A 72,089-nucleotide genomic window follows, 5' to 3' on the forward strand; every position below is an offset into this window, starting at 1 on the left:
GGAGCACGTCCCTGTGAGGCGCCGTTGGGATCGGCCGGGGACACTCCGATGCCAAAGTCAGTAAGGAAGATCAAGAGAGCAAACTGAATTGACAAAGAGTAAGTGAATGTGTACCTTGATAGCCTAGGGATGTAGGCTATATATAGCTAAGAAGTCGTAACCTTCATCAACTAGAAGGTCTCCATTAATGCTCCATTAATGGCGGTTACTGGTTACCTTTAAGCTGGCGGTTACTGGTTACCTTTAACCTGGCGGTTAGCTAATTGATAGCTCATTAATGGTCTTTATGGCCGAGTCGGCGGTTAGCCGTTACTGTGATGAATCGGGTGAAAGAGGAGATTCGCCTCATAGGTTCGCCAGCGGATCTCACTGAGCTGAACCGTGGAGATCCGCCATCCGGTTCTTCTTGCGGCGTTCTCAAGGTGAATATCCCTTTTGGTCCTTGGGATAATATTCTGTCAGTAAGATGAATATCCCTTTTCGTATTCTTTGATCCATCAAGGCGTATGTACGCTCTCCTTGAGAGCTATGGCGGGTCTCCGCTACTCGCTCTCATCGGGCGTATCTCGTTATGGCGTATCTCGCCATGGTCCACGTGGCGTGGCATAATGCTAGAGACTCCTACCTTTTCCTTATTATTTGCATATTCTTCCCTGCATTAATTATCATTAATTTTACATTAATCATGTATAAATGTCTCTTTTAGAAGAAATAATGGTTTGCCATTATTTCTATTAATTTTCCCTTATTCCTTATTCAAGAATAATTTGGGTTGTTATCAGAAGCCCCCCCTAAAGGTATAAAAAGCTCTTTAGGGCTGTCTAAATGGTGTTTTATTTTTCTATCTTGGAGGAAAGTGGACCCGCCCTAGATGGGGGATCATATATGGAAATGATGCGCCTTTTGGGGCTTCCTTATGCGGGATCTTATGAACAAGGTCCGCCCTATGTGGGATCATATATGGATATGATGCACTTTTAGGGGCTTTTGCTTCCTGGTGGATAGGTGGCCAACCGTATCCATTGTTATCCTCTAGGGGCTTCTTGAGAGTTATATTTCCTTTAGAAAGGGAATAACCCGCCCTTTATGGGATCATTTGTTCCTATGACATAGGATTATGATTCACCTTTAGTGACTTCTTTTCTTCAGTTCGGCCATATTGAGGAGAATGACCCGCCCTTAGGGATCAGTAAGAATGATCAGCCATTTAGGGACTTTTGTGCATTTTGTGGAGGCGAGACTTTGTTATTTCTATGATGAAGATGAGGATTCATTACTTTGATGAAGACGAGGCTTCATTAATTGGATGAAGACGAGGCTTCATTGTTTGGAGATGAAGACGAGGCTTCATTACTTGGAGATGAAGACGAGACTTCATTATTTGGAGATGAAGACGAGGCTTCATTATTTGGAGATGAAGACGAGGCTTCATTACTTGGAGATGAAGACGAGGCTTCATTACTTGGAGATGAAGACGAGGCTTCATTATTTGGATGAACCTTTTGCTTTCCAGAACTATTTTTACTAATGCATTATATCTTTTAGCAAGTAATTTTCTAGAATCTGGTTTAGGATTTCTCCGATTGTTTAGGGTAGGTGGCCAGCCGTACCCCAATGTGTGAACCTTTGTGAAGGTTTAGAAGCTGTTCTATTCCTTCTAGAGGAAGTAAAGCTGCCTAGGGGATCAACTTGCTACCTATCTTTGAGGTGAAGCGATCCGCCCGTAGGACTTGTGAACCCTTCTTTGGGAAGGGAGTGAGAGAGTGTAAAGTCCTTGCGTCCAAGGAATGTTTTAACTCTTTCTCGAATGGTGATCATCTAAAGATGGATCCGCCCATGAGAGTGTTCTCCTATCTTTGAGGAGAAAGTTGAGGGTGTAATGATCTCATGTTTGAGACGATTTTAACCCGCTTTTGATGGTGGTCAATCCTTTTCCTGTCTTTGAGGAGAGAGTTGAGCTCATTTGAAAGCTCCTGAGGGTCTGTGCTTCTTATCTTTGTGGAAAGGGGATCCGCCCGTGATGGGATCAATTGTCCTATCTTTGAGGTAATTGATCCGCCTGTGGAACTTTTCATTCGCCAGCCACTGGGCGTATATCAGCACTAAAAGCTAGGCAAATGAATATAAGAAGTATGGCGAGAAAGAATAAATTATAAAATATAGGATACTATAACAGTTTAATGCACATATAAGAATATGTAAAAATACTGATTTTTAGGCCCATGGTTCTGTCTTTTCTGAGCAACTAGAACCGCATCCTCAATGATGTTTAACTTATGAGTAATCACATCTGGGCTTACTCCTGTGGGGATCTCATTCTCCTATGTAAATACGCTTTCAGACTCAATGAGAACTTTTTTAACATCCTCTTTGATCTCAAGTTTTAATCCTTTGGCGATCCGCACCCGCTTTCCATCAGCAATAAGGAGCGTTTCTGTGTCGCCCAAAGCTGTAGTGACAAGTTAATATTTCTCACCTTCGTCCTCTTTGGATTGTGGGCGGATTGATAGTGACGCCGAGTATAAGTCTGTTTAGCCACCTTTTGGTTCCCGCTAATCATTACTCCTCCTTTGCTGGTGAGAATGTACATTGTCAGACGACGGATGGAAATTAGGGCTGCAACCTCTGGCCCTTGGTCTGGATAGTGTGACCTGTCACTCCAATGATGTCAATAATGGTTGTTTCTATTTGGATCAGATCAACCATTAGTTTGGCGAATGCACCTATGGTGATGACATTGCAAGAACTGCCCGTGTCTACCATTACTCGCTTCATTTCATCTCCCATCCTTCAATTGTCAACGCATCTGTATGTGGAGAGATTACTGGACCTGTTTCTGCAAAAGGAGCAATGGAGGGATGTTTTATCTAGAGCAGATATTTTTGCTTTTTCCACGGGTGGCTGATACACTGGTCCATCTGCTATGACATTAATGACACTTTTGAATTTATTTTTGGGATCTGTCTTCCGCTTGTCATCTTGTTATTTGTTATTCTGGACAAAGCTATCTAGTTTGCCAGCTCCCAGCAAGCTTTAGTGTGGTGGCCAACCAATGTGGTGGCCAACCTGTAGTACGCTTTGGCGTTTCTTCCAACGGTTACATGCTCCCCTCCTTTGGGTTCGGGATATGTAATGTCCCGCTTATATTAAATCTTTTCTTTTATATTGTGGCAAGTTGGAAGCTTTAAACATTCTGTCCGCTTCGTACCCCAGGATCCGTGCTGTGAATGGCGAATTCATGTTAACTTGATGGCGTACCTTTCTGCATTGTTCTCTTGTCTATATAGAGCGGCATGCACTCACCTTTCAATCTCATCATTCGTGTGTTCAATGTTGAATCATGATGGTGAAGCCGGTTCTTGATCTTGATCTCGATCATGTTGAGGTTATGCTTGGAGCTATGGTTTAACGCGGATGGATGTTGTCACAATCGTGGGAGCCATTTTATCTAGCTTCGAATATCTTGTCTCCGCATCCTTCAACATTTTGCTAACATAATAGATGGAGAACTGCTGACCTTCTTTTTCTTGAATAACCACAGTGCATATAGCTTTATCCATGACAGATTGATACAAATGCAGGTCTCCCCTTCAGATTGGTCTGCTCATCAAGGGTGGTTCTGATAGGAATTGTTTTATACCTTGATATGCTTGTTGACAATCTTTCTAGTATGATGATCCGCCCGTTCAACCTCTGGATCTTTCTCACCCATTATGGGGTTTTCATTTAGGTGCTCTTTTCACCTTTTTCCTCGCATGGCTTTTATTTAGGCGCTCTTTTCACCTTTTTTGCTAATGACATAGTCAAGGAATTTTTCTGAAGTGACTCTGCATATACACTTCTTTGGATTGAGCTTTATTTTTCATATCAGTGTTTGCACTGGTTGTAGTATTAGCAACTCCCTTGTACCTGTGGGTTAGCACTGAAAGAACTCCAGAAGTGGGGCATACTCTGTCCATTATTAAAAGATTGTGGTAAGGCATAAAAGCTATATTCACTTACCTTGGGGATCAATGGCTTGATCCATGGAACATACTTCATAGCAAAAGAATATTTGCATTGGCCTTGTTGGCAAATATCATGTATGATGCAATTCTCTTTATGGAATTTTTAGTTCATCTTGGAATCAACTTAATAATTCCTTCACGTTGGTCACTGCCTCTAGAATGCACTTAGTCAAAGGATAAAACCGAGTAAATATTATATGTCAAACAAATTCATAATAGAATTTTAATCGTGCTTGTTTTAGTAATAATATCACGTATAACGGTCATAACCATAAAGATTGCTACTGCGCATGAATATCATAATGAATTCTTAATAAATAACCATAATGAGAATGGTTTAAGAATAATGTCCTTTTGTATTTCAATGCGCATTAATATCCAAGATAGCATATTTATTTTAAACGTCATAAAAGTTATGACATTCTATATTGGGTAAGATATCTTACATAATTGCTATTTACTTGCAATTAATATTGTGCATCCATACATTAATGGCATTCAGAGATCATTAAAGCCTCATTTGAATGAGGTGTAATTAAAGAAAGGTAAGTGATGATTTAATAGTTATATATAAAATTACTCTTATATCATTTCATTTGTACGAATAAAATAAAGGAGAAAGGGTAATTTTGGAAGAAAAATACATGTACCATGATTATCCTCCAATTTGGGGTGTATGGAAAATTACCCAAAATTTATCCTCACATACCTTCATATGCCATCATCCAAACAATCTCTAAGAAACTCTCATGTATATCCTAAGAACTTTGCATAAATTAATGTTCTGATCCGAAACCGACACTTGCACTATTTTGTAGCTAGCTTAGGACATGAAAGTTTTGTTTATCCAATTTGGTAATTCATCAGCCCATAATGGCCTTAATAGTTAGGGACAATTACAGGATAATCACAAATAGACTCAATATTTTCAAGTCTCTTGTGTTGGTAACAGAAATTCTAACAATGTCAAATAAACAGTTTCTATATGAATAGACACATCCTTGTAAAAAATGGAATGAAATAACTGTTTGACAAAACAATATTAAAAAATATGAATTTCTGATATTAAAAGTACTATATAGGAGAAAAGCCATATATAGATGGTGAATTGTACAAGGAAAAACCAAATATGATTTTTTTTGTAATTTCTTCTAATAGTTATATGCATGTTCCTCCAAAAGACCGACCAGATCTAAATCATTTGTAATTACATGAGCACTTTTATGATATTTTAATATCAAATGACAAATCACATTGAATGGATGATTTTTTTTTGTAAATCCCAAGATTACGGGTCTTATATATGCGTTTGTACTAATTCAATGATAATATCATATTACACTTGTCATGCATAAAAATATGAGGGCATAGTAAGCATGGAAGATTTAATGAAAGATTTGTGTCTATGACTTCATCTTTCACAGTTTATTAGATTTATCATAATAACATGTAATGACATTCATAGCACTTTATAAGAGTGAGGGATCTCAATTTTTTTTAATTAAAAATGGAATAAGAAATGGGAGGAAACTTATCTTTTTCATCATAAAATTTCAGATTTAATGTAGAAAACTCTTTCCCACCAATATATGGAGAACTGTATGTTTGGATAGATTTGTTGTACTGATTGAGCCAAAGTTTGAGATTGTGATTTCTATTCTGTTGACTCCATTATTTTGTTCTTTGTGAAACTCTATACAATCAAGATTTTGTGATCTTCTGTTTGTTAGAGATCCACCTTCATCGCACCAATTGATAACTTAGGGAAAAATCCTTGATCGGAGCACGTCCCTATGAGGCGCCGTTGGGATCGGCCGGGGACACTCCGATGCCAAAGTCAGTAAGGAAGATCAAGAGAGCAAACTGAATTGATAAAGAGTAAGTGAATGTGTACCTTGATAGCCTAGGGATGTAGGCTATATATAGCTAAGAAGTCGTAACCTTCAGCAACTAGAAGGTCTCCATTAATGCTCCATTAATGGCGGTTACTGGTTACCTTTAAGCTGGCGGTTACTGGTTACCTTTAACCTGGCGGTTAGCTAATTGATAGCTCATTAATGGTCTTTATGGCCGAGTCGGCGGTTAGCCGTTACTGTGATGAATCGGGTGAAAGAGGAGATTCGCCTCATAGGTTCGCTAGCGGATCTCACTGAGCTGAACCGTGGAGATCCGCCATCCGGTTCTTCTTGCGGCGTTCTCAAGGTGAATATCCCTTTTGGTCCTTGGGATAATATTCTATCAGTAAGATGAATATCCCTTTTCGTATTCTTTGATCCGTCAAGGCTTATGTACGCTCTCCTTGAGAGCTATGGCGGGTCTCCGCTACTCGCTCTCATCGGGCGTATCTCGTTATGGCGTATCTCGCCATGGTCCACGTGGCGTGGCATAATGCTAGAGACTCATTCCTTTTCCTCATTATTTGCATATTCTCCCCTGCATTAATTATCATTAATTCCACATTAATCATGTATAAATATCTCTTTTAGAAGATATAATGGTTTGCCATTATTTCTATTAATTTTCCCTTATTCCTTATTCAAGAATGATTATAGGTGTATGATGTTTATTGATTCGAATTATTTGAAGTTTAAGAAAAATATAATATCACACATATTATTGGTTTAAAAGTGATATTTTTGAAGTTTGTAGAACTTGGAGATAAGTGAAATATATTTGATATATATGCGATTGATGGAATCAATTGTGATTTAAATCTATTAAAGTGAGGTTTAGTTTAATGATAGGAAGATATGATTATAAAGTATATCATATATGATATAAAATTGAATATATGATGTTTGAAGTTTTATTGTGGATTTATTGGTAATGGAATTGACTGGGTTGAAGGTTAGAGTTACTAAGAGTATATTTAAATGAGTGTTACAAAGATGTCGATATGGATAAATGATGAAGTTAATTGAATGAACATTAGAATTTGTGGTTTTATGATGATTATGAAGAATCATAGTTTTGGAAGGAAATTAAGATAGATTAGAGAATATGAATTTCGAGGACGAAATTTTTTAAGGTGGGGAGAATTGTCACGTCCGTGACTGAATTTCTAGAATTTATATTTTAATATTAGTATATATGATAATTATTAGGTGTGTGATTTTTATTTGGTGTTATATGAAAAGTTTGGAGTTAATTCGATGATTTTATGTGTAAATTAAAAGTTAGGATAATTTGTAAAAGATTATAAAAAGATGGAGGATCAAATATGATATTTGTTGAATTTGGATATATATCATCCGAATCTTTCCGGAATCATCCGTTAACTCTATATATATATCTATATATATTTTCTTTTTCTTTTCCTAATTCCTTTTAAAACTCATCAGTTTTTTCTGAACCGTTTCTCCATCGTTTCTTTGATTTATGGAGATTCGACTGTCCGAATCACTTGAAATTGGAACCATAGCATTCTTATGTATAGATCTAAGTCCTAACTAAAGAGTTTTTGAGTTTCGGCAATGTTTGGAGGGAAACGTCTTAGACATAATTTAGCGGCGAATCGATCGTGGTGTATTTTGTTCAATTAGTGACCAAGGTAAGTAACTATCAACTATATTTTGAGTTTTATGTATATAGATATATATATAATCAAAGAATTTTCAGAAATTGATATTTTAGGGTTATGCAGGAATTTTGTAAAATTAGGGTTTTTCATGATTTTGCTTTTTATTGTGAAATTACGGTTCAAATGAAGCTATTGACTATGCTTCTATGTGAATTTCAGATTTTACTTGATTATGTTGATTTAAGGCTTCATTTGGTTGATTTACATATATACATATATGTTTTTGGTTTCAATGTATATATATAGTGAACAAAATGAATTTGATGATTTCTTACGAATTGTTTTTGGATTGAGAAATCTGTTGCGGTTATTCTTGTTATTATTTTGGATTGAAGTCCAAATATGATTTTTATGATACAAAAAGGCTAATTGAAGCCAAATGATTTATGGTGATGAAATAGTTTGGAATTTGATTGTGAAAGGAAATTTGAGTACGTTATGATTTTATGATTTTATATCCATCGAGAGCTATCCGGATCGGTGGTTCTATATTTGAAGACCATGTTCAGTGAGGGACATGGCCTGTGTACACAGTTTGAAAGACCTATTGGGTATGGCAAAGAAGTATCGGGTAAGACCATATGGGATAGACAATGTTAAGAGACATCTCGATTATATATGTGGTTATGGATTGATACTTAAGGGGAGAAACTCGAGGATGGATACAATGTTTGAAGTTCATTTGGATTATGTTTGACGTTATGATTGATTTTGATATAAGGTTTTACGTTTAATTGATTACGATTTGGTTTGATAAAACGCTTATTTGATTATAATATTTTATAAGGTTTTGAACTCAAGAATCGATACAAGATTTTATATTTTTGGTTTTTGGTTTACTACTTTGACTATATTATGAACTTTGGTTTTAAATATATTTTATAAGGTTTTAATTAAATCCCTTTTTAAAGGTATATATGTAGCTATGTTCAGTAAGTTGGTTTTTATAGCTGATAGTTTCTTACTGAGCTTTTTGTCTCACCTCTTTAAATGTTTTAATGTTTTTAGGTGATAAAGTACATGATATAGAGAAGGTTACTGACCAATTAGCCGAGGTTGGAGACTCCTAAGTGATGATTATGATCTTTCTATTTCACGCCCGATGCCGATTGAGGTCGTTTAGGGTCGGGTGTGACAGTTTGGTATCAGAGCTCTAGATTAAATTCTTCGGACCTAAAGTTGATAGTAATTGAGGAATATCGATATTTGGTGATAGCTACGAAATAATCGATGGTAATTGCGGAATATGGATACTTAGTGATAGTTAAGAAATAATTTGGAATGTTTTTGAGGATTGAGTAACTAGCTAATGAGGAGTAGACATGAGATTTGATGGAGTAAAATAATGAGTGTATAAAAATTAGTAAATTATTTGATATTTGGCGACATAGGTTACATACATGATATTAAGTATCACTTGGAGTTGATATTTGAGAGTTTAATAGTTAGCTTACAACCATAGATATATGAGATAGGAGTAAATTATCACTTTGAGCTAGAAATAATAAAGAATTGTCTATATAGGTGCTGTGGGAGAATTGGATTCGTATTTGATCTTATGATGTATTTTTCGACCACATAGATGCTGAATCTGTCATAGAGTCATAAATGAAAGTTCTTTATTATTATCTTACGTTTCCAAGAGTTTTTGAATCGCCTTAATCGGACTCCGTATGAAAAGTTATGCTGAAAACGGCATATGTTGGTCATTTTAGCGTTAAACCAGAATTTGGTTTTTGCTTTGATTTTTCTCCTTATTTGAGAGACATTGCTACTGGTTTACATGATAAGTTAGTCTTCTTAGGAATATAGGAAATTGAGGAAATGATAAAGTGATCAATTGAAGATAATAGATATGGGATTGAGAAAGATAAAATATGGAGGTTTCATTTAATGGGTTTGGAAATTGATAATAATTGGGAGATTATAACATGAATTTAGTGTATTATAGAATCTTAAGTTGAATAAATGAGATCTGAAATTTAAATTACTATTTTATTGGTGAACTTCAGTGGGTTGAGGTTTAGAATTATTGAGAGTTATATAAATGATGTTTAGAGTGATACTGATGTTAGTGATCAATGAGAAGTAAAGTGGGAGAATATATTAGAGTTCATGATTTGATGATTAAATATGAAAGGAATATAAGTAAGATATGAATTTTGAAGACAAATTTTGCTGAGCTTAAGCACAGTTTGAGGTAGAAAATTAAGAGATAAATATGATATAAGAGGATATATATGTCGTTAATTGAAATTTTGTAGTACATATATCGTTAATAGAAGTTATTGTTCGTTGAAGTTTGTGTGATTATGGTTTAAGTTTATATAAGGATCAAATTGAGTGTTTATAGGTCAAATAAGAAAATCGAATATATTATAGATTTATTGACTTTTATGATGGACGGGGCAAGAGTTATTAATCATCGTCACAGCCTCAGCACAATCTGATTCAACAATCAGCAGTAACGCCCTTTTGGATTTCTTACCCCTTTATAGTGCAAAATTAATAGGACTTATTCAAATGAGTTTGAATTTTTTTTTTAATATCAACTTTTTTATTTTGTTTTAATTTGCTAATCATATTGATGCTTCATGTGTTTTTTACAAGAATATTGTATTACAATAATTAGATAATCAAAATTTAACTAGCCAAAAAAGTTAAAAAGAGAATGAATGCATTAATAAAAAATACAAATAACAAGAACATTAATATAAACAAGTTAAAGACATTATATGTAGGGATAAAGTACCAAAATAGGCCTATAGTCTTTGGGGAAGTATCAATTTAGGTTCCACGTATAAAATAACACCAATATAGGTTTAACGTTTAAAAAAATGTATCAATTTAGGTCTCGATAACAGATTGTAAGGGGTGAGAAATACCACTTTTGTGGAGTTAAGAGGTAAATAGGACATTCGATGAGTTGAAGGGATAAAATAATTAATTTGGATAAGTTAAGGGGGCTGTGGAAGCATTAGGCCAAAATTTGGTTTTAATTGGAGAAAGTGAAAAAAATCCATTTTTGGCAAAAAAAAAAAAATTGCTGAGTGTATATTATTGAAATTAGTGCATGTTTGCAAGGTGTCAAATACATGCAATAATGTTCTGCAAAAATAACCAACCTCCTATAGTAAAATTAAAGGAAAAACAAAAAAAATTATGTATTTTTTGGCATTTTCGATAATTTTCTACTTAATTCCCTGTTTACATTGCAGGTTGTTTTATGTTGGAATCTTCTTTTTTTTTTTTTTTTATCATTTTACTCCTTTCTTTTTCCACATATTAATCAAATTAAAAGGAAATAAAATGTAAAAATATCTCTATTTTTTTTACTGGCAAAGTAATTTTATTATTAGTATCTGAAATGATGGTAAAGGCTATGCTTACTTTGTTTTTGACAAAGTAAGCCTTACTTTATGTATTTTCACCATTGGATTAATTTTATACTCCATCATCCAATGATGAAAACATACCAAGTAATGGTACTTTGTCAAAAACAAAGTAACCATAGAAGGCACCCTGAAATGATATAATTTTATTATAAAATTGATAAAAAAAATTTGATAAAATAAAGTTGATAATTAAGAGCAATCTAACATTAGTAAGTAGGTCAGTTTCAGAAATCATTAAAAAAACACATATATTTTATTCAAATATTCTACAACGGTTAGTTTTAAGGCTTAATATATCATTTGTCTCCTGAATTTGTCCAAAAAGTTTGATTACCCTTTGAACTTTCAAAGTGTCTCGATAGTCTCCTCAACTTATATAAAATGTTCAGTTAGCCCTCTGAATTTATGCAAAATGTAAACAATTGATCACTCGGTTGTAAAAAAGTAAGTTAAATGCGGAAGATGTATTACACGAGCATTAAAAAAAAGTAAAACAATCAAAATCGGGATATACGGTTCTAATATTAGAGAAGACAAGTTGTATAGTTGAGCAAACAATAACTTCATTTTTAATCTATTTTTTAGCTATGCAATAACATTATAAGATGCGTGGAATACATCTTCCGTATTTAATTTAATTTTTTGCGTCCAAGTGATCAATTGATTATATTTTACGCAAGTTCAGAGGGCTAACTGAACATTTTATGCAAGTTGAGGTGGCTATCGGGACACTTTGAAAGTTCAGGGGGTCAATCAAACTTTTTGAACAAGTTCAGAGAGCAAATGATGTATTATGCCTAGTTTTAATGTACAATTTTTATGTTTTTATAATTTTATAATGGATATTGAAGATTAATATATTTAAATTCGATAAATATTTGGATTTTTTTGTGCAACTCATACATAGCATAGCATATTTTTTTCCCGCATGTATATGTATGTTTGTATATGTTACTTATGAGTAATAAAATAGGACTTAATACATTAGTTGCTCTCTAAACTAGTCCAAAATGGTTGATTGACCCCTTGAACTTATATAGTATCTCATTAGCCCCCTAAACTTTCTTAAAGTGTTATGATTAAGTTCTTAAATTTATAAAAACGTCATAAAAATGTACAAAATAAAAAGTTAGTTTGTTTTAAAGACTTAAAATCATAAATTAAGCCTTTATTTTTTAAGTTTTTTAATTTTTTTTTTTACGGATTTAGACAAATTGCAATGTAGGTCACTTTAAACAAGTTCAGTGGAGAAATGGATCACTATAAGCGAGCCCAAAGGGCCAATAGATCATTTTAAACAAATTCAGGTGGCCATTAGGTTATTTTAAGCATGTTGAGGGAGCTAACGAGATACTATCTAAATTCAAGGGGCAATTAATCTGTTTGAACAAGTCCAGGGGGCTTTTGTTATATTAAGCCATAAAATAGCGTATATTTGTATTGGAGATGATATGATTCATAATTAAGAAGACACAATTTGATTTCTACCAAAAAAAAAAAAAAAAGACACAATTTGATGAAATTGATCCAACTTGTTAATATTATAGTAAAATTATCATTGATTGCTAATATTAATGGTATAATTGCATTATTTTAGATGTTAAGAATAAAATTGCTTTTAACTGTGAGCTTTAAAGATATTTTTTTGCATCTTATTCTAATTAAAAATGGATTTTCATTGTTTATCATGAATTACTGTTTTATTTCAATTGATTTAATTTAGGGGTGTTTGTTTTAGCTTTTCGTGAACAACTGTTTGTATTTATTTGATATTGACAAAATTATTATGTTTTTATTTGCACAAAACACATTTTTTCTTTAACATTTATTCCTATAATATTATTGTCGAAACAATAAGGTTTTACTTCATTTGACAAAAAATTATTTTTAATTTTTATTTAGTTATTTAGATTATGTTTTATTAATTTATGTATTACAATTTTTATTTTTATAATTTACTTGTTGATTAATTTAAAACATGCCCATATTAGATATTTGGATAAATAATTTATTAGTCCCTATATTTTTTACTTAACAAAATATTTCGTCACAGCTTACTGCAACAGCAATATTTGTTAGATCTTTAGGTGACTATTAATCAATAGATTTTCAAAAAAAAAAAAACGTGGTCCTTTATTGGTAACACTGCTGGTCAAGGATATTCTTTCTTCGCAAAGGTGAGTATCGAACCTTAACCTTTGGTTAAAAGAGGGAGGAACCTTTACGTCTCTATCAACCTTGTGGTTTCTATTACTTCACTCGTTAATCTAATGAGAAATTTAAATATACATCAACACACACCTCATTATGTAAGGTTTATAATTTAGAATCTAAAATTTTATATAAATAATTAATTAAAATATCTAATTAATTAATATACCATATATCATTAAATTATTAACCCAATTATAAAATGACGTTGTGTGTTGAACGTATAGTAAAATCTCTCAAGCAAAATATAGTTCTAACTTACCATCCATGCCAATAAATATGAAATTAGAGCGAGGTGTGTTGAACGTATAGTAAAATCTCTCAAGCAAAATATACTACATGCCAATAAATATAAACCTCTATTTTCAAAAGGGTTAAGATTTTTTTTCATTGTACTTTGTTTCTCTACTATATCCCTAAGGCTGTAAAAGAGCCGAGTTGAACTTTAGCCTGTTCGAGCTCGGCTCGATATTTTCTTACCGAGCTCGGTTCGAGGTCAATTTGCTGTTCGAGCTCGGTTCATTTAGCAGCTCGATTGTTCACGAGCTGCTCACGAGCCGAGCTCGTTTATCGAGCTCACGAGCTTGCTCACGAACAACTCGTTTTATTTGTTAGTGAGCAGCTCATTCGTTGTGCTCGCGAGTTTTGCTCATGGGCAGCTCGTTTATTTTTCTATGAAAAGTTCATTTCTTATGCTCGTAAGCTTTGATCACAAGCAACTCGTTTGTTTTGCTCACAAACGAGCTCGTTTATGGTGTTCACATAAAAAATAATATCAAATTCGGTACATCAAATAATATTAATTGAGTATACTTGTAGTATAAATTTGTACACATTACTAGACTTTATTTTTTAAAATATATAAATATTATAATTGAGTTAGCACCATATTACTTTTTTTTTTTTTTTTGAAATGGAGTAAAATTAATGGACCCCTAAAGGGCAAAAACTATTGACTACAGAAGATAGAAAATTTGGTAAATAATAAAAAACTACGGGACTGTTAACTAATCGGGATTTCCTAGCAAGAGCATGAGCTATTCCGTTAGCCTGTCGCTGAATAAATGTGACTGAGTAGCAGTCATAAGAAGAAAGAATAAAACGACACTGCTGCACAATGTCTCCAAACTCTGTGAGATCGTTGTGTGAGGAATTGATGGCGTCGACCACCATTTTTGCATTAGATTCAAAAATTACCTTAGAGAGATATCGTTCTACAGTCCACTGTAAGGCTTCCAACACCGTCCTTGCTTCAGTTTCTCATATTACTTTTGTTAGGATAATTATTGTAGATTTCACAAATATAATTTAACTTTATTTTATTTCAATAAAATTATTGAATTTTTTTTTCTAGTAAAGTCATTTTGACTAAATCAAATAGATTTTTTTTTTCAAATAGTGATGTGACAATCACATTTTAAAAAATTTACTTTTACATATAATATAATAATTATATATGTACCACGTGACAACTACAAAAACTAAAATAAAAGATTACATTTTTCACTGTTGGATTAAGTAAAAAATATATTTTTTTTTTATTCTATCATGTAGTTATCATGTCACACATAAAAGTTAAGTCATTTTCAACGTAACTGTCATATCATTAATTTAGTGATTTTTTTATTTGTGAATAAATTTATTGAAATAAAAATAAAAATTCATTAACTTTATTAAAATAAAATAAAGTTCAGAACTTACCCTCTCGGACTCAGCTAACAGATGGGTTGGGCTACCTAATATTGGGCCGGTGGATTGATGGGCCTGTCTGGTATGGACTATATATATATACACCTTTTAAATTTTATTTTATATTTATTAGACTCAGAAATTATTGATTTTATATAATTTGGTGTAACTTCCTCAGCTTTAAATACTCCTAACAAACTCTGCCTGATCATCCTCTGGAGATCTCCAGAAAAACTGCTATTTCTGAAAATGGAATCACTCCTCCTCGGCCATAAATATTCTCTCCTGATGACTGCAGAGAGGTAGAAGAAACTAATCAAATTCAAAAAGCTGGAATATGGAAGTGTAAGAGAGATTTGGTTTAATCGACCATCGAGGTGAGAGCGAGCTATTTCTCAGTTTGCAAATCTATGTTTTGATTTCATGTTTATGCTTTCATCGATTGATTGTAATTTGATGCGGAGTGTTTGGTATATCGTTTTCTAATTTGCGTCTGGTCTGCGAGATGGTTGATAAAATGCCTACACGAAGCGTGTGTGTTTTCTAGACAATGATTGCAATAGAGGTTCTAGTTGATACTTGCCAAGTTTGTTTTTATGCTTGATCAATTTGATAAGGATTGGATCATATATATATATAAAAAAAAAAAGGGGCGGCCCTGTCGCACTACGCGTCCCCGCTGAGCGAGGGTCCGGGAAGGGGTCCCACCACAAGGGTGTACTGGGGGCAAAGCCAATTTATTTGGCAAGAGGCCGCTCCTAAGACTCGAACCGTCACACGACAACAACGTTTACCTATTGGATCATATATATAACTTTTAAGAAAATGAATGACTTATTCTCGACAATTCTATCTTGAATTCAAACGTTTTTTTGGCCCTCAAACTTTCGGAAATGACATTTTCGACACCTGAATTTGCTTGAAACTCTCACCACCTCATTTTGCAAGCTCAACTCGCTTAAAATGATCTTTCTGTCACCACAATTTGCCTATGTTGCACGGAAACAGGAAAAACAAGGGAAACTGATACCCGAAGACGTTATTTCTAAGATAAATTAGCTAGGAAATGGTAATAGAAACAGAAACGGATACGAAACATGGAAACACTAATGAAGTAGAGTTTCCGTGCAACATAACAATTTGCTTAAATTACATGTGGCTTTTAGAATGTGTATCGTCACGTCACAGTTGTTAGTGAGCCTTGATTGACCTTGGAGCCTGAATCAAGGCTCGCCTATGTGTTTTCACTAAGGTTTTTCTTTTATTTCATGTAAAACAAATGTTTGACTAATTTCAATCGCTAATCTAATTTAAATAAGATTAATTTTAACCCTTGATCTAAATAAGAATATCAATACACATGACTAAATATCGAAAGATTAGGGAGGGATTTAGGGCCTTATTGCACCTTACACCTTTAACAACTATGCGCCAAGTACAAATAAGAGGTTAGCCATGACAGTTTATCACTTCAACTTGCTTACTGGCACGTGAAAGTTCAACATGACAGTTTAAGCAAGTTCGTGGAATGGAAAGGCCGTTTTGAAAGTTTAAAGGATGTTTGAATTTAAGCTGGCGGGGCTAGATAATAGATATGTAAAAAAAAAAGGGCGGTCCGGTCGCACTACGCGTCCCCGCTGAGCGAGGGTCCGGGGAGAGGTCCCACCACAAGGGTGTACTGGGGCAAGCCTTCCCCTGCCAATTTATTTGGCAAGATGAATTGTTGGGGATGATGTTGATCTTTGCTAGCTAATTAGTGTAAATTCCTTATTATTTCTATATTTATGGTGAATTTGAAACTATTTCCGATTTTGTGGTATTTTTAGTTCAATTCGCCTATCAGGCCAGTGGACTAATACATGTCATGTGAAAGGCATGTAAGATGTCCCCTTTCCTCTTTCTCAAAGCTTTCCCTATCTTTGTAGACTATTGATAAACCTTTTCACATCCACATTGATTTTGCTTCCTTTAAGACAAATATACATGGATGCACCAGTCCGCTTGTCAAATAGGTGAACTGCTTTAAAAGTCTGTAGAAAATGTTGGACATGCCATTATGATTGGCGGAGTGAACTTAAAGCACCACAAACCCGGAAATAATTTCAAATCTACTGTATATAGAGAATAGTTAAGGAATTCACCACAGATATGTCATTCTATCTATTCTTGCAAATTTTTTATAACATAAATACACTCATTCACAAAGGCACACAAAGAAAAGAAAGAATTATATCCACTTCAACCTTTCAACAAATGCAATGTCACTAATTTACATTCTCTAATTGCCTATCTACTTACACCAACAAATAAAAAAATGCTTAATACATCAGCAGTTACTGTACTCGGTCAAATAATCCGATTACTACCCTGAATTTTGGAGATGTTTCATTAGCCCCCTAAACTTACTTAAAAGTGTCCTAATGAAATGTTTCCAAAACTCAGAAGGACAATTGGATTATTTGGTGAAACACAGAGGATCATGATATATTAAACCAATAAAAAAACATATCCAATAATGAAATTGATTATTTATCTTGCAGATTAAGAAGGAATCAAGGAAGGACATGTTCTAATTTAAGAGGCTCTTCTCCAAGTAAAAGTGACCTCAAAACAGCTTCACATAAACCATTATAATGCACAACTAAGTGTCCACCATGAGGAACCTCATGATATTGAATCCAAGGTAACTTTCCTGAGATAAATCTTTGCAGTTGATATGGCACAACCTTATCTTCATAGCCTTGCCATATGTGAACAGAGCTTTCATTTTGAGGGAATGGATTTTTCAGTTGAATGGGATCAAAGTCCCACTTCTCAAATCCAACCATAAAATCATGCCGAAGTGTATCGAAAACCTCTTGTTCTTGTAATTTATCCTGAGGTTGGAAACACAAGTTATTATCAATGTTAGTATGCTTATTTGTTGCTACTTCAAATGTTCTACATGTAAATACTACTTTAAATAAATTTTGACACATATTAACACATAGTTTTAGTTAAAGGTGACAATTGTGTACACGGCGCAATAACACAATACAAACCCAACACGCATTTAGTGGGTTAGTGTTTTATTAAGTAAATAGTGAATCATTTTTGGGTCCACGGAAACTTGACATCAAATTTTTGGGCTTACGATTTCTAATCGAAAATGACTTGAATATTGAAAATAATTATTAAGCCCTCGCATTTTCTTATATGCACCTTAATAGAATTAATAAAATTACTAGTCACCTGTGAACATAGCTCGAACATCTCATGTTTATACATGCCATCCTTAGTAGAGATAGTAGAGTTGTACATGACATATGAAGACATTACATAAGCCCAATATAGCATAAGCGGGTTAAGGGTTTGTTAAATAGATTTTGGATCAAACTTTTGGACGGTCAAGGTTAAGTATACTATGTCTTCCTACAGTTTTAGATGTCACCATTAACACAGAGATAGTAAAATTACATGACCCATGAACACGACACCAAAATGACACTAACCAGATATGATTGACACAAATATAATTTTTGTTTGAATTGGGTTAGGTTGACTCATTTGACACTAACTTGATAATTGACACGAAATGAACACGTCCGACTTAAACGAATTTCCACCCCTAGTTTTAGTGTCAAAAACCACATTTTTCCCATCTATAATTTTGTGAATATGGCTGATGTGGTTACCTTGCTTAACATGGGGAATCCTGGTATTTTCTTCAATATCTCTATATCTTGAGTGCTAAAGAAAAAAGGATTCTTTTCCAGGACAGAAGTTGAAGGAAGCCATTTCTGAGTAACCCACCAGTGTAAAAGTCCAGGGGCATACTTGGAAAACCATAATGCCCACTGAACAAGTTTCCTCCTGTAGTCGTCTTTAATCAAAGATTGAGGAAGAGAAGGCCATTTATAATTCACAACTGGATTTATTAGTGCAGCACCTGCTAGCCTGCACACATGGTTTTGAGGTTAGTATCATAATCTTATTCAAGAGATTAGCAGAATAGTATCTTTTGAAGTTAACTTAAGGCCTAATATATTTCCGCTGTAATTGGTCTAAAACTTCAACTGCCACGGCTCTCTATTTTTATCCAATTGCATTCAATAATTCCCTATTTCTCAATAGAATTTGTTGGATGCAGAAAATTGAAGATACGGTCGGCCATGTGTCAAAAAGAAAATGTCAAATAGACAAATAATTACGAACTTTTGAATGTTTACTGGGCAGAATTGGACAAGAATAACAGGTTATTAAATGCAATTGGACAAGAATAGGGGTTAGTGAATGCAATTGGACAAGAATTGGGGTCATTTGAAAGTTAAGGAGAGCAGTTGAAGTTTTGGGTTTTGGGTCAAGTACACATGACAACTGGTGTATTTAGCCCTTACAGGTATGGATAATATCTCAATAAGGTCGTAAAAGTTCATTTTGTATCAATAAAATCACTTGGAACATTATCAAATTCTCGCCAAAAATACTGACTAGAATGCTTAATCAATTCAACTAGGCCACGTAAGCTCCACATGCATTAGACTTAATACATTCCTAATCCCTTCTATTTATCAAGAAAAGCCAACCTCACCCCTATATTTTCGGAACGTACTATTTATCCTAAACTTGTTTAAATTGATCTATTGATCCTCCAAAGTCCACGTGGCAAACAATGAGAGATTTTGGACTCACTTAAAGCAAGTGTAGGAGGCTAGTAGATCACTACAAGCAAGTCCAGAGAGTCAATAGGTCACTTTTATTAAGTTCGGAGAATAAATAGGATGTTTTCAAAGTATATGATGGCAATAGACTTTCCTGGACAAACAGAGAGCTACATTTGTATTACACCCGTGCATTAATTTACTGCCACATGACACTCATTTACCAGATTATTAATGTATATTAAATTAAGGTTGGAAGGTAAGAAAAAATGGGTGCGACGTGACATAAAATTAATAGACACGGTGCTCATGTGGTCTAGTTGAATTAACTAAGCATCCTAGTCAATAGTTCCGGCGAGAAAATTGGCTGAAAATGTTTAAAATAACTTTGCTGATGAGTTATTTTGTTGATACGAAATGAAGTTTTTGTCCGGTCGAATTTACCTGTCTGGTATATACTTGAGGCAACTCCAGATTGGGTATGATCCCATTGAGACCCCTATCACGTAAAACTTTGGCCCCAACTCTAATTGATCAGCAATTTCTTCAATATCAAGTGCTTCACTCTTTACAGTTCTCTTAGAATTTGGATCACTGCCTCCATATCCAGCTCGATCAAACAGCAGAAAATATATACCCAACTCCTCCATCAGTTCCTGAAAACTAAAGCATGTGAAATTCACTTTATTTGTACATTTCAAAAACCAAACCAGTAGTAGTTAGTTCTATGCTGAATTCAAGACTACAAATTTCTTGAGAATCATTCATATTGGATTTTGATTAGGGTGGAATTTGGGTTTATGTGTCACAATCTTGTTATGTTATCTAGATATTCGTCGCGATTATACACGATATAAAAGCAAAACAAGTGATAATCGTGTTAAACAGGTCGTGTCAGTCAAGTTGTCTTTGTAAATCGTGTTCTCATGTCAGTAATTGTCACACTTAGTTACGGATAAGGTGTAAATTTAGCCCTATGTTATTTGGGGAAGAGAGGATTTAGCCTTCACTTACAAAACAATGCAATCTTATAGTCCTACATATCCTCGGCATGCAAAAACATAGCGGGAAAAGTACGAGACCCCGTATAGGCTATACATAGGAAAAGAAAACAATAGTCAAAAAACGGCTTCAGGCCCTAGTGGTATGTAGCCCTTTAGTACATACCCTTTTCAAAATCGACCAAGCAAGGCCTCGGGACAAAGATAACGACCATGACTCCCACGGGTCCTTCGGGTATGGAGATATCTCGGGAATAATTTCAGACCCCAGCTTGACCGTACATAGCAAAACTGCCACGAGATGAAAAAATGCCTCGGGTTGTAGCTTGAGAATGGGTCGGACGGTCCCGTTTCTAAAAATGACCACCAGGAGTCTCACTTATTCATCAGGTTACGAGAATATTCCAAGAACGACTCCAGACCACATATAGGCCATACACAGGGCCTAGTGGGACAAAAACGATGGCTATGACTTCCACATGTCCCTCGGGACACGAGAGGTACAATTTCAAGTCTTGTTAATGAAATATGAGTTTTTTTCATATGCAATTTCATGTTCTGGCCAATCCCTCAACCTCCCGCGTTATGAACAACCAATGAGGTTTGAAATAGCACATCTTTTTTTAAATAAAAAAACTCACATTTCGTTAACGAGACTTGAATTATACCGTCTGATACGTATTAGACTTAAAGTTTGATTGTTTTGTACGAAGACGCTAAGTCTGCTCTTCTCCAATAATTATAGGACTAAATTTATAGTTTATCCCCTAAATTCTTAAATAAACAAAAATACAGGATTTTTAGAAGCAAAATTGAGATAGGACTACCCACAATGTGCTTAGTTCTATCTTTAATTCTGCATATCTGTTGTCTCAATGCATTCAAATATAACTATATAAACTAGTTTCTTCCACTAAATTCTATGAATTCAAACAACTTCCTCCCAAATTATAAGTTTCAAAATGGATTATCTGTGTTATTATCATATTATGTAATCTATGTGTTAAACGGGTCATGTCAAGCAATTTATTTCTGTAAATCGTGCTATTGTATTAGAAATTGATGACTCGAAATTGTTTTTGGCCCATCATCCTAAACTAGGTCAACTTTCTTCCTATATTGCCTCCTCTTTATCTCCTAACTCTACTTGGATGCAGCTCAACTAAAAAAAAAAAAGAGAAAAATTTGGGATCAAAATAAAGAAAATGTTAGAACTAGTTTTCTTCCAACTAAATTCAATGAATTCAAACAACTTCCTCTTAAATTAAATTAGATATCAAAATTATCGTGTCATAATCATATGTGAAGTAAATCGTATTGTCGTATAAAAAATTGTTAACTCTATCTCAAACCTCTGATTGGACTTTAAGATTGTTTGGCCTAATATCCTAAATAAGGTCAACTTTCTTCCACTAAATCCAATGAATCGTGTCATAATCTTATTCTGTAATCTATATCGTATCATAATTGTATTCTGTAATCTATGTCTCTATAAAATCCTGCTATCGTATAAAAAATTGTCAGCTCTGTCTCAAATCTCTGATTCAACTCTAGATTGTTTGGCCCAATATCCTAAACAAGGTCAACTTTCTTCCTGTACTCCTCCTCTTGATCTCTTAGCCTCTATTGGATGCAACCCAAATAAAAAGATTTCAAACTTCGGGATCAAAGTAAGGAAAATGTTAGAACTAGTTTTCTTCCACTGAATTCAATGAATTCAAACAACTCCCTCCTATTTAAAGGTATCAAAATGGGTTATCGTGTAATAATCGTGTTATGTGATCTATAGTTCCGTGATATATTTGACAAAATGATAGTCTCTAGTTTCAAAATTTATTTGGACTCTAGATTCAGACTTTGGATTCAAAATAAGTAAAATGTTAAAGAAGTTAATATTTATACTTGAGGAGCCAGAAAGTTCATCTCTTTTGAGCTTCCAAATCCATGAACAATAATGATCATGTACTTAGATTCATCCTTAGACACTCCTTGTTCCCTGTAAGCCAGATACCTCCCATCTTTTAGTCTGATTCTCAATGAACCCTTTCCGGCATCCTCCGGCAACTCCTCCTCCTCCTCCGGTGGCAATTGTGTAGCCTGATAAACCATTCCTAAAAGACCAATCATCAAAACAACCACAGTTTTTGAAACCATACCTGAAAAAATGGATCATAAACATAGATCTAAGCTAACTTACTTCACCAGACACCATCAACATCCCAGAAAAAAACAAGAACAAGAACAAGAATCTTTTTTGAAAAGAAAGAATCTTTTAACTAACCTGAGTGAGACCCAGAAAAGCTGTGCTGATTCTGAGGATGACGCCAATGATGTTTGATATATTTATCTGATTTGTTTGGGTTTTTTAAGGCTCTCTGTTTTGCTGCTATGTTATCGGCCGAGTAACAGCAGGTTTGACTTCTGGCCACCGTGTGACTGAATGATTGTTTCTTGATTAAAGATTTAAACTTGCTAAGAAATCCCATTTTCGGTACTCAAATTTTATACTATATAAAAATTTTATTTTATTTTTTAAATACGTATATAATTTTTTTTTTTCCTTTTGACTTGAAATTTAATGGGTTTGTTGTTATTTATGCTATTTATTATACCTTATTCCTTAATTGGATATTCTCTCATATGCCCCCAATTATTTGGATATTCCTTACTTCTTAATTTATTTATTGGATTTTATTAAATTTTTGGTTTTGTTCAATTTAGTCCACTTTCTGTTCCCAGGTAGAATTTGATAGTGATGTGAATTACTATTTTGATTTTGGTGGAGAAGTACAATTTTCACGGATTTTTTTGAGGAATAAGGTCTTTTTCCGAAGAAAACTTTTAAGTAAGGACCAGTTACCAAAAAATTCGAGCCTAATACTCATGTCATGTCTAGGTGTCAAATGTCGATCTTGAGGGATGGATTTAGGGGTTCTCTGGGATAACACCCACACCCACTGGTCGCTGAAAAATACCGAGAATTTCATAGAAATTCTGTATGGGGTTTTAATTTTTTAATGTGATGACACTAAAAAAAATATCAATTTAGCATCTACAAATCACGAGAGACCATCACAAGCATTTTGTGGCTGTGGTAGTGAATCCTAGATCTGTCACTGTTCGTGTTAGATGTTGACATCTGATACTAAAGTTCATTGATTTATTCATTAGGTCTCGTTTATTTACCGGAAAATATTTTTCGGATTTTTCGATATTGTTTATTTAGGAAAATAAGTCAATGAAAAACTTTAGGTTAAAATTATATAGAAAATGACGAAAATATTTCCTAAGCTTTTGGAACGTTTACTTTCATTGGTTCTTATTCTTTTGAAAACAATAGCCACACCCGCTACTTTCCATTTTCTGGTGTTTCGGCTGGACACAAAATTTTCTCATATTCAAAATTTTCTGGCAAACAAATGGAGTCTTAGAATGTATTTGCAAACTTTTAAGCCGTAAAATGAATTTTGCAAATCGATCAAATTACTGAGTTATTTTTTGTAATTCCATTTTTATTTATACATTTAAAAAAAATTGAATCATACATTTAAAATTTTAAGAATTTATAAATTAGGTGCTTGATTGTTATAAGACCTTTGACTTAAAAAAAAACATAACTTATATGTTTTCTCGATTTTAATTTTAATTTAGAGGTGGGAGGTCATTAACCTATCCTCTTAAAACACAATAAACAAATAAAATTTTCGAGCACGGGTTATTTTATTCTTTGTCGAAACAGTTAAAGAAAATTTTAAAAAATAAAATAAAATTGACCACTTAATTTATAATTTATACATAAAATAAGTTGCCTAAATAGCAATATCTTTTATATGGAAATTCATAAAATTTTATGTGCTTTTAAGGTAAGAACAGAGTAGCAAGTTCTGCCACATGCAATCACAACCGTTGAATCAGGTTGAATAGATTTTGATGAATGGTCAGTGATTCTTTCTTTCTCATAAAATCTATTTATATATATCTTTTTTAGGTGTAAAGCATTATTTGGTCTTTACCTATCCAAAATTTTATCATTTGACATTTGACCTATTATTTGGTCATATTTGGCCTTGACCTATCCCGATTGATGAAATTGCACCCAATTTGTATAAATGCTTAACGAAATTGTTATCCCATTGACAAGTAAATATTTTGACACTCTTGACACGTGATATTTCTTAAAAAGTTTTTTTGCCATATTACGTGGAAATAATTAATTAGATTGAAAAAAAGAAAAAATTAAAAAACAAATCCTAAACTAAAATTTATTAAGTTCAAGTGTCAAAATATCGTTACTTATCAATAAGATAACGATTCAGTTAAGTTTTAATACAAATTTGGTGAAATTTCACCAATTAGAATAGATCAGATGCCAAATGTGACCAAATAATAAATTAGGGAGCAAATCACCAAATTTTGGATAGATCAAGGGTCAAATAACAGTTCTTTAAGCCATCTTTTTATGATAACTATTTACATATTTTTTAATCATCCCTAAAATTAGTAATTATTTTTAATAAAACTGGGTGAACAATTATCTTATTCATTTTTGTTGATTGAATTTCTAATATTTTAAATTGATAGCTTGCACCCTAAATATAATTGTACATATTAAGTTTATACTTACTAAATTAGTTTTTTTTTTTTTTTTTTTTTTTTTTTTTTTGTTAAAGACTGAAAGGAGGTTTTTTGCAATTTTTATAAACACATCAATTATATAATGTAAACTCTTTAATATATCACGAGCTACTGAATTTATATAATATCCTTTTAGTACTTTAAATTTACTTAAAACAATATAATTAACTTTCTAAGTTTAAAGAATATTAAGCATATAAAATAATAATTGATACGAGATATTAATTTATTAAATTAAAAATATAATATATATTTTTTTCTCTAAAAAAAAGTAATTGGCCGACATACAGTTTATAAAACATGAGATATGACAGAATGCTTTGCTGGTTGGTCACTGGTCAGTTTACCCAACATATCCTGACATATTTATAACTTTCTCAATCCATCTAATTATTTCTTAGTTATGTGGAATTAGATATTTACGTTAACGAATGAACAAACGCTTTTTGATTTTATTGAAATTAGGATGTTATGTAAACAAAATCAATTACATAAAAAATTTTAAGAAATTAATATATTATGTTATCAAAGTAAGTTGAGATGTTTCCTCACTAGTGATTCTACACAGAGATTATGATATGCTTAAACTGGAATAAAGATATCCCAAGAACAAGAACGACTCCAAACACCAGCTTGGCCGTACATAGTAAAAAATGCCTCGAACTCTACCTTGAGGATGGGTTGGATGGGCCCTGCGTGAGTGTGCATGCTAGTGGCGAGACATAGTGGATTTTTTTTACGGATGACCTAGGCGGGGTTAGGCATCGGGCGTAAGATATCCTTGTGCCTCGTAGATCCGTGGTACTATCCGTGGACAGTCTCATCCCGGTGTGTACAAGGTAGGGTGTAGTCAATGCAAGCTGATAACCTGCGTGTATTAGGAATTCTTTGTTAAAGATCAACAATTGCAATGATATATCCCCCAAGCCTCCTCCGTATGTTATTTTCTTTATTGCGTCCACACTAGCATTCTCTAGATTTATAATATGTGAGACCCTTTCTTTCAGCTATCAATATCAACTTTTGACTCTTGTTCGAATTCAAGGCTCTCAACCATCAAGGGATTTTGGAGCGATCTTGTATTGAATTTTAGCTATATGTCTGGATCCAGATTCAGAACTCCTTGGTGAACGCTCGTGTGTCCATGTCCGAACTCTCTTTAAATATCCTTAAGACATCTGTCGAAAACTTTCTTAGACTAATAAAAAAAAGTGATATCAACATATTATCAGTGTGAAATCACCAAAAACATACTATTATTTAAATTCTTTAATTTTACTAAGAGTATAAAATGCATGGTCTATTTAACAATAAAAAAAACATTACATTTCTCTAAATGCAATTATACAAAACAATATGTTTTATTTAATAACATTTAGAAATTTAGTCCTATTTTGGTCTATAAGAAAACTCCCAAGTTTCAAACTTCCCACTTATGTATTTTATTATTGACAAGTTTGACTAATTGCAACAAATTACAAATAATTTTTTTTTTCTTTTGATAAAAGTATATTAGTGATGTATGAATGATGATGAAAGTGACCACAACCATTAATGGGGAAAATGATATCATGATATTGGGTTTCCTAGTTAAGCATATTGTGATATTTCCTTGTAGGAACTAAAATCATATTGCTATCAATTTTCTATAAATAATAGGAAGAGGAAAAGATTGCATACATTAAGCCTTGAATTAAAGATATCTAAAGTTGGCGGGTAGGATTAATTTAGTCCAAATCTAATTTTAAATATTAATTTTACTCTCAAATTGATATATTTTGGTAAATTAACACAAATTTTACAATTTTAATGCGTATGTTTTGACTTGAATCTTTGAACCGCCGAGCATACCTTTTGCTTTTAGCTGCACTAATAGAGACTCCTCGTGTATGCAATAATAATATAACTGGACTGAAGAAATTAAGTAACAAAATGTGAAAGCAAGTGAAATAATATGAAAGTATATGAAACACTTATAAACCATTTGGAAGAACATGAGAAGAGAAATTTGAAGCTTGTATAACAGTTTTTTTTAAGACAGATTTCGTTGCTATTGATGATCGTCTCCTAACTGGATACAATAGATTACATTGCAGTGCATAAATTTGTTGTCACTAGAGCAAAAAACTAGAACATATGAACAAATAGGAAGGAAGCAGAACTTAGAGTGAAAAACTAAAATTCCTTTTTTTGAGTGGCTGAATTAGATAGTTTGGATATGTATAGATACACTTGAATGGAGACGACTGTTCGAGGTCCCATTTCAATGCAACATTCAAGTTTCACATCGTGCATGTGTGCTCCTAACCTGGTGGCACTTCGACTGCAACCTCTTGCATCTGAGAGAGCCTCTCATCTAGTAATTGGTTAAACTTTTATTTATGAACTAGTGAAAAGTATTTCTAACAAACAAAACCGAGGTTAGTGGTAAAATTAGATGTTTGAGTTGGACCACTTGCAGAGGTTTGATTACTCAAAATGTTTGATGAAAAATAGTCTTAAACAACAAATTGGACTGCATAACAACAATTATTTTTATTAAATAAAGGTAGTAAATTTTTTTTTTTTTGATGAGAATGCATATATCTTCATTAAATACGAAAAGAACAAGTACAACAAGAAACGGGAAAGGTACAAAACCTTACAAAATCCACAATGGGATGAAAATGACTACAAAGAGCATAAAAAACCATAAAAGGTACAAAATTCACAAAAAAACAAAAAAACATATACTTCATCGAAATCCAAATCCGCAGAAAAGCAACTGCAATCGAATCTTCATCATTTAGACCATTCCGAACATTCGGATCTGAGTCCAATAAAGGTAGTAATTAATGATAAAAGAATGTTTTCTAAAATAAGTGTTTTAATCCTCTAAAAAAAATTTAAACCCGACAATTGTCTCATCCTTTCCTCCATTTTCATCATCCTCTCATCTCTTATCACAGCTGGAATTACATCAAGGAAGTCCAAATAATTAGTTTTTTCTTAATAAAAAGCTACGTGTTATATATATATATATATATATATATATATATATATATAACCCTCTAATTATTTAATAATTTATTTAAAATTTAAATTTTATATCATTTACTAAATGACCAATTTGATCATTCGTCGTTAATTATAGTTTTATTAAATTTAAATCTAAAATTCAAAGTATATTAACATTTAGATTTAACAAGAATTGTCACTGACTTTAAAAAAACATCTAATATTATCTCAAATAATCACTATTAAATAAAACCCAGTCTTGATCACATGCATCTTATTGAGCATGCAGAATTTACTCATTCACCATTAGATCTAGGTTTATTAGAATCCTAAGGTGGAGATTCAAAGCATCCTGAGGCTTAGATTTAATAAGTCTATATCTAATGGTGAATGAACAAATTCACTTGCTCATTAAAGTGCATGTGAAAATTCTTAAAATAAAACTATATAAATATAATTTTTATTATGGCTGAGATTTGAATTTAAATGACCATCATTTGTGGCTTTTATCACACGTCAACCAATTAGCCTTTTTACATTTTGAAGTTAGTGCACATTTTTAAAGGGAAATTAATAAAGAAAGTTATCCGAACAAAGATGATTGATAAAAGAAAAAATACTTAAAATATTATTTAGGTGTGATCTATTCAAAAGTCTCTCCCTTATTATTAAATTATATTTAAAATTTCGCTCAATTTAGAGACTTCATAAAACCGTTATCTTCCTAATATATGGTAATATTTTGATATATGGACTTGACACGTCATACATCTTAAAGTTTATGTTAAACATATCTCACTTTTTTATAACTAATGTGGCAACCACGCATCACATCATACACACCATATAAATGTTTCTAAAAAAGACATGACGCTTATTTGACATATATTCATTATCTTTTGTGTCACATCAATGTTTTGAAAAACTTTTAAATCTGTATTGATCAAATGTTTCATTTGAAGAAAAATGAAATTCAATAAAATTTACATAACACACCCCTAATTGTAAAAAACCGCTAAGTGCTAGTCGGACGAACAGAGCTCTCAATGATTAATCAAATTTGTATTTTTTTTTGTACTTTCTTATATGTTAATAAAAAAAATTATTATATAAAAACATATATTTTGTAACATATATCTTTGAAAATGTAAAAACAACGAAATTTCAATGGAGTATCATTGAAACAATTCAAATAAGTAAAAAATAATATCGATAAGTAATACAACCAAGACCTATTAAAGTCTTATATCATATTATGGAGACAAGTAGATAACATAATTAAATAAAAATATCTAAAAATAATAACCAAAATCCACCAACAATCATACGACAATATTGAAAAGAAATAAAACAAAAAAAAAATCAAAACAATAATAATAAAAATCTATTTTTTGGTATAATACATTTTTAGTCCCTTGCACTTGTCCAGAAAAAACCACCTACCTCCATGTACTTTGAAAAAGTTCTATTTATCTCATAAACTGCTTAAAGTAACCAATTGACTCTCTAAAAAAACACATATTAACTCCTGAACTTTCTTAAAGTGATCTATTAGCCTCCTAAACTTGCTTAAACTGTACAAATTTCAACCTTTTCAAAATCTCTCATTACTCATCCACATGAATTTTATGGGGTTAATAGATCACTTCAAACAAGCTCATGGAAGTAAATTGAACATTTTAAACGTATAGGGGGACAATTGACTTTTTTAGACAAGTATAAAGGACTACATATGTATTATACAAATTTTTTTTCTGATCACTACTTCAGACGGTGTAGGAGTTACCCAGGTACCCAAGAAACACTCAGAGAGACTAATCAGTAAAAATCAGAACGAATTCTCGATTTTGAACTCCTAAATAGTCCATACGACATTTTTCTTAAACACTGAACACATCGGGAACTTAAAACTTCTGTGATCATCGGTGCAATTTACCCTATAATCATGAAAGAGGAGGTTGTTCTCCAAGCAAAAGTTGTCTAAAAACAGCTTCACACAATACTTTCTCATGAATCATCAAATGGCCACCATCTTCAACTTCATGGTACTTGATCCATGGAAGCTTCTTTGAAACAAACCTCTGTAACTCAAATGGAACAAGCTTGTCTTCATGGCCTTCCCATAGATAAACTGATCCCTCATTGTTTGGAAATGGATTGTTTAGGTCCATTGGATCAAATTCCCATTCTCCAAAATGAACTATCATGTCTCTATATAATGATTCATGCTCTCCTTGTTGTCTTATCTTATGCTGCCCATTAGAATTAGAGAATTGGAGAACAGGTTAGGGAAAAATACAATAAGAAGTTGAAAAAAATTAAATCAACGTGGTTTAAATGTTTGGGGTAAATTACACCCATGGCCACTGAAGTTTACCCATTTAACATTGTGGTCACTGAACTTCAATTTTTAACAATATGACCATTGAACATTACACTTTTTAACACCGGTGGCCACTCAACGTCTCAAAATGACTGTTAACGGCCTCAAAATAAAAAATTCAAAGAGTTAATGATATTCTAAGGAACTTTAATTCTTGAAAATTTTCATTTTGAGGTCATTTAGGTGTTTTTTTGGTTAGGATAGATAGAGTGAATTTGTAGAGAGAGAAAGCTCCAAAAAAGGTGATTTTGAAAAATAAAAAATATGGTTTCATGGTAAACGTAGTTCTAAACAACTTTAATTCTTGAATATTTTCATTTTGAGGCCGTTAACGGTAATTTTGAGGAGTTAGTTAAAGTTGAGTGACCACTGATGTTAAAAAATGTAAAGTTCAGTCAGTAGCTATACCGTTAAGAATATTAATTCAAGTTCAGTGACCACAATGTTAAAATAGATAAAGTTCAGTAGCCATGGGTGTAATTTACCCAAAAAATTAAATCACTTGGTTTGACAAATTTGTAATGACAGACTATGTGGTTTAATCGTGGTTTTATGCTTTGCAAAATTTGAAGTTAAATGATATGTGAGGCATTTTTTTACGCTCTAACAATATTTATGGTTTAGTTTATTTGCAAAGTCAGTCTTTTTAATTATTTCAAATCTCTTTTTTAGGGTAAATAGCCACAACAACAATTTTTAATTGAATGATTGAATTTGGAAACTGCACAAAGCACAAAAATCTTGTTTACAAACTTTTAACACTGAGAACTGTCTGATAAATCAAATCATAAAGTTTATTTTTTATACTTTTCTCTAAAAACTTATTTAATATATACTCAACTCTTCCAACTTACATTCAAATATCTAACTATCTTGAACTTTCAAAACAATTTTTTTGCAAACTCAACTTGCTTAAAACAACTTTTTCATCTCCCCAATTTGTTTAAATCAATATTGTTGCTTCTTCAACTTGTTTAAAATGACGTTACTGTTAGCTCAAATTGCTTAAACTCACAATAGTGTGTCGAGTGCACGATACCGCCACATGAAAATGGGTTATGCATACTGTTTAAGCAAATTGAAGGAATGAAAAAGGCTGTTTCAAAGTTTAATCGGTTATTAGGTATTTGAGTCCCAATTGGAGGGGCCGAATATGTATTGCAAAAAAGACCATATGCTTTACGCAATTAGCGAAAAAATAAAAGAAATTCAACAGTATGAGTCTTTCATAACATGGACTGTTAACTTCAATGATATTGTGGTACGTTGACTTTGTTAATATAAAACAATGAATTGTTAACTTTTACTAATATGGTACGTAAACTTTGTGATATGATACGTTGATTTGATGGCGTGCAAGCAATTTTAGCAAAATTCAATTTTTACTATAATGTAAAGCACACGGTCTCTTTTGAAATAAAAAAAAATCAAAATTGTAGACTGTATAAAATATTTTTATACTTTTCTCAAAATTTTACTTTGAAGAAGGCTAATGGTAAAAATGTCACATTTCATTTTACCATTAGCCTAATGCAATACCCTAAATTTCTCTTTACTCATGTAGACTCGGAGTTTAAACAACATTATTTATTGTTAGCTCGACCTGACACGAACCTAAAAGCTCGAATATTTAGATTTTAAGATGATGTTTGATGATATTAATGGATATTATATTGAGAAAAGTAAATCTCGTGGTTTTGGTCGATTTGGAAAGACAATTCTCGTAGTTTAAAATTTTGCAAACATGAGTTTGTGCTTTTTATAGTTTACAAAGTCATTCGTTCAAAAATTGATAACGTGACTATTTATTCAGAGATCGATTTGGAGCAATTAAAAGACTTTGCAAATTATCGAAAATATATGGTCTAACTTTGCAAATTAACTAAACCACAAATATTGTTTGACTGAAAAGTTGACTCACGTATCTTAAATGCAAACTTCACAAAGTAGAGACCACTGTTTGTAAACTTTTAAACCACGAGACTGTCTTTTCAAATCGATCAAACTACAAGTTTTATTTTTATACTTTTCTGTTATTTATTTTAGAAATTTATAAAACCTAATAATTTCATAATGAAAGAAAAACATACCTCATTAGGATTTGGGATTTGGGACATTTGAATTATAGTTTGAACATCTCTTTTGTTACCCAAAATAGGGTGTCTTTGCATAATTGAAGAGTAAGGGAACATTTTTTGAGTCATCCACCAATATATTAATGTTGGAAATCTATGAGCAATTGTGAGTTTGACTTGATCTCTCTTCAATTGTTTCTTAAATACTTCATTTACCAATTTTGGTGGGAAAGATGGCCACCAGAAATTTATTACAGGAACCATCAATGTTGCACCTGCTAATCTGCAATTAATAGATAAATAAATAATTAATTGGTTTTAAATTTCTCCGAAGCAGATATGTTCATGAGTCCGTTGATTTGTCCAACTCGCTTTTCATAAGTTGGGTTTGGATATATATATATTTAAGAATCACCATGCTTGGTCTGGGTCTGCTCAAACCTGAACATAAAATGAGTTGGGTTTGAGATTTATCTCAAAAACCCGAACCCAAATTACCCCGACTCGCCCATATGTTATATATGTTTTTATTATCTTTATTTGATTTTTATTACTTTGTTAAATATTTTTTGGTTATATAAACTTATTGGCATTAACTCAGCTGGCTCCTCAAACTAAGGCTTCAAAATCAATTAGGACCCTACACTATCAAAATCATCAATCAGGTCCCTGAACTAAGCAAAAATCATCAATTAAGTCCCCATAATATCCTAAAATTAGAAACTGTGACGATTTGATATAGACTGTAATAATCTTTGTATTGATTCAAAATGGGTTTGAGGAAAAGGATCTGAAATTGTTCGATGAGGTATTAATTGATGATTTTTGTTTAGAATAATGACTCAATGGATGATTTTTACTTAATTCAGGAACCTGATTGATGATTTTGATAGTTTAGGGTCCTGTTTAATGTTGAAATCTTACTTTGGAGAGCCAAATGGATATTATGCCTAAACTTATTTTTATTGACTTCTATTGAATTAATTAACTAAAATTTTAATTTGTTGTATTTTAATTGTTCATATTTATAGTCTAACTAGTTTTTGGCCTGTGCGATGCGGATTCATCTTAATATATAAATATTAATAAAAATACAATCTAATAATTATAATTAATGACATAAATGTGTTATATAAATTAAATATTATTATTTGATTTTCACATTTACTTTAAATAATATTTTTATAGATAAATATAATAATAAAATAAAAACTAATATATTATATATTATATTATATTTTTTATCAGTAAAAAAAAGAGGAAGTGACACCTCAGTTCCATCGTTACTGTTTTATATTATATATAGATATGTAGAGAATTAGAGAGATTTTAGGGATTAATTTAAATTCTGTAGTACTCTTAGATATATGGGATAAAATAATCTTTTTATAGATAAATATATATAATAAAATTAAAATTAATATATTAAATTTTTTATCACTAAAAAAGGAGGAAGTGACACCTCAGTTCCATCGTTACTGTTTTATATTATATATAGATGTGTAGAGAATTAGAGAGATTTTAGGGATTAATTTAAATTCTGTAGAACTCTTAGATATAGTACGGATAAAATAATCTTTTTATAGATAAATATATATAATAAAATTAAAATTAATATATTAACTTTTTTATCACTAAAAAATGAGGAAGTGACACCTCAATTCCATCGTTACTGTTTTATATTATATATAGATTTTAATTTTAATTAATTTTTTCTATATAAATATATATTAATCGAACATGTTGGAGTGATTTGAAGAATTCAATATAGACCTGTTCATGAGTCCGTTGTTCAACCTACCAATAGATTGAGTTTGAACATGTATATTTGAAAATCTCATGTTGGACATGTGTTGCTCAAGCTCCAACATATAATAGGTTGGGCTTGAGTCCCTCAAAAACTTGAGCCCAACCCACCCCAGCTGGCCCATATATTACTTATAGGAAAATTACATAGAAATTCACTTTTCAAAATTATTTACAACTATGTCAAGTTATAATTTTAGATTATGTCAAACTAGTAAAATTAGTACTTTTAATATATTTTAAGGATTAGAATTTATAAATTACTATCAATTAGTACTAGTTGAAAAAAAAAGAAAGAAAAAATATATATAAATAAATTAAATATTGAAATCTTAATTATGTAACTATTAAGTAACTATTAATTATGTTACTATTTAATATGTAAATAGTAAAATATTAATTATTTAATAATTAATATTTTATTTAATAATAGTAATTTGATAATATTAAAAAATTAAAAAATGGAATATTCAAAATATTCCAGTTAAATTGAATATTAACTAGAATTTTAAATTAACTAAAATTTCTATAGAAAATATTTAATAGATTTAATAGAATTGAAATCTTTAAATCGAATTTAAATAGAAATTAAAAATTTAAATAGAATTAAATATAGAAAAAAAAAGAAATATTTAATAAGAAAGTAATAAGAATAAAAAAAAAATAAGAAGTATCCCCTTAGGAATGAAAATGAAATTGTCTCCCCTTTCGCAGAAGAGGGAGATATGAGTTGATGTATTCCTTTTATTATATTATTGGATGCCAGAATATATTTTCTATGGTTTATGATTTATGAATTGGAGTCTATAATTTTTAAATTATAATATAAAATCATAATATATAAAGATTAATGACATATTAAAAAAATAAGTTTGATTATATGATTTAGTTGTAAATTTGTACTTAATTATGATATTCATGTATTTGACCCATTATTTTATATAAGCTTTAAGGGTAAACTACACCATGGCTACTTTTACTTTTATTACGGCCCCTAAACTTCAACATATAATATTATGACTCATAAACTTTACACTTTAGTAACTAAATAATCCCTTTTACCGTTGATGAAGATTATCGCTCCAATAGTAGGTAATCTCCATCGTAGAGCTAATAGAAATGATATTCTAAATAAACTTAACTCTTCAAATTTTTGATTTTGAGGCGTTTTGATTATGAGAAAAAAAATTGATTTTTTAGAAGGAGAAAACTCCGAAAATAAGGATTTGAAAAATTTAAAACAACAATTTCATAGAAACTCTTGTTCCTAAACAATTTTTAATTCTTAGAATTTTCTATTTTAAGATCTCCATTCCGCCATTTTGATTTGGTCAATGGTGATAGATGTCATAATATTAGCAAAATGCAAACTTTAAGAGCCCTAAAATGTTCAGTTTTAAAATTAAGGAACCATGATTAAAGTTAAAAGAAAAGTTAAAGGATCATGGATGTAATTAACCCTATGTTCATTTATGAGTTGAATTGGATCGGATTTACACCTAAAAACGCTCACCCTAAACCCAACTCGTTATTAGTTTATCTGGATTTGGGCTTGAATATCAAATCTGGAACCTAGCCCAAACAAGCCCACCTCCATATAAAATTTTCATTTTTAAATAAAATAATAATAATATTATTAATAGATCAGGTCGAGTGGAGTAAGCGGACAAATCCATCGTATTTTTATAAATCTCAAGCCGGATCCAAAAATAGACACAGACTTATGTAGGTTTTGGCTAGTACTAATGTCATTTTTCCTATTCAATCGGTCTATTAGACGTTGGCTGAACAAGTATCGAAACCCGTCAACAAATCTACTTAAAAATAGTGAAATTGAGAGAGAATTTTCACTATAAAATTAAAAATTGAATTATAAAATATCAAATTGTTATCTTAAAAGAAAATTTATCCCTTATCATGAATATTATGTTCTATCGTATAAGATTTTTTGATTTTTTAAGTGGTTTGTAGTAATTACAAGTTTACAAGTTATTTTTAATGGATAAAGTGCAAAAAAAAAAAAAAAAAAACTTTTAATGTGTACAGTCATGAACAATTTTACCTCTAACATTTAAAATAGTGCAATTTCAGACATTGTTATAAAACACATATATTTTCTTCTTTGTTCCGCACCAATTACATATCAGTTGGTTCTAAAAAAAATATCATATTTGATGTGATTTAATAATAGAATTGAAGATTAATACTTATAAATTTAGTGCAATATAATTTTTTTTGTCAAACTTGTATGAAGGACAGTATATTTTATATTTTATTTTTAAAAAAAATTCATGTCTAATAATATGTATCATGATATGTTACTAATGATTCAAAAAAAAAAATATGTTACTGATAAGTAATAAAATGGCGTACTTGTGAAGCATGGATGATAAGATTTATGACCGAGAAGATAATTTGATGAATTATTTCTCAAATTGACACAACTTGTCAACGTTAGAGTTAAAATTGCTCTTAGCTACCAACGATAGGGGTAAAATTGCACCATTTTAGACGTTAGGGAGTAAAATTGCTCCTAACTATAAACGTTAGAAGTATTTTTGCACATTATCTCTATTTTTAAATACAAATTGATCGGTCTTGCGAAATAAATTAGTAAAAAACGCAAAATTACAAAATAGTACCTGTGTGGTATATACTTGAGACAAGCCCAAATGGAATAAGTTCCAATAGAAACTCCAATAACATGAAATTTGGGACCCAATTGCAATTGATCAGCAAGTTCTTGGATGTCAAATGCTTCACTTTTTACTGTTCTTTTTGGATTTGGGTCACTTTCTCCATACCCAGCCCTATCAAAGCTCAATATATATACTCCAAGTTCTTCCATCACCTCCTATTTATTTTTATTTCCAAATTAATTTCATTCCATATTTATATATACAAATAATTCATATGAGTTATCTTAAATTAAAGGCATAATATATCCATTGTCCTTATATTTAGCCTAAAACTTCAATTACACTCCTAAACTTTCAAAAGTTTCAAATGACCCCATATTCTTATCGAATTGCATTCAATAACCCTCTATTTCTTAATAAAATTTATTAAGAGCAGAAAATGGGAGACATCTGCACAATATATTGAAAAGGTAAAAAAGAAAATACCAAATAGGCAAATAATTAGAAACTTTTAAAAAAAATTATGGGTGGATTGAGTCGGCTCGGACTTGGGCCGAGTTTAATTAGGTTTTACACCAAACTATCCTCTCCAAGCACAATCCAGCTAACATTATATTTTCATCGGTCACGGGACAGACTGGGCCAAAGTAAGAAAAATGATTCTCAAACCCAGTCCGTCCAACATATATATTAATATTAAAAAATTAAATTAAATAATAATAAACTATAAATATGAACAAATTAAAATTTTAGTTAATTAATAAACTCAACAAAGATAATTTTATATACAAAAAAACCTATGTACAAATAATAAAAATCAAATAGAGGTAATAAAAAGGCTTAAAACACTATTTGGCCCTTAATTTATCCAAAATTTTAGTTTTTGACCTCTGACTTATTATTTGGTAATATTTGCCCCTTAATCTATCCAAAATGCTTATTTTTCACCCTCTTATCTATTATTTAGTTACATTTATCTCTTGATCTATCCAAAATTAGTAAAATCTCAACTAGGATGGATGGTTGAGATTTCGCCAATTTTGTATAGGTCGGGGGAGGGGGTAAGAGGGGCAAACATTACCAAATAATGGATCATGGGTCAAAAACCAACATTTTAGATTATCAAGGGTCAAATAATGCTTTAATCCGTAATAAAAACCGAAGGGCTTGCCAAGCCGGGTTGAGTTCATATTTTTAAGAAAAATCACAAAACTACCCATTTTATGTGGGCTTGAGTGGGCTAACGAGCTCATTAACATGTCTAAATTACATGAACATATTTTTCAAATGTTCAAAATTATATGTCTAAATAGACTCTGAACCGTCAATCCTAAAATCATTTCTCCTATCCAAACCCGACCCATTGGCTCGGACACCGACACGGACGGATATCCATATCCGTAAATATGTCTATATTTCGGGTGCCATAAAATTAAAATGTAATTGGAATGAGAGTAGAATCATACTTGAGATAGAGGCAAATACATATCCTTGGAGCTATCAAAACCATGAACAAGAACAACCTTAAACTTAGCAACTTCTTTAGCCACACCTCTTTCTCTATAAGATAAATATCTTCCATCACTAAGTTTTATTCTCGGTGAAGTAATCGGAGGTCCGTTCGGCGACCCACAAATGCTCGGAGGTGGTTGCGTTATTCTTTTGTACACTAAAACCGCCATCCCGACCACCGCAACCGCCACCGCCACCGCTGTCACCACAAACATCTTTAATTTCCTCTAATGGAAAAAAAAATAACAAAAGATAATTGTATAATATATAGTTCAATTTTATCAGCAATTTAAAGGATGTGTGTTCATGTCAATTATGATTTAATTATTTATTTGACTTTTAGTTGTTCATCAATATTTAGGTGTAATAGCTAACAGTCTTTGAGATAGTAACTAACTTTTTTTTAAGATTTGGTAATGAAAAATTAATTTTTTAATTTGATGTCATAATTAGTTTATTAAGTTTCATAATCGAAGTAACTATAGATTATTAGATTAGATTTAAAATCCAACCCAATAATTGGTAGAGTTAGGTAGATGGGGTTAGGAGTGATAACGAGTCGGACAGATACCGAATCCACGTAGGTTTGGTATTAGCTCATTAATATATCGAGTCGAGCCCTTTTTACCGAGTTTTAATCGAGCTTTTACCGAATTTTGACAAGCTCTAATCAGATTTACCATTAATGCGTGAAATAAGTAGCATAAAAGATGGTCCTGTTTAGACCTGGCCATAGGTCGGGCTGGGCCGGGCCAGACGAGCTTTTCTATAAAAGTCCTCAGCCCAAGTCCAGCCCAACCCACTAGTAATTTAGGCGGGCTCAGACCCGGCCAGACGAGCTTTTCTATAAAAGTCTTCAGCCCAAGCCCAGCCCACTAGTAATGTAGGCGGGCTCGGATCGTACTGGACTCGGGCTTAAAAATCAAATTCCACTCCCAGCCCATATAAACCCACCTAAACATATATACATAATTTTTTAATTATAAAAAATAAAATTTAATATTTAAAAATAAATATTTAATATATAAATCTATAAATATATAAAATTTATTAATTAATATTAATAGGCGGCCGAGCTGGGCCGGCTCGCGCTATTTTTATTAATCCCAAGCTCGCCCAAAAAATAGATGGCCTTTAGCATGCCTGGATCAGGCTGGACCTAACATCAATTAGCATTGTCCAAGCCCAGCCCAAGGGACACGGGCCTGGACGGGGCGGGCGGGTACCCGGACCCGTGGACAGGTCTAGTCCTGTTTAGCAAATAACTATTAGCAGTTAGCTGATTATATTTACATTGTTGGGTAAAAAATTTCTTAATTGCCATTATTGATAATATTTTTGCACATTATCCTTAGACAGATTAAGTACCATTCAGGGTATAATTGTAGGGTAAATTACACTCATGCCCACTAAACGACCTGGACTAACATTATGACTACTAAACTTTAAAACAAAACATAAAAATTATTCAATTTTACATTTTCTAACATATGGCTCTAAACTTCAATTAATGTCTAAAAATAAATTTACTTACCTCAAAATAGACAATTCTAAAAATTAATGTTATTCAAAGTAACTTTAGCCCTTGTTTGGGAGGAGGTTAATGGAAGTAAATGGAAGTAATGGAAGGTTAAGTATTAAGTTAACCTTATTTGGAGTTATTTTTTGAGAGTAAATGGAGGTTAATGGGGTTAAATGTTTACTTCCTCTAACCTCCAAACTCTAACCTCCAAATTGAGGGTTAATGGGAGTAACGTAAACTTTTTTAAATTTTTTTGTCTCTGCAGAGTAAATTTAACTTTCCTTACTATCCATATTTAAACTCCCAAACGAAGTTAAACATTTAACCTCATTTACTCCTATAAACTCCCAAACAAGGTTAAATTTTAACTTTCCTTTCCATCACTTTCCTTCCCTTTCCATTACCTCCTTTAACTCTCACCTCCATTAACCTTCAAACTCCCAAACAAAGGCTTAGGGAGTGTTTGGTTATCCACCTTTCTCCTTCTATTTTGTTTTCATTCTAAAAGTGGGAGTTTTAGGTGTTTGATTAGATACATCCAGTTTGCCTTTTATAGAAAAGTAGTATTTTTTTTAGAATCTCTACTTTTGCCTAGCCTATATCTACAACTGACGCAACTCTGTACAGCACGACCAAATAAATAAAGGTGGAAACCCGGTTGGGCGTTGACTACTTTTATTTTGGAGTTTGACACCAGTAGGCTGAGTTGGCCGTGAATGAACCATTGGAGAACCGTGCGGGAAGGTTTCCCATCACACGGCTCACCACGCATCATCTCTTAATTACTTGAGAAAGACGGTGCAATCGGTTCAATAGTTAGGATTGCAAAGCTCGGCCGCAAGGGAATACCTTTCTTGAAAAACATCTTTTTCCAACAGCAAACGACATGTAAACCATATGGACCCTTAATTTTAAACTTTTTCGTTTTGTAAAATCAATTAGATATTGTTTGGATAAGAAAGAGACATTGAATGTTTAGACAGAAAAAGCTCTGAAAATGGTGATTTTTAAAAATAAAAAAAGAACATGGTAAATTTGATTCTAAAAAACTTTAACTTTTAGACATTTCTATTCATTTTGAGACGTGAATTGAATTTTAATGATCATAATGTTAAAAAAAAAAAACTTAAGTAGGCTCGATTCGGTTACAACCATTATGATATTTTTTTTCTGATCGGGTCAGGAATGGCTCATTAGACACTACCCCGATAATAGACCCGACCTAATTACATAAATTGCCACCCGTAATAGCAGCAGTGTTTCAAACATGTAGCAGTGAACAATAGAGTAGGCTATTATGTTCATCCAAGTAAAAGTGACCTGAAAAATTCTTCACACAACTCACTCCTGAAGAACATAAGATGGCCGCTCTCCGGAACCTCATGATACCGAATCCACGGCAGCTTCTCGGCAACATATCGATTTATCCGGTAAGGAATGATTCTGTCTTCATAGCCTTGCCAAATGTGGACTGAACCTTCACCGTTAGGGAAAGGATTACTCATCTCCAGAGGATCAAATTCCCATTTGCTATAACCAACTAGTAAGTCACGGTGCAACGATTCGTGTTCGCCTTGTTGTTGAATCTTTTCCTTTTCGTTCATTCGATTTCGAAACATAACATTGTTAACAGAAATTTGATCAAAATGCAGAAACAAATGATTGAAATGTAGGTACCTGTCCAACAGCTGGAGTTTCTGATAACTTCTTAATCATCTCCATATCTTGACGGGAAAAGATCGCGGTATTTCCGGCTAATATACTCAACGAAGCGAACCATTTCTGAGTCATCCACCAGTAGAATAACCAGGGTGCGTAATGCGCGACTCGGAATGTCCATTTATCGCATTTCTGAAGCCTTTTCAAGCCCTCCTTGGACATATCGGCCGGAAGACGAGGCCACCAGTAGTGCACAAATGGGACTACAAGGGAAGCTCCGGCCAACCTGTGAGAATAAGAATATAACTTAACCGTTAAAGTATTTCGAAAGGAGCTAAACGAGTCGGGTTTTAAGTATCGTGCCTATGCGGTATGTATTTTAGGCAACCGTAGACAGGGTATGCTCCCATTGAGATTCCAATTACGTAAAATGTAGATCCCATATGCAACTTGTCCGCGAGCTCTTGAATGTCATATGCTTCGCTCTTCACTGAGCGCGACGGACACGGATCACTCTCTCCATATCCTGGTCTATCAAAGCTAAGGATATATATTTGAAGCTCTTCTATGAGCTCCTGAAGATGAATGCAAAAGGGAATTAGTAGTATGAATATGATGCACGGTAAAATATACTCGTGGCTCCGTAACTTTGGCGACCTATGCTTCAAAACCGGGATAGTAGTCTTTCAACTTTGACATATACTAACATAAAAGTCCAAATTACTGTTAGCTACGTAAATTGCTGGTAAATCACACAGATAAAATAAAATACACCCATGGTCCGTCAACTTTGGCGTTACTAACATGATGGCCCCTAAAAAAAAGGAGCGTGATTTATCGCTAATTTACATGGTCAACAGTTATTTGGACTTTTTATATTAGTACATGTCAAAGTTTAGAGACATTTATGTTCGGTTTCGAAGTTCAAGAGTCATCATGTTAGTAAACCCAAAGTTGAGGGGTCATAGGTGTATTTTACCACTACTATGCATCAAAAAGACATCCGAGTCGGGGTGTCAAAATGAGTTGTCGTGTTATGCTATCTATATACTCCACATGATTACATATAATATAAATATAACAAACATGATAATCGTGTCAAATGAGAGTCGTGTGATCGTATCAGAAATTGATAGCCATACAAAACAGATGCTTAAGAAGTGAATAGAGTGTGAGCCTTAGGAACAGGTAAATTTAGATCTTTTGATCAAGTGAAATTCACACGGGTAAAATACACCCACGGCCCCTCAACTTTGGCATTACTAGCATGATGACCCCTGAAAGGACTGTGATTTACTAACAATTCACGTGTCAAGTGCTATTTACACGGGTCAACAACGATTTGGGCATTTATGTTTGTATATGTCAAAGTTTAGAGACTTTTATGTTGGGTTTCGAAGTTCACGAGCCATCATGTTAGTAACGCCAAAGTTGAAGCGCCATAGGTGTATTTTACCCCTACTATGCATCCAAAGGACATTCAAGTAAGGGTGCCAAAATGGGTTCCCGTGTTATATTCGTGTTGTGCAATCTAGATACTCCATATATTATATATGATATAAATACAACAGAAAATCGTGTCAAATGAGAGTCGTGTCAAATAGGTTATCTCTGTAAATCATTTTATCGTATCAGAAATTGATAGCCGTACAAATCCAGATGCATGAGACATTAAGAAAAGCAACAATTTAAGAAGTGAATAGAGCGGTGCACCTTAGGAACGGGTAAATTTAGATCTTTTGAGCTGTCAAAGCCATGAACTATGATGACTTTGTACTTAGCTTCTTCCTTCGGTACTCCAGACTCCCTGTAGGCTAAATGTCTGCCATCACTGAGTTTGATTCTCGGCGAAGTTATAGGAGGACCGCCTGGTGTTCCGCATATCTTCGGAGGTGGAGGTTTCAGTGCCTTATAAGCCCAACCCAGAACACCAACAAATGCTGCTACTGCTATTGGTACAAACATTGCTGCAAATAAAACTGAACCATGTATTAGCAACTATGTTGCACGGAAACGGAAGCTGACACAGAACCGCACACAGGGAAAAGTTGTTTTTATAAAAACATAGCTAAAAAATGGTAATGGACAATGGAAAAGAAACGGAAACGGTCAAAGCTAGTGACAAAGAGTTTCCGAGCAACATAGATTAGCAACATATGACTGAATTAAGTGTCAAAATACGGGATTAATTGAGCTCAAATCAAATTTAGGTATTAACTCAGTCCTAAACTTGGTAACATTTGACAAATTAGCTTAAGTATAATAAGTCCCTTTTCGTGTTAGTCACCGTCTTCACTCTGAGAAACAAAACGCTAAGCCTCTACATTGTAACAAAGTGTTCATATGTATATTTGGTATTAGGAATTAATTCTTGTCCTCAAAGGCTAAATTCTTTAAGAAAAATCCTCAGAAAATGGCGACGGATTTTGTTTCTAATACCGCAAGATTTTAAGAATTTAGGATTTGGTGGACGAGAATTGGTGGGACTGTAATGACCCGGTTGTGAGGCAGTGACGCTGAGGGGGAAGGGTTGAGCAAAAAACAATACTCAAGGATGACGATGGATACAAAAACAAATCGAATCCCACTTTGGAAATAGAGAACAAGTGATTGAGCTATATTAATAAACTGTGTTTTCAATATATGTAGACTTGTTTTAAAGTTGAGGCCAAAGAATGAGACATGGAATAAAACAGACCTATGTTGCACGGATACGGAAATGGACACTGGGAAACCTTATTTCTAAAAAACATAGGAAACGGAAACGTGGTGGAAACGTGTAAATATTAAAAATATAGAGGCATATTTATAAATGTTATATTAATATATTTAAAAAAATAAGAACGAAGAATAAGATGAAGAAAGTCGAAACTCAAACGAGATTCAAGAGACAAGAATTATAAATATAGATAAGTTCTTATAATTGAAGGGTATAAGGAAGAAATTATCAGATTCAACTCATCTTAGATCAAATAGGAATTGCAAAATAGAAAGTTTGAATTTCTAGAATTTTAGTCGAAATTCATAGGAAACAGTTTAAAAGCTGAGAGATGAGTTTCATATTTTGGGTAATTACGTTTCCTGAAACGTTTTGTATCAGTTTCCGGTAGTTTCTGGTTCCCACATCTGCCAGAAATGGTGAAACGCATGTCATGATGAGTTTCCGTGCATCATAGAAACAGACTATATTGGACCAGACTGTTAGAAACAACTTAAGAGCTATCGGAGACGGACACCGGAAACATTATTTCTAAAAGAATATAGCTAGGAAAGGGAAAAAAACGGGAAACGGACACGAAACGTGGAAATGCTAGTAACAAAGAGTTTCCGTGCAACATAGTTTGAGAACCGGATATTGTCTAGCATAGACAGCTCTATAGAACTATAGGCTACTAAAGATCATTCAAATCTTTAACATCTTAAACATCTTAAACATTTAAACCAGATATTCAACAGCAGAAACTCTAAGAGGCATTTTAACAAACAGGTTGTATTCATTCTTTCTATGAACCCAAAAACCAGATATTCAACAGCAGAAACTCTAAGAGGCATTTTAACAAACAGGTTGTATTCATTCTTTCTATGAACCCAAAATCCCCTATCATACTTCCACAATCACAAAACTATGCATCTATTATGCCAAATTTGATTTTACAACGCTATGTTTCATCAAATTTATTCTTCAGTTATACAGATTCAGTTAAATCCATGAATTCCAAACCAAACACCGTAGTTTTAGCCAAAATAACAAGTGAATAAATCAATTCATATACCAAATTCCTACATACCTATCTATCAAACAGCAAAATTAAGAATCCATAAATGAGAATCGAGATTAATTGAATCAAAAATCAAGTGAACTTACAGGATGACGTTGAAAAGAATTGCGTATGGCTTTGTTTTTCCTAGTATGAGGTGTAGCAGATGAAGCTGAAATGTTTGTTGAGTGATCCACCTTAGCTGAGCATAATCTTAGTCATTATACAGAAGAAGGAGAAGAAGAAAAGTTGAAACAAGTCGATATCAACTATGATCCGCATAATCCAAAAAGTGACATGAACTAGTACAGTGATATTTCTCCAAAGATTATTGTCAATGAAATTACGTGTTTCAATTCTGTTTAAAGAAAACGTACTTTGCACAAAAACAGGGGGTTGCTATTTACCTTCCCTCACTACCACTTTTTCTTTCCGATCAAGACTCAAATTATGAGAATAATTGATGAGTTAGGATCCGAGAAATCCAAAAATGGATAATTACGAGTCGGAAAAATTGGACTAGATACATTTTTCCTGAAAATATACGTTATTGAATGGTTTATCTATTCCAATAAAAAATGAAATTCTGAAAATAATTGATGAATTACAACCTCAGGATCTCGGAAATGGATGATTACGAGTAGGAAAAATTGGACGAGGTACATTTTACCGCCCGCTATTAGATAATTTTGCCCTTTAAACAATATTAATATCAAATTCTATTATTATTACAAAATGTGTGAAATATTTTTTAGAACGTATTGATATGCAATTGATGCAAAATACTCTGCTTTATAATTATGTCTGAAATTGACCTAACTTGTCAACCCTAAAAATAAAATTGCATTATTTTAGACGTTAGTGGTAAAATTGCTCCTGACTGCTGCTGACTGTCAACATTAAGGGTGCACACAATTCCTATTCAAAGCACAACTGTGAAACGAAAATGGACTCGAAAACATACACAGAAACAAGGAGGGATCAGGTATTGACGACTTCAGTCAGATGTCTAGGTTAATAGAGTTTGAGAGGGAAAAAAATTGTGATAAGAGAATTCTAGAGTTTTGTGGTGAGATACTTTAGCTGCACAATTAATTTCTTCTATTTAAGATAACGAGGGAAGTTGCAAAGAAGTCGATTTTTGTGCCTTAGATAAGCTGCAAGACACGTGTAAAGCGCAAATTGGAATGAATCCTCTCATAGAACTACTAAAATTTGGCATATACTTGTAGACTGTATATACTAGGATGACAATTCTAGCGAATTGGGTGTATTCTCTATTATTCCACGTATCTATGACAATTATCTTTCAATATTTCTTTAAATCTGAATGTATGGATTAGTCCACGCGATATGTGTTTTATTTGCCCGTTAGCATCATACAATATAGTTAAAGAACATTTTAACCAATTAAATCTCAATTTTCTTTTGAAAAAAAAGTAAACTTTTAATTTTTAATCTAAAATATTTACTGTATTATTAATCTATTTACAAATAACCAATAAAAAATTACGAAAATGTTTCAGTTTATCGACAAATGTGTTTAGAAAGTCTGATGTGGCAGTTAAATAACAGTCAAACCAACATTTTTAAAATTTTAGTAATGTATTGATCTTTCTTGAAAATATTAGGATTACATTACATAATTTCTTATGTTAGAGCTAAATATGTACTTTTTAAAAAAATATTAGCACCAAAAATGATCCTTATCACTTTTATATACATTCTTAATCTGTATTTTAAAATCAAGGCAAAGTATAAAAATAATGCTTGTGGTTTGCCATATTTGCTAATAGATGTCTGTGGTTTAAAAATTTACAAATAGAAATATGTGGTACGTTTTTTTAGGAAACAAAGTATTTGAAATTATACAGTTTAATTCTAATGACAATGAATAGCATTTTTATATTTTTATTAAATTACATTTACATGTTGACTACATAGACCCTAAAATCGAATTGCAGCGACATAAAATGAATTTAAATATCAATTTAGTTTATAAACTATCAAATTAGTAAGAAACGTAAAATGTCCACCATATTATTTATAGTTTCGATTTAGAAAGTTATGTTTTTTTACAGCTATGTTTTGTTGATATAAGAATAATTCTTTTAAGATAAAAACTGTTATTGTTTTGTAATCAGAACTTAACAGTGTAATTTGAAATAGTTTGTTTTCTTTTTTTTTTTTTTTTTGTAGAAAAGGAAAAGAAAAACGAATAACAACAAACTACCCAGGAATTAGCCTAGGGAAGCTAACCCCAATCCTATCTTCTAAGAGAAGATGAGAGATGAAACTAGGGGAAACAGGAAGGGTAGTAACGCCTAACGTCCCTTCATTTGCAAACTTTTAAATACGTTTGTTTTCTAAATAAACGTATCACATATCTTTATTTGCAAACTTTTAAATCATATTGCTCTATTTGCAAATTACGCAAACATTATTTTTTTTTGTACCTTTTTCTAAAATCACACACACACACATATATATATATATATAGGGGAGGGATCAAGTGAGAACCTCCTCTTAGGTGAAGACACTTTCTTAGGTGAGAACCACTAAAACTACGTAGTTTTGAGTCTAAACGTATCACATATCTTTATTTGCAAACTTTTAAATCATATTGCTCTATTTGCAAATTACGCAAACATTATTTTTTTTGTACCTTTTTCTAAAATCACACACACACACACACACACATACATATATATATATATATAGGGGAGGGATCAAGTGAGAACCTCCTCTTAGGTGAGGACACTTTCTTAGGTGAGAACCACTAAAACTACGTAGTTTTGAGTCTAAAAATTAAACAAAAAACACTGCTGCCATGGGGGTTCGAACCTTGGACCATGCTGATTAATATACCATCGCACTGTAGCTTTCATTGTTTAATATTTGATGCATTCACTTATTAATATTGATTAAATATGCATAATAATTAATTATTAATAGAAAAAAAAAGAAATATGCATAATAATGAATTATTAATAGAAAAAAATGTGCATAATAATGAATTATTTGTAGAAAAAATTCAAGAACATGCTCCAATTTCTTATTTATTTAATTCCTTTATATTTTGTAATTTATGTTATATAAGAAAATATATTTTTTTAAACATACATTATAACATATAATTTAATTTTTTTTTTTTGAAACGACATATATTTTAACTTTTAAAACGCGAACTATGAAGTTTAGAATGTACGACATATTTTTTTAGAACATACGTTATGTTTTTTAGAACATGTGTTATGTTTTTTCGAACATGAGTTATAAATTATATTTTTGGAAAAAATGAAAAAACGATCCAAATATCTACTGATTTTTTAGAACATTATACTTAATTTTTGGAACACAAACTACAAACTTTAGAACATACGTTATGTTTTTTAGAACATGTGTTATGTTTTTTCGAACATGAGTTATAAATTATATTTTTGGAACAAATGAAAAAATAATCCAGATATCTACTGATTTTTTTAGAACATTATACTTAATTTTTGGAGCACAAACTATAAACTTTAGAACATACGTTATGTTATTTAGAATATGAGTTATAAATTATATTATAGAACAAATGCAAAAATGGTCCATATATTTACTGTTTTTTTAAACAACAATTGTTTTCCTTATCCATTATGGAGCGCGCTGATTAATATACCATTATCCATGTAGCTTCTATTGTTTAATATTAGATATATGCACTTATTGAATATCGATTAAATGTGCATAATAATAAATTATTAATAGAAAAAAAAGAAATGTGCATAATAACGAATTATTAATAGAACAAAAAAATCCAAAAACATGCTCCAATTTTTTATTTATTTAATTCCTCTATATTTTTTGTAATTTATGTTTTTAAATGTTAAGGACGATGTTCTAAATAATGTTACAGAATTCTAAACTTTATAATTTATGTTCTCCAAATTAAGTATAATGTTTAAAAAAATCAGTAAATATCTCGATCATTTTTGCATTTGTTCTATAATATAATTTATAACCCATGTTCGAAAAAACGTAACGCATGTTCTAAAAACATAACACATGTTCTAAAGTTTATAGTTTATGTTTCAAAAATTAAGTATAATGTTTTAAAAAAAATCAGTAGATATCTGGATCGTTTTTTCATTTGTTCTATAATATAATTTATAACTCATGTTCGAAAAAACATAACACATGTTCTAAAAAAACATGACGTATGTTCTAAAAAATATATTCGTACGTTCTAAACTTTATAGTTCGTGTTTGTTCTATAATATAATTTATAACTCATGTTCGAAAAAACATAACGTATATTTTCTTATATAACATAAAAATATAGAGGAATTAAATAAAAAATTAGAGCATGTTTTTATATTTTTTTCTATTAATAATTCATTATTATTCATATTTCTTTTTTTTTCTATTAATAATTCATTATTATGCATATTTCTTTTTTTCTATTAATAATTCAGTATTATGCATATTTAATCGATATTAATAAGTGCATGCGTCAAATATTAAACAATATTTAGAACATTGTCCTTAACATTTTAAAACATAAATTACAAAAATATGGAGGAATTAAATAAATAAGAAATTAGAGCATGTTCTTGGATTTTTTTTCTATTAATAATTAATTATTATGCATGTTTCTTTTTTTTCTATTAATAATTCATTATAATGCACATTTAATCGATATTAATAAGTGCATGCGTCAAATATTAAACAATAGAAGCTAGAAGTGCAGTGGTATATTAATCAGCGCGCGACATAACACACAAGAAAAGTAATTAGCTCAGTAGTAAGTAATAAGGAGTGTAAACAAAGGGTCCAAGGTTTCAAACCCTCATGGCAGCAGCATTTTTTTTTAATTTTTAGACTCAAAACTACGTAGTTTTAGGTGGTTCTCACCTAAGCAAGTGTCCTCACCTAAGAAATGGTTTTCACAAGAGCCCTCCTATATATATATATATATATATATATATCAAACCCTCATGGCAGCAGTATTTTTTTTTAATTTTTAGACTCAAAACTACGTAGTTTTAGGTGGTTCTCACCTAAGCAAGTGTCCTCATCTAAGAAATGGTTTTCACAAGAGCCCTCCTATATATATATATATATATATATATCTGAAGGTGGAGATTCAAAGCATCCTGAGCCTTAGATTTAATAAGCATATATCTAACAGTGAATTAGCAAATTCACTTGTTCATTAAGGTGCATGTGAAAATTCCTATATATATATATATAATGTAATTATAGAAAAATTATAATTTTGTTATTCTAAATTTGCAAAAGAATATATATAATTTCAAGCATAAATTAAATGAGTTTACTCTTCTTAAAAAAAGTAAAATAAATTAAATTGAATTAAAATGAATTCACTCTTTTAATTAAATAATATATTTATAATTAACTAATGTCTACAATTATAATTCATTAAAATTATTAACTGTGATTTTGGAGTGAGATTGTCCCAATGAAAATTCAAGTGATTTACACAAATAAAAAAAATAAAACTAAAATAAAAGTGACAACTACTGGTATTTGACCTATCATAATTTTGGGCCTATATGCCATTGATAGGGCTCAATAATACAAAATACTTTCATTTTAAAGAAATTTACCTACAAATTTACTTTTTAAAAAACTACTTATAATTATGTCAATTTATAATTTTAAATTTTATTGATTATCGGCATACAATTTTTTATAAGGCGAATTATGCTTTTATTAAATATATGTATTTACTTACTAGTATAAGTATCATAAATTTTTTATCAGTCATTCTTATATGGGTAATTTAATTTGTCAAAATAAAAATAAAAATAAAATAGGTTCATCGTATTTTAAATTCTTAGTCTTCGTTTGTTTCGCAATAAATAATTTATATCAGTTGTTCAACTATTAACTAACAGTGGTTGTTGTTACAGTTAGTTGTTTGCTATTATTGTTCATTATTAACTGTTACTATCAGTATTTAAAATGTTTAATATGTTGATAAAAAAAGGATAACTATTAACAAAATGTGTTTTACGGCAAAAAATGATAATTTTATCAATATCAATTAAACACAAACAATTGTTGATAAAAAGCTCTAAAACGATATTGTTTCTATTAAATATGCTAAAAGTTGCTGTTGAATAAACTTAATCAAATACTATATTTCTTGTGGTTTAGAATGAAATGGTAAATGCTGCTTCAAAAAGCTAAACAGTGCTTCGAAAAGGTAAAACAAACGCCCTTTGATTCTCTTTTAAAATTTAATCTTTAATCATATAAAGGAAAAATGTTTTATTTTTATAAAATATATTTATTTTTCAATGATAATTATTTTCTATGAAACAAGAAGAGCCTTAATTAGTATTGTTGAATGTTATTTCTATTGGGCCAACCTTGGGCCCAGCATATGATGCCGATGGATCATATGATATGCACAAAATCACCCCAAAATCAAAATTTTCCATAAAATTTTTTAAAGCAAGGTCAAAGAGATTTTAAATAAATTTTACATATTCATTTGATCAATAATTTAATATTTTTCTTTTAAAAAATTAATATTTTTTTATTTAAAATTATTAAGAATAATTTTCAAGTTACTTGATTGGTAAAGTTTACTTTAGACTTGTTTAATTTTGCTAATAATTTCAAGAATCAAATATTGATCGGGATAAAATATAACGAATGGTACAAATGGTCATTAAGGTTTGGAATTATTTATAAAGTTTATTGAATTTATTTATTTTTTCACTGAAATCATTGATTTTTATAATTGATGCGGACATCTTTCCACTGGCCACGATCCCGAGGCCAAGAGGACGAGGAGCTTAGTGTCAAAGCTAACAAGGGCTATGGGGAGCCATCCAAGGAGGAGGGAAGCAGCAGTAGTCATCAAGACACGCGGAGCGTGTCTATCACTATGCAGAGCGTGCCGAACCCAATCCGGGAAGAGAGTCCTGAAGGTCATCCACGCGGGGCGTGCTTCCTCATACGCGGAGCGCAGATCAGATGTTCGGAAATAATGCTAACCAGGAGGTCAACTACGCGGGGCGTGTCTCCGAGGCGCGGAGCGTGGAGCGAGCTTCCGAAGTGAGTTCTGGCCAGGAGGGCAAGTACGCGGGGCGCACTTCTGGGGACGCCACGCGTGAAGCCATCGACGAAGAGTCCCAAGTTCAGGAGCTTCAACACGTGGGGCGTGATTACAGGGACGCCACGCGTGAATCCCATCCTCGAAGAGCCTCGAAGTTCAGAAGCTTAAACACGCGGGGCGTAGCAAGGTCCACGCGGAGCGTGCCCCATCTGGAGAAGACTTCCTCACCAAGTTCTTTATGCTATATGGACCACTTCTTATTTACAGGACTGCCACCCCTTTATACTTACTCCCAATTCTACCCCTAGCTTTACTCTTTCCATTAATTATGTAGGTTATCCTTTTATGTAATTTGTCCTAGGGTTTTAGATGATATAAATTCATCTCTTTCTATTGTAATTTTCAACTTTTTATCAATCAAATATTAAACTTCTTCAAGAAGCTTGTTAAGTTTTTTACCTTCAACAATGGGGATTTCATATTCCTATGGATTTAGTCCATGAAACTTGGGATTCACTCCTTCTAGTTTAGCTAGAGAAGAACATCTTTGTTAGTTTACGATTAAAACTAACACGTCAAAAATCAAGAAAAAACCGATCTGCATCAGTTGGTATCAGAGCCGATCGTTTTCCTTGAACGGAGACTTCTTTCGACAATGATTCAACCGAGTTATTCACAAGCCTTAAAGGAACGTATTGAAGCCGAGACAATGGAGATGAAGCTCTAATATATTGAGATGATAAGAAAGACAAGAGAGAACTTGGAGCAAGAAGATATGGAAAGACTCCAAAGGAGAACCCGAAGTAGCCGGAGGCGATAATGTCGAGCCCAACGGAAAGGAGATGGGGAAACCACTATCTCGCCTCCTAAGGATTCATCCCAAATCTGTCCTCTATTTCACAAGGAAAAGGTAAATCCAAAGCTTTCAATTCTTGATATGGAAGTTGTGGGTATGCCTACTCTTAGTGAGGATTTGGTTGTTTGTGGTGTTATTAGTAATTTAAATTCTCATTGTGGAGTTGTTGATAATGAATGTATGAATGAAGATTTAAATGTATGTGTGGATGAGGAGGAAGGGATGCTTGTGTGTGAGAACATGGGAAAGGTTGAATTTGTGTGTGGTAATATTGAGGAAACCCATGTTGCAAGGGATACTCCCCAAGTGTTTGATAAAATGCCCCTTAGGCCTAGCTATATAAGTATGCTTAAGGAAATTGATGGCATATGTCTTGAAGAGGGGGAGAAGTAGTTTGGGCTTGTTAATCTCTTTGGGAAGCATGATGAGATTAGTTTATGTGTGGAGGTTGATGGCTATGGTGATGGGAGAGATATTGGTGGTTCTACCATGTTGGGTTGTAGCATGTATTTTTAGTCGGACAACTTGGCACGTGAATTAGTCGGTTCGAATTATGAAGAGGAGTGTGAGGAAACGAAAGGTCATAGGAAAATACGGATCGTGGATGAAGAGGGAAATGAATTTGAGCATGATCATGAAGAAGAGGAGTTAGTAGAGGAGATTGATGAAGAGGAGAACCAATCCGAGAATGAGCTAGTAAGAAATGAGGAATGTGATTATTATGAAGGCGAATTCGAGGATAAGGTTGAAGAGAGAGAGAGCACGCTTCCGAAGATGAAATATGTAAAGATGGTGAACTTTGTCATATTGCATATGAGTTTGATTATGATGAAGATGGTAGAGTTTACCATGAGGAGGATGAACGTCAAAGAGTTGAGTGGAACCAATATGGGGCCGCTCATGAGGAAGACGAAGATGGGGTCTACTATGATGAGAATGAGCGTCGGCATGTTGAGTGGGATCGACATGGGGCTCCGTATGAAGATGATGAGTGTAGATTCTATTGTGATGATGAGTTGGAGGATTTTGAATGGAACTACAACGAAGATATCTATGAGTATCATAGAAGTAGGTTCCATCATGATGATGAGCTGGAAAATGTAAAGGGGAACTGAAACGAAGATGCTTATGATGAAGAAGAAAATCGGTTCCAAGATGAGGATGAGTCGAGAAGTGTTGAGTGGAACCAAGATGAAGACACTTATGAAGTTGATGATGATGGCAATGAGCACAATGTGTATTTGGTGACTAGGGTGCCAATGCCTAGTGAGGAGGAGCCTAGTCAACGTCATCGGTTATTTAGGACTCGATGCTTAGTTCTTGGGAAGAAGTGGGAGATGGTGATCGACGGAGGAAGCCAAGTGAATATCATTAGTCGGTCTGCCATGAGCAAGTTTGGGTTGGTTCTCAAGCCACATCCTAAACCTTACCGCCTTGGTTGGGTCAACGAGGTGGAAAAACTTCAAGTTACTCATTGGTGTAGAGTTCCTTTCACTATTGGAGCTCATGGGGATGAAGCTATGTGTGATGTTGTGGAGATGGGTGCTTGTGATGTGCTACTTGGTAGGCCATGGCAATTTGATTGTGATGCCTCACATGCGGGAAGAAGCAACACCTGCACCATACGCAAAGGCGGAATCCGATATGTCCTTACACCTTTGAAGAGTTCTCCTAGTAAGAAAACGAAGACCACTTTGGAAGATAGTCCAACTCAGGAGTTGAATGTGAATGGGTGCATTGGTGGAATGGTTGAGACATTAAACCATCTTGACTTGGGTTCCATGGATGAGCTAGCTAGCCACTCTCCTAGTGAAGTCAAATCCAAAGAGGAGAATGAGGTTGAGAAGGGGGGTAGCGAAGTTGGAAGTGAGGAAGCTGAGCCGATGTCCGAGGGTGACAAGCACATATCTTCCAACGAGCCACCTAAAGGGCTTCTTAAAGGGCTTCCACCTTTGAGAAGGCTACCACGAGACATAGCATGGGATCCGGGAGATAGTGCACCTAACTCTACATATGGTGAGTTGAGCTCTAGAGAGGAGGAGGAAGGTTGCTCTATGAATCCTATTGATAGCACCAAGACGCCTACCATATGCCACATGCAAAGGAATCAAGTCTCTTACTTGGTAAAATCTGAACTTATTCTTTTGTGCTTTGTTGAAATATTTGTGTTGGAATGTTGGATGTGCATGTTGAGGGAGGACCTTTCAAATGGTGAACCCATGAGTGGTGATCTTGTCATGAGGAATGGGAGTTTTATGTTGAGGGAGGATCCTTCCTATGACGAGTCCATGAGAGGTGATCTTATTGTGAGGAATGCAGACTCTATGTTGAGTGAGAACCTTCCCTATGATAAGCCTATGAGAGGCAAGCTTGTTGTGAGGGATATGAACTTTATGTTGAGAGAGAACATTTCTTATGATGGGACCATGAGGGTTGATCTTGTGTGGACTTTGGTGATTGTTTATTGAGGGGGAATGGCTTCCTGGGGAATATAGAGAAGATGGAAGGAAGTCAAGACTTGGTAAACTCGGAACTCATTATTTGGTACTTAATTAACATGGATGTGTAATATCCGTAAATTTAAGGAGAGTTTTTGCAAATAAAATTTTTTTTTGCAAATAAAAATTTTAAAAGTTATTTTAAATTATATTAAAATAGATGTATTATTTTAACATTTTATTATTATTATTAGTTTAGTTATTATCAGTATGATATATTAGTTATCATCATTATAGTATAGTATTATATCAAATAGGTGGTGTTATTAGTTATTATCATTATAATATATTATATCAAAATTGTTATTATTATTATATTATAAGGGTTGGGGTGAAAAGAAGTTCTTTTCTTTTTCAGAATAAAAAACGTTGTTCCTGCGCCGTCTGCGTTTTCTCTTTTTCTTTCTACTCTAATTCATCCCATAACTTCTTATTCCGGACACCATTTGAGATAAAAAATTATACCATTAAATTCCTTATCACGTAAGGAAGATTTCAAGACCAATATTGCTATTTTTCTGATCGAAAAATGTGGTGACCGGTGCGTGCGTTTTTCACCGATAAAGTGTTAGATTTCGACATTTGGAGTGATTTTTAATAGCGAAAGGAGCGTACTTTTGGGCTCTCCTAAACGTTGGCTATCTTGTGGTAGTCTCCGTTCGTGCTTTCGACAACTCCGGCTAATTTCCGACCACCGGTTTCCAGCGAAGCTCCGGTGAGCATTCCGGGCAGAATTTTAATCATTTCGTTTTGGTTCCAGTTTATTATTATTATTATTATATTATAAGGGTTGGGGTGAAAAGAAGTTCTTTTCTTTTCCAGAATAAAAAACGTTGTTCCTGCGCCGTCAGCGTTTTCTCTTTTTCTTTCTACTCTAATTCATCCCATAACTTCTTATTCCGGGCACCATTTGAGATAAAAAATTATACCATTAAATTCCTTATCACATAAGGAAGATTTCAAGACCAATATTGCTATTTTTCTGATCGAAAAATGTGGTGACCGGTGCGTGCGTTTTTCACCGACAAAGTGTTAGATTTCGACATTTGGACTGATTTTTAATAGCGAAAGGAGCGTACTTTTGGGCTCTCTTAAACGTTGGCTATCTTGTGGTAGTCTCCGTTCGTGCTTTCAACAACTCCGGCTAATTTCCGACCACCGGTTTCCGGCGAAACTCCGGTGAGCATTCCGGGCAGAATTTTAATCATTTCTTTTTGGTTCCAGTTTATTATTATTATTATTATTATATTATAAGGGTTGGGGTGAAAAGAAGTTCTTTTCTTTTCCAGAATAAAAAACGTTGTTCCTGCGCCGTCTGCGTTTTCTCTTTTTCTTTCTACTCTAATTCATCCCATAACTTCTTATTCCGGGCACCATTTGAGAAAAAAATTATACCATTAAATTCTTTATCACGTAAGGAAGATTTCAAGACCAATATTGCTATTTTTCTGATCGAAAAATGTGATGACCGGTGCGTGCATTTTTCACCGACAAAGTGTTAGATTTCGACATTTGGAGTGATTTTTAATAGCGAAAGGATCGTACTTTTGGGCTCTCCTAAACGTTGGCTATCTTGTGGTAGTCTCCGTTCGTGCTTTCGACAACTCCGGCTAATTTCCGACCACCGGTTTCCGGCGAAACTCCGGTGAGCATTCCGGGCAGAATTTTAATCATTTCGTTTTGGTTCCAGTCTACATAATAGTGTTTCTTAATTCTTGGTCTATTAGGAGAATTGAACTAATTAGTCTAATATGAAATCTTAAAGTATTTGGTGGGGTTAGGAGCATTTTGAGCATACATTTGCATATATAATATTGTTTCAATAATAATTAATTATAGGAATGCATTTTTATAATTATAGGAGAGGAAGAGACGGGTGAGCAGGATCCCAAACAGTTTGATTAGCTTTTGAGACGAGAGGTAACCATAATTATAAATATATATATATATATATATATATATATATATATATATATATATATATATATATATATCTACATAATTAATACTTATATGTCTATATATATTATAATTTATTCCAAAAGGGTTATGTCTATATCTATACTGTTTTAGGAAGAATTATTTATATGTTGTTATGCCTATAATTATATATCAATAAATATATGTATATTCATTCTAGGAAAATTATATCTATACCAATTGGTATATTATATATTGTTCGTGATAATGTTAGGTATGAGCTAGTTTTTGTTCTGGACAATCAATTGTTGTGGTGAACCATTATTATTTAGTGGTATGATTTTGCTTAATTAAATCGTAGAAGGTGCATATTATTTTATCACATATTGAATCATTACCTTACAAGGGAAATGTCTGTAGTTGAATGGAAAGGCGTCTCATTTCAGAATTTCACTTAATTAGCTAGCTTAAGTGGATAGGTACAATGGTCTGGAGGTTGTTGATACTGTGAATGTATACACCTGTCTTGAAAGAGGAGACGATAGGGTGTTATTAAATTTTGGATTGAGTTTGGTACTGCGTCTTGCAAGATTAGACAATAGCAGTACCGTTATAAAAGTACTTATATTGTGAAGTCTCAAGGTTGTGTGTCTTGCAAGAGTAGACGATAACGCATACCTATTTTGATGATAAAACACCATAGGACCATTATATATATATTTTACCAGGGTTAGCTAGGGCCCTTAAAATAAATATAACTTTAGGATATTAGGCGTAGTAAAGAGTCTGGTTTGTGATATCATCTATTTAATTTTAATGATTAATTGATTGATCAAATATAATATATGTGAACTGTATGTGTGTGTGTGTATATATATATATAAATATTTATCATTATGCTTATTGAGTAGGCAGCTCACCCCTTGCCATGTTGAAATTTTCAGGCTAGGTTCAGAAGTTCTTCTATTTGCTAGATTTTCAGGTTTTTCCTGCATTCAGGCTGGCCAGCACAACGATCTCATTCCCATTAGCAAATTTTATAGACACTCATTATATTTATTATACTATTTGGATTTGATTATTTGTTTAAATTTAAGTGAATATTACTGACAGGTTAAATTGTTTGGTTGGTTAATTAATTCTTTGGTTATGAGATTTTGATAGACGGTAATAAATGAGGAGCCTTTATATAATTATGTTGGTGTTTTTGCTTAAATAATGATAATTGCTTAGTTTTCTATATGGCCCGAAACGGGGGTTACATTTAATGGTATCAGAGCGTCAGTTCTACGATTCCTAGGGAGTATTAGAGGTGGTATGACATTCTTAGGGTTAGAACCTGCCATAAACATGCATAGTTTAACATGATACTTAATATTATTGTTTTCACATTTCAGAATCATGTCATCTAATGGGAATGAGAATGCTAGCCAAGCATCTAGCGAAGGGTCTGTAGGTCAGAGTGCACCCACCAGGCTAGGTGGAAACTCTTCATTAGGCGTACCTAACTTTGCACCAGCAATGCAACAATTCGTTGAAGCCATAGGCACAATGGCGGCTCAGTTACAAAATCAGTTTCAAAATGTACAAGCACATGCACCACTGGTTCCATCTTTTGACAGAAACTTAGAGGGCCTCAGAAAGTTGGGAGCTGAGACCTTTAAGGGGACCCTAGACCCCGAGGAAGCAGAACTTTGGCTTATAAAGGTTGAGGACTTGTTGAACTCAATGAACTGCCCTCTAGAGAGTAGAGTGAGGTACACTGTGACACTCCTGGCTGGTGATGCATTGATATGGTGGAAAGCAGTGATGAGGGGTAGAGATGATCAAGCAGTTACATGGGAGGATTTCAGGAATCTATTCAATGATAAGTACTGTTCTCAAGAATATCGAGATGAAAAACAGATGGAATTTATGAATCTAAAGCAGAACGAGATGTCAATAGCTGAGTATGAGAACTGTTTTGCTGCATTATCTCGGTATGCACCACTTATGACTGAAGATGAACGGTGTAGAAGATTTGAGCGCGGTCTGACCCCTAGAATCAAAGCTTGTGTGGCTAATTGTGTCAAAAATTACCGTATCCTCCATGAGACAGCTGCTAAAGTTGAGAAGGCTTTTAATGAAGGGGAGACACTGGAAGCTAAGAGAGCTAGATCTGAGAGTCAGGGAGAGCAGGGTCGATCGACCAAGAGGAGTGGATCGCAGTCCTTCACTAGTGGAAGGAGCAGTTTTTCACAGAGTGGTAGTAGCTATCGAGGAGGAGGTAGATTTGGGGGTAGCAGCTCAGCAAACTCTGGCCAAGTTTCAGGTGGACTGAGCACCTATAGCTCACCATCTTTTGGGAGCAACAGAGGATCTAGTAGTGGATCAGGGAGTGCTTTCAGAGGAGGTGGTAGACCAGATCATGTTCCTGCTTGTGACACTTGTGGACGACATCATATGGGAGCGTGTTGGGGACCTCGGAGGATTACATGTTTTGGATGTGGTGAGTTGGGCCACTACAGAAATGAGTGCCCAAATGCTACGTGGACTGGTGGGGAGGCTTATGCTCAAACTTCAAGGAGAGGCAACCCAACAGACAACACATTTGGAGCTGGTAGAGGTCGAGGTAGAGGTCATGGATCCAATCTTGGTGGTGGACATGATGCTGTGGTGGGTGCTCAAGCTCAGACACACTCTACACAAAGAGTTTTTAACATGACTAGAAACGAAGCACCCTCTACAACTGATGTCATATCTGGTACTGTTACTATCTTTGATACTTCTGGTTTTGTATTAATAGACCCTGGGTCAACCCATTCATACATAACATCTGCATTTACTTTGAAAGTGTCTGGGAAGGTAGAGCCTTTAGATTATGATTTGAGGGTACAAATGCCAACTGGGGATAGTGTAGTAGTTGATAAGGTTGTAAAAGATTGTCCTATAAGGGTGAGTGGGAGAGAATTTCTAGCCAATTTAACTGTTTTAGATTTTAATGAGTTTGATGTGATTTTGGGTATGGATTGGTTGTCACAATATAGGGCAGTAGTAGACTGTTATACTAAAGAGGTAACATTAGGTATCGATGAGGGTACTCGGGTGCTATTTGTGGGGGAAAGGTCAATTATGCCTGCGTGTCTACTGTCAGCAGTTCAGGCCTTTCGGTGGATTAGAGAGGGAAGTGAAGCCTTTCTGGCACACATTATTGATACAACAGCTGAAAGTACGAATCTGGGAGACATCCCCGTGGTGAGAGAGTTCCCAGAAGTGTTTTTAGATGATCTTCCGGGATTACCACCTAATAGAGAGGTTGACTTCACCATTAAGACCATACCAGGAGTTCCTCCTATATCCATTGCACCGTACCGAATGCCACCGGTGGAGTTACAGGAATTGAAGAAGCAATTAGAGGAGTTATTGCAGAAAGGGTTTGTGAGACCTAGCACTTCACCTTGGGGTGCACCGGTCTTGTTTGTCAAGAAGAAAGATGGAAGTATGAGGTTATGCATTGACTATAGGCAGCTAAATCGGGTAACAATTAAGAACAAATATCCTTTGCCCCGAATTGATGACCTTCTGGATCAATTGAAGGGGGCTTGCTATTTCTCCAAGATTGACCTGAGATCAGGCTATTGGCAGTTGAGAGTGGCTGATTCGGATATTCCAAAAACTGCTTTTCGTACAAGGTACGGCCACTTTGAATTCCTTGTAATGCCATTTGGACTTACAAATGCTCCTGCAGCTTTTATGGCAATGATGAATAAGACCTTTCAGCCATACTTAGACCAGTTTGTTGTCGTTTTCATAGATGATATACTAGTTTACTCACGGACGGCAGAAGACCATGAGCACCATTTGGGGATAGTGTTGCAAATCCTAAAAGAACACCAGATGTATGCAAAGCTCAGTAAGTGCGAATTCTGGATGGACCAAGTGGTATTCTTAGGCCATGTGGTATCTAGTGAAGGTGTTAGGCCTGATCCCTCAAAGATAAAGGTAGTTATGGAATGGGAAGCACCCAAGAACGTGAAAGAGGTGAGAAGTTTTCTCAGTTTGGCTGGTTATTATAGAAGATTTGTAGAAGGTTTTTCACTAACTGCAGCACCTTTAACTAAATTGCTGAAAAAAAGGAGTTGTATTTCAATGGAATGAGAAGTGTCAAGAGAGTTTTGATAAGCTGAAGAAAAGTTTGACATCAAATCCAGTTGTTAGATGAGGTGCCGCGGCCTAATCTCCCGGGCGGACAACCTCATGGCGACGTAAGCGGTGATTGGCGCCGAAAGCAACCAATCGTGGAATCAAGCTGCTCGGCAGGACCGGAGCTCGGAGATATGGAAGAGTCGCCACCCATGAATGGGAAAATGAACACCGATCCCTTGCGGGAGACCGGTGTGGGTTCGGGAAACTTAGGTACGAGCCGAGAAGGCTAGCTCCTTTCCGGAGAAAGGCTACTAGGCACCCCGACATCGCCCGGTTATGAACCACCGGCCTCCTACTCAGCATGTTAGGCGATAACGGACTAATCGTATACTTCTTTAAGTTTAAAATTCATTTGAAACCCTTTTCTTTCTCTTTTTGGAAACCATTTTGAGCATATGATATTGAAAATCCACATCAGTAAAGAATCACCCATTTATGTTTATACATACACAGAGAGGGGGAAGAAAGAAGTGATTTATTTACAACCGTATTTAAATGTTATGTTGTGTGTCTATTCTACATTAACTTATTTCCCCAAAACGATGTTTACATGGTTCGCACCTTAATCGCCGTTGGAACGATTTAGGTGCGTTTTAAAACCCCGTTTGATGAAGCTTACCCGAATCGCCGTTGGAACGACTCGAGTAATTGAAAACGTTAAAGTAAAAGCCTTTTAATAAGAAAACGTGGTTAAACATACAAGTCAATTTTATTTTGTACAAATTCATTAAGAAAGCGATTCAAAATCTCCATTATTAAAAAAAACGATTTTGATTACAATGTTCGCTTAATCCGTCGTTGGAACGGACTAAGGTTTTAAAACGTGGTGTTTTGAAGACGATTTGAAATATCAACCAAAATGACTCTATTTATCTACATTAGAGATCTAAGAAAGCTCATTAGCTTAAATAATTTTAATTGAAAACTCTCTTTTTGTGACTCATTTTCTCCACTTATTTAATGGACTCTCTATCTATTATAATTACATCAATAAACACATTTAGGCCCAAAAATTAATTTTTCCAAGTGAAGCCCATTTGAAACATGGACTCATAAATGGCCAAAAGAGATAAAGAAAATAATATAGATATATATTTACACATTTTAGCCCAAAAGACATAAAATAAGAGTAAAAGAAAGTATACTATCCAATACATATATAAGAAGGAGTAATGAAAATAATATATTTATACTTTAAATATATGAAAATAGTAGATGAAATTCATAAATAAGAGAATAGCATTTATCACTCAAAATAACTCTATTTGTCAATAATTAACATAACCCAAATATACTCCAAAACTATATATATATACATAACTAATATAATCTTAATGTCAAAAAGACTATATGTTTATTCCCTAATATCTATTAATTGTCTCACAAAATACCCAAGTAAATAACATTTAAAATAGATTTTAATGTAACTTAAATAAATAATGATAAAAAAAGAGAAAATAATACATACATTTATAAAAATAAAATGGAACACCACTCTTCTAAAATAATTATATATGTTAAAATTCTAAAACAATTTGAAAATCATATATTACATAATTATATATATATATACTAAGGATTAAAAGTCTAAAAGTTAAGAAAAAGGGACCAAAATAGCATTTTTTTTACATTTTATTTACCGACGGAAAATCCGTCGGTAAACAGCCTTTAGTGACAGAATTGACAAATTACAGCAGCACTCCAACATTTTCCAGATTTGTTCAAAAGCATTAAATTAAATCTAATTCAATCGTTTTGGACTTCCGAACTACCAAAGATGGATCATAGTCGAAAACGGAAGTTCCTAAAACGATGTTTTTATTTTAAAACGTTATTTGGAAACCTCTTTTAAATAAAAAACTTATAATTACAACATTTTCGATACCCGAACTACCTTTTTATCGGATCACGGTTCGTATTGGGATATCCAAAACGAGGTTTTTATTTTAAAACAAAATCGAATTTTATTTAACACGAAACGAAAATTAAATAAATACGCTAACTAAATAAAACGTGACAAAACAAATAAATGACTAAAGGAATAAAAAACTATAGCATAAAAAAATAAATAGAAGGAGAGAAATAAATTAAATAAAATAAAGAGTCTAGTCCTCGGATAATACCTTTGATTCGGTATGTGACAGTCGAAGCCGATTGATTCCACGAACCGCGAGCTCCCGATTTTAATAAAAATTTAGTAAAAATTGAACTTAGGAAATTTGGAATTTTTGAGAAAAAAAATATTTTTCTCAAAAAAATCCACTCTCTCTCTCTCTAAAAATGTTTAGAGTGAGAAAGTTTTCCTCTCCAAAAAGGCCCCCCCTTCACCTTGGGATCCGTGCCCTTATATAGGGAAACGGATCCCGGAACAATGGGCGACGCCCAAAAAAAATTGGGCGTCGTCCATTGTGGTTGGGCGGCCGCCCAACAATGTTGGGCGATCGCCCAACGGCGTTGGGCGAGCGCCCAACGCGAGGTTGGGCGCCCACGCCCAACCCTTGTCGGGCGTTCGCCTGATGCGTTGGGCGTTCACCCGACGTGGTTGGGTGCCCGCCCGGCGACCCTCGGGGCGTACCCCGCGCCGTCGGACGCGTGCACTCCGTGGCCGCCGAGCGCGCGTTCCGCACAGCTAGACGCTCGCACGTCGCGGCCGCCGAACGTGCGCCTCGCGCTGCCAGGCACGTGTGCTCAACGGCCCACGAGGGCGCGCACCGCCAGCGGTCCCAGGCATTGCCCGAGCGTCGAGAGCGTGCCACTCACGGTGCGTCCGACGGACGCCGCGCGCACGTCTCGAGCCGTCAAGCGGGCGTTCGACCATCGTCGTCCGCGTGCGGGATGCCGTTGCGTGCCCGCGCCGTGCCGTTAATTTTCCTCAACTTATTATTCTTTATATATTTTTTAAAACTTCCGGAATCAATCGCTTCGACCGTCTTGTTTCAGGTTTTCATCACAGGTCCTCCGATTCGGTGTCTACAGTTGCCCCTACTTTTCTATTTTGACAGTGATGTGTGTGGTTCGAAAACGTTTTTGCTAACGTAACACATGCAATGTAAAACATATAAAAGTAAAAGACACGTAACGAGTAGGAGGAAACATACCTGACCTTTGCGCTGCGCGCTCCGGCGTGGCTCTCTGACTGCATCAGACTCTGCTTTGGACTGCACCCTAGTTCACAACCGCGGGGATAATGGCTAAATAGCTACCATAGTTTATGACCGAGGGGATAATGGCTAAACAGCTACCCTATTTCAAGATTGCGGGGATAATGGCTAAATAGCTACCCTGATTTACGACTGCGGGGATAATGGCTAAATAGCTACCCCATTTCAAGATTGCGGGGATAATGGCTAAACAGCTACCCTATTTCAAGATCACGGGGATAATGGCTAAACAGCTACCCTGATTTACGACTGTGGGGATAATGGCTAAACAGCTACCCTATTTCAAGATCGCGGGGATAATGGCTAAACAGCTACCCTATTTCAAGATCACGGGGATAATGGCTAAACAGCTACCCTGATTTGCGACTGCGGGGATAATGGCTAAATAGCTATCCCGATTTACGATCTTAGGTAAATATGGCTCAAAAGCAACTCCGGTCTGCGACCGTGAGTCAGATGGCTCAAAAGCAACTCCGGTCTGTGACCGTGAGTCAGATGGCTCAAAAGCAACTCCGATCTGCGACCGTGAGTCAAATGGCTCAAAAGAAACTCCGGTCTGCGATCGCGAGTCAAATGGCTCAAAAGCAACTCCGGTCTGCGACCGTGAGTCAAATGGCTCAAAAGCAACTCCGGTCTGCGACCGTGAGTCAGATGGCTCAAAAGCAACTTCGGTCTGCGACCGTGAGTCAAATGGCTCAAAAGCAACTCCGGTCTGCGACCGCGAGTCAGATGGCTCAAAAGCAACTCCGGTCTGCGACCGTGAGTCAAATGGCTCAAAAGCAACTCCGGTCTGCGACCGCGGGCGTGTAGTGATGCATATAGATGGGTGAATGTAGCCTAGTCTATGGATGTATGTAAACACCTATGTGTGTGTGTGTAGGTGACCGTGCGTGTGTTTGAATGTGCATACTTGTGGCTTATGTGTTTTGCTTTATATGGATGTATGGACATGTGGGGATGCAAATTATGTACATGTGGATGAGATGCTCGGATGGATTCCATTTTCATAGGCTTGGCGGATTCTTGTAGCTTTAGATCAAGAAATGATGTTTCGGGCCGTCCCCAAGGAGTGCGAGGATGAGGGCGAGGTTAAGTTTGAAACCAAGGGTTGTAAGGATGAGGATTTGGTCTTGATGAGCTCGTGTCAAAGGGGCTCTCGCTTTTAACCAGAGTTTGACGTATTCATTTTTTCCCTAATTTTTGTCTGAGCTGCCCTTTTCGGGTTTTCCACTCAACGGGATCTCTCCGATATTCTCTATCTCTCCTTTTGCATGAACTGCCCCTAGGGGTTTTCAATTCATCTTTTCTATATCTCACTGATTTTCTCTATCTCTCCTTTTGCTTGGACCGCCTCTTTTGAGGTTTTCAATCCAACCTTTTTGTTCAATTTTTTTATTGTGAATGATACCGGATAGCACAGGGGATTCATATCCACGGGCCGCTTCTATGCTGAGCATTTGATGATGAGTTCATGCCTGATGCCTTCGTTAATGGAGAAGCTTCCGAAGCGAGATGGATGGTGATCTGATTGTATGGTCGTGCCCGCGATTGGAGTTACCGTCTTGGTGTGAGTTAGAAGTTGATGCGAGCGCATGCCCCTGCCAACTCGAGGTGAAATTTCACGTGCGCTCAAGCAAGGGATATTTCCGTTCGGGAGTAGTTGCTTCGGTCGAAGTTTGACTCTTGAGAGGACCACATAGGAGTGGAGGAACCAGACTTCATGGAGCATGAGAGAGAGGAATAGTTTCCTTTTTTATTTTTTTTAGTTTTTATTTTTTTTTTCTAGATTTTGGATCGGTTTATGGATGTTGAGGCGATTTAGCTGGGGTGGGGTGTCTATTGATGCGGGTGTTTTTATTGGAAATGCAACCGTCTAGCTTAAATAGAGCACTTGGCAAATATACATTGAATTGTTTACCGCTCAGTTTATTAACCACTGTCACCGAAGCATGCCCTTTCGGGTTTTCACACTTCAGTTATTTTAACTCTCTCCTTTTACCCCGGAATTTCAAATAAGAGCCCCGTGGGGTTTTCACTTATTGGGGTGTCCCTTGTTGTTGCATAGGCCGCCCTTTGCGGATTTTCAACCTACCGGGATTTTTTTTTTTTTTTAATTTTCATGAGAAGGATTCCTTGGTTCCTTCGAGATGGATTAAAGTTCTGAACTTTGTCGCCGCCTTCGGCTTCGCTTGACTAAGCATTTGATCTTTCTTTATTACAGTGAGCTTTTCTCGTACATTTGATTACACATTTGTTGGACAATGTCAACCGCTCTTGTCCCCTTGACGCCCCTCTGCTAGTTACGCCCGCTTGATAATTTTCTCTTACTTCTGATTGGCTTGACTTTGCCCCTGAGCCTTTTCAGCATTGCCCCCTTTTTTTTCGAGTCATCATAGACTTGAACCCTTTCATTGATCCTGGAACAGGGTCCTTTATCGTTGATAGGTTAGTTGCCCCCGTCTTGTTCTAAATGGTGCACTCATGCACTGGTGTCCCCTTTGGGGGGGAGGAATTTTTGTCGATGCCTTAGTGCTAGCATGGTTCTGAGGGCTTGCGGCTTACCACGTATTTTCTTCTCTTTTTCTCTCTTTCGGACTTTGTTGATTGTCGCTAAATCTTCTTTTTGGCAAAACCCGATGAGAACGCTTCGTTTGATGGATCTACGTCCAACTTATCATCGTAGGGTCAGGGAATCGCTTCTCATGATTTATTTTGCTTTTTTTTTTAACTCTCTTAATTTTCTCTCTTCAGTGGTTAAGTACCGAGCAATAAGTATATTCTAGAGCTTATGTCCGTGCCATGATAGAAGCGGGAATATCTCAATTGAGTAGATATCAAATGTAAGTACGTATGTTTAGGATAAATTTGCGGAAACGAAATTTCATTGAATTCAAAAGGAAGTTAATAACACCTTGTGGAATAGAAGATAAAATAAAAGACAAGGATAAAGACTACAAGTGCAATCCTCTCTCTCATACTACTTCAGGAAGCTTCAAGTTCACCTGCTTCATAAGTGTCCTCAATCTAGAGACCTTCTTCTTTCGCTTATCCTGATCCGTGGTAGACCTCACCGTTCAAGGAACAAGTCGAAGACTTCATCCGCTGAGAAGGATCTGGGTCACTTATCTTCCCAGCTTCGATGAGATCTTGGATTTCATGCTTCAACTTCATGCAAGTGCTTGTTTCGTGACCATATTTCTGGTGGAAGTGGCAGTAGCCCCTGCGTTTGACTAATTCAGTGGTTGGACCTCCCGTGGCTGGTAGGGGATGAAGTATATCATGCATTTGTAGGCCCTCCAATACTTCTAATAAGGGTTGAGTGAAAGTGGAGAATTCCCTTCCCTCCCTTCTATACTGAGTGGGCGACGGAGGGCGAACAACCTTGGTAATCTCATGTCCCCGATGGCGTGGATCTGGTTGTGTTCGTGAAATATGGTGTGAGACTACCCTTGGTGGAGTGAATATTTGTGGATTAACTTATGACGCAAGCTGGAACATAGGTTTCTCCATAGCAGCTTTTGGGATCTCCGCAACCAGTGACTCGCTCAGGACCTCCCTGACCAACCTTTTCAGCTCTATCTTGAATTCATCTGAAGCAAGGATATCGGGAAGAACTCGCTCGATTTCTGCTCTGAGATTGAAATCTCCTATCATCTCTTGGGAATTTTCAACCCCCTCATGCTTAGTATTCTCCGGATCATTAAGAGCACGTTTGAACTCATCAGAAAAGATGTATTTGGCTAAAGCCCCTTGCACATGGCTCTCAAGATTGTGGTTTGAATTGCTGGACTGGGCCATGAGTTGGGTTTCTAACAAGGAAAGAGAAAGGATCGGTGAGTGGAGCTTTTTAGGCATTATAAATTTTGATGATGCACGTGCGATGCGAATGCTAAAGCTATCTATTTGTGCCTCATATAGATGGATGTATGATTTATGCATGATTCGTGGTCTGCGCTTTATTTCTCACAACACAAACATGATTTGACTAGAGCTAAACCCTTTTTTTCTCTTTTTTTTTACCAGAGCCGTCGGTAGTACTTTGATCGTTTGTGCTAACTTACCTGTTTGGAAGTGCCGATGCCCGAAACCATTTCAACTGTTATACACACATTAGTACGAACCCTACAAGTTTACCTTGCAATGCTTTATAAGATGTACAATGTTGAATGACGCTTGACACGACTGACACTTGTGAGATTGAGACGACCCTCATGATAAGTAGAATTCCCTAGGACGCTAGGTAAACGAGAGTGTACCCCGATGATATCCGTGACGTGTAGATACATTCGAGGGGTAGCGACATGAGTGGGGGGAATGACATACTTGGTACATCGACATGACTCACGATCTAAAAAAAAAACAACATAAGCGACTATGTATGAGGTGTATGTTAGGGATTATCATCATCGGTTGTAATGACGTACTTTGAAGATACGGGGCGTTACACGGGCTGATGTGACGCTCATGGTATGTCCGAGACCTAAACAGACCATGATGGAGATGTGTGGGGCATGTGTCCATAGTTTACCTGGTAACGATACTGATAGCAGGGAACCGGCTTTCTAGGAAACACAAGTTTCCTGAAACAAATCGACATAGAGGGTGTGTCCTAAACTAGTAGCAAGCGGGACGAGACCACCACATATGGGGCGTGGGTCAATGGTTAGTTTAAACCCAAGATACAAATACGTAGACGTACCAACGGAACCTTGGCGTGCTATGCAGAAAATGGTAACACACGGGGTGTGCCTCAAACAGGTTAAGGCATAAGGAAGACACGAGTGACATACGTGATGTGCGCCAGTTGCCAGCTCGGAAAGCAACTATTACAATGATGGGTATCATTTGATGGGACAATGAACACGGAATACCTGATACTCGAGGTCCGAATAGGATGCATATGTCAATATACGAGGTATGTGCCAATTATTAACTCCTACGGTATGTCTTAGAGGTAGCCAAAAGGCATGATGGGAGTCACGTTTGATGTGCCCCCACGCAACTCACGAATGACATGATGGCTCGATTTCGAGATTTCGACCGTTGTGGGGGAAATCCGACATGCTGGGTATGAGACACGGATAGGGTACACATACGACATACGTGTTAACTGACCAACTTGGGCATAGATGACGCGCAGAGATGACTCAATTACAGCAGCACTCCAACATTTTCCAGATTTGTTCCAAAGCATTAAATTAAATCTAATTCAATCGTTTTGGACTTCCGAACTACCAAAGATGGATCATAGTCGAAAACGGAAGTTCCTAAAACGATGTTTTTATTTTAAAACGTTATTTGGAAACCTCTTTTAAATAAAAAAACTTATAATTACAACATTTTCGATACCCGAACTACCTTTTTATCGGATCACGGTTCGTATTGGGATATCCAAAACGAGGTTTTTATTTTAAAACAAAACCGAATTTTATTTAACACGAAACGAAAATTAAATAAATACGCTAACTAAATAAAACGTGACAAAACAAATAAATGACTAAAGGAATAAAAACTATAGCATAAAAAAATAAATAGAAGGAGAGAAATAAATTAAATAAAATAAAGAGTCTAGTCCTCGGATAATATCTTTGATTCGGTATCTGGCAGTCGAAGCCGATTGATTCCACGAACCGCGAGCTCCCGATTTTAATAAAAATTTAGTAAAAATTGAACTTTAGGAAATTTGGAATTTTTGAGAAAAAAAATATTTTTCTCAAAAAAATCCACTCTCTCTCTAAAAATGTTTAGAGTGAGAAAGTTTTCCTCTCCAAAAAGGCCCCCCCTTCACCTTGGGATCCGTGCCCTTATATAGGGAAACAGATCCCGGAACAATGGGCGACACCCAAAAAAAATTGGGCGTCGCCCATTGTGGTTGGGCGGCCGCCCAACCTAGTGTTGGGCTACCGCCCAACATGACTTGGGCGGCCGCGCAACAATAGTTGGGCGGCCGCCCAACAATGTTGGGCGATCGCCCAACTTTCGTTGGGCGATCGCCCAACGGCGTTGGGCGAGCGCCCAACGCGAGGTTGGGCGCCCGCGCCCAACCCTCGTCGGGCGTCCGCCCGATGCGTTGGGCGTTCGCCCGACGTGGTTGGGTGCCCGCCCGACGACCCTCGCAGCGTGCCCCGCGCCGTCGGACGCGTGCACTCCGTGGCCGTCGAGCGCGCGTTCCGTGCAGCTAGACGCTCGCATGTCGCGGCCGCCGAACGCGCGCCTCGCGCTGCCAGGCACGTGTGCTCAATGGCCCACGAGGGCGCGCACCGCCAGCGGTCCCAGGCATTGCCCGGGCGTCGAGAGCGTGCCACTCGCGGTGCGTCCGACGGACGCCGCGCGCACGTCTCGAGCCGTCAAGCGGACGTTCGACCATCGTCGTCCGCGTGCGGGATGCCGTTGCGTGCCCGCGCCGTGCCGTTAATTTTCCTCAGCTTATTATTCTTTATATATTTTCAAAACTTCCGGAATCAATCGCTTCGACCGTCTTGTTTCAGGTGTTCGTCACAGGTCCTCCGACTCGGTGTCTACACCAGTTCTTGTGCTACCATCTGAGGGTGGAGGATTTGTTGTGTATACAGATGCTTCAGGTCAAGGATTAGGATGTGTTCTAATGCAAAACGGGAAGGTGATAGCTTATGCTTCTAGGCAATTGAGGCCTCATGAGAAGAATTATCCTACACATGATTTGGAGTTAGCAGCAATAGTTCATGCTTTAAAGATATGGAGACACTATTTGTATGGGGAGACGTTTCAGATTCTCACCGATCATAAGAGTCTGAAATATATTCTCACTCAGAGGGAGCTGAATTTGAGACAAAGAAGATGGATTGGGCTGTTAAAAGATTATGACTGCACTATAGACTACCATCCGGGAAAGGCTAACGTGGT

At 34.5% G+C, this 72,089-nt stretch overlaps 3 protein-coding genes and 1 long non-coding RNA gene across 8 annotated transcripts; 1 reads left to right on the top strand and 3 right to left on the bottom strand.

Moving 5' to 3' along the window:
- The first annotated feature begins 15,027 nt into the window (after positions 1-15,027).
- LOC136222402 (uncharacterized) lies at positions 15,028-26,119 on the top strand. 3 transcript variants are annotated; one of them, XR_010685627.1, is made up of 5 exons: positions 15,028-15,259; positions 17,423-17,565; positions 18,638-18,837; positions 24,387-24,460; positions 25,727-26,119. It is a non-coding gene; the product is annotated as an uncharacterized lncRNA (long non-coding RNA). The 3 variants fall into 3 exon arrangements; XR_010685625.1 differs by lacking the exons at positions 24,387-24,460; positions 25,727-26,119 and adding an exon at positions 19,012-23,060; XR_010685626.1 differs by lacking the exons at positions 24,387-24,460; positions 25,727-26,119 and adding an exon at positions 20,097-23,060.
- LOC136222400 (uncharacterized) lies at positions 17,098-23,123 on the bottom strand. 2 transcript variants are annotated; one of them, XM_066010134.1, is made up of 5 exons: positions 22,805-23,123; positions 22,426-22,634; positions 19,967-20,178; positions 18,557-18,818; positions 17,098-17,758 (listed from the first exon to the last, which is right to left on the bottom strand). In XM_066010134.1, the coding sequence occupies exons 1-5, from the start codon at positions 23,007-23,009 to the stop codon at positions 17,435-17,437; spliced, it is 1,212 nt and encodes a 403-aa protein (XP_065866206.1). In that variant the 5' UTR covers positions 23,010-23,123; the 3' UTR covers positions 17,098-17,434. The 2 variants fall into 2 exon arrangements, with proteins under 2 accessions (XP_065866206.1, XP_065866205.1); XM_066010133.1 differs by having other exon boundaries at positions 22,426-22,679.
- A 3,269-nt stretch (positions 26,120-29,388) lies between the features above and the next one.
- LOC136223801 (uncharacterized) lies at positions 29,389-38,816 on the bottom strand. Its single transcript, XM_066011973.1, has 4 exons — positions 38,525-38,816; positions 37,062-37,273; positions 32,629-32,896; positions 29,389-30,407 (listed from the first exon to the last, which is right to left on the bottom strand). Exons 1-4 carry the CDS (start codon positions 38,783-38,785, stop codon positions 30,099-30,101), a joined length of 1,050 nt encoding a protein of 349 aa, XP_065868045.1. The 5' UTR covers positions 38,786-38,816; the 3' UTR covers positions 29,389-30,098.
- Positions 38,817-41,205: 2,389 nt separating this feature from the next.
- On the bottom strand, positions 41,206-45,895 carry LOC136223861 (uncharacterized). 2 transcript variants are annotated; one of them, XM_066012033.1, is made up of 5 exons: positions 45,617-45,895; positions 43,465-43,718; positions 42,115-42,326; positions 41,770-42,037; positions 41,206-41,684 (listed from the first exon to the last, which is right to left on the bottom strand). In XM_066012033.1, exons 2-5 carry the CDS (start codon positions 43,714-43,716, stop codon positions 41,394-41,396), a joined length of 1,023 nt encoding a protein of 340 aa, XP_065868105.1. In that variant the 5' UTR covers positions 43,717-43,718; positions 45,617-45,895; the 3' UTR covers positions 41,206-41,393. The 2 variants fall into 2 exon arrangements, with proteins under 2 accessions (XP_065868105.1, XP_065868104.1); XM_066012032.1 differs by having other exon boundaries at positions 43,465-43,730.
- Between the last annotated feature and the right edge of the window lie 26,194 nt (positions 45,896-72,089).

This window comes from Euphorbia lathyris, chromosome 3 (assembly GCF_963576675.1).
Source record: "Euphorbia lathyris chromosome 3, ddEupLath1.1, whole genome shotgun sequence".
Classification (NCBI taxonomy): Eukaryota; Viridiplantae; Streptophyta; class Magnoliopsida; order Malpighiales; family Euphorbiaceae; genus Euphorbia; species Euphorbia lathyris.

Bases quoted from the DNA above. Each gene is read 5' to 3' on its own strand.
- LOC136222400 (XM_066010133.1), bottom strand. From the start codon at position 23,009: ATGGGATTTCTTAGCAAGTTTAAATCTTTAATCAAGAAACAATCATTC. The intron at 22,680-22,804 runs GTTAGTTAAAAG...CCATTTTTTCAG, and splicing joins CTTTTCTGGGTCTCACTCAG to GTATGGTTTCAAAAACTGTG. The intron at 18,819-19,966 runs GTAAATTCGACC...CCATGTGTGCAG, and splicing joins CTCAAGTATATACCAGACAG to GCTAGCAGGTGCTGCACTAA.
- LOC136223801 (XM_066011973.1), bottom strand. From the start codon at position 38,785: ATGTTTGTGGTGACAGCGGTGGCGGTGGCGGTTGCGGTGGTCGGGATG. The intron at 37,274-38,524 runs GTATGATTCTAC...AAAAATAAATAG, and splicing joins TGTATTTGCCTCTATCTCAA to GAGGTGATGGAAGAACTTGG. The intron at 30,408-32,628 runs GTATGTTTTTCT...TCTAATGGGCAG, and splicing joins AAATCCCAAATCCTAATGAG to CATAAGATAAGACAACAAGG.
- LOC136223861 (XM_066012033.1), bottom strand. From the start codon at position 43,716: ATGTTTGTACCAATAGCAGTAGCAGCATTTGTTGGTGTTCTGGGTTGG. The intron at 42,327-43,464 runs GTGCACCGCTCT...ATTCATCTTCAG, and splicing joins TAAATTTACCCGTTCCTAAG to GAGCTCATAGAAGAGCTTCA. The intron at 41,685-41,769 runs GTACCTACATTT...ATGAACGAAAAG, and splicing joins AAACTCCAGCTGTTGGACAG to GAAAAGATTCAACAACAAGG.